Source organism: Euleptes europaea, chromosome 1, assembly GCF_029931775.1.
Source record: "Euleptes europaea isolate rEulEur1 chromosome 1, rEulEur1.hap1, whole genome shotgun sequence".
Taxonomy (NCBI): domain Eukaryota; kingdom Metazoa; phylum Chordata; class Lepidosauria; order Squamata; family Sphaerodactylidae; genus Euleptes; species Euleptes europaea.
The window spans coordinates 30,404,250-30,476,338 of NC_079312.1; the positions used below are offsets into that span (position 1 = coordinate 30,404,250).

Genomic DNA, 72,089 nt, shown 5'->3' on the forward strand with positions numbered 1-72,089 from the left:
ACACAAAACCTGACTAAGGCTTTCAGAAAGTAGCTCTTTAGCTGACCCCAACTTTTCCATCAGGTTCCTGACCTTAGAAAGTAACAGGAGATTTGCATTGCTAACAGTTAATCACCCACAGCACATCAGATGCCCCAAATTTATGCAAAGTCACTAAAGCAGACAACAAATTATCTGCTCATGTAAAGGAGGGATTGTTTTGGTACATTAACGGATGGACAGGACAATCAGTTAGCAGATCAGGACACTGAAAGAATTATTATGGAACGAGATATTTCTAAACAATCTAGTCATGATTTGTGGAAACTCATTTCCTAAAGAATGTGACAGGGAGGGGTCATTTGAGACCCTCTCCTCACGGTCCAGCCCATAAAAGGCTGATCCAAATATCCAGTCTTTTGTCCTTCCACGGAGAGATCACAGACCCATTGAATGGTTGCCATCTCTGTCTCTCTCTCTCTGGAAGTGACCCAGAGGCCTCTGTAACTGTTTATCTGTCAGTATGTGTACGTTTGTTAAGTGCTGTCATATATATTCAGTTAAATATTGCTTTCTCCTTTGCTTCATATTCTTTTTGTAAGTTCAATAAAACTGTTTGGTTTACTGTTCATATGGTTTGAATGCTGTTTAAGAGTGACTGTGTAAGAGTGCTTCTCTGTATGCAAGGTCCTTTTCTATCCAGATCTCTCTGGGTTGCTTTTTGGTAAGTGAAGCGGGCAGAGAAAACCATGCACAACGAACTACAAGGGGGGGAACAAAAGAATTTCTCTCAAGAGTAACCAAAAAGGTTGGGAGGGGGGATGAAACCTTGTATTTGGAATTATCACTGTCAATTTAAAAAAGCTAAAATTATATTCCAAAAACTTTAATCAAATTATAAATATTAAAAACTGTGCAGCAAAATACATCAATCTTTGGTTACATACAGCCACACCATTTGGAAATGCTTCTTCCTGACCTGGCTTATGGAGAAATTTGGACCACTAACAGCAACCATCTAGATCAGGGGTGTCAAACTCGATTGTTATGAGAGACTGTTATGACATAAATGTCACTTGGTCGGGCCGGGCCATGCCTCGCCACCCTAGATCGAGCGTGGTGGGGGAGGTGGCTGGCTCGTGGGCCGGATAAGAGCTCTCAAGGGGCCGGATCTGGCCCTCGGACGTTATGTTTGACACCCCTGATCTAGATAGTTATCTCCAATGGTCCTAATTAACACACAAAGAAAGATACCTAGTTGATGTGAAAATTTTACATCTGGATGTTCAGTGCTTTGGTCAGGCATTTTGTGATTTTAACAAAAAAAAATTATATGGTGTGTATTGTACAGATTCAAACCACCGAATTTACATGTATTTTGTATTATTTATAACTGTACCAGGTCATAGGAAAGAAGCCTGTTAAGTGTGTGAGATTCCCATGTGTACAAGTGCAATTTTACTAAAAAGTATTTTTCAATGCTAGGGGAAGGTACCAATTTTTGCTTTTTTTAATTGACAGAAATAATTCCATATATAAGGTTTCCCCCTCCCCCAACTTTTTTGTTACCTAGTCGTTTTTTGTAAAACCCTTCCAAATGAATTCAGACTGGCTACATAAAAAGGCTGTCTTCTAGACATTATGTTATAACATAAAAAGAAAAACAACTAATAAACCCAGCGTTGCTGGTCTACTTGTCAGATTCAAGTCTTAACTAGTGATTCCTCCCACTCCATCCCACCTCCACATCAGTGAGACGCCCGCTGTGGTCGGCTGACCCCTGTAGAAAGCTGGAACAGAAATATTGTCGAAGGCTTTCACGGTCAGAGTTCATTGGTTCTTGTAGGTTATCCGGGCTGTGTAACCGTGGTCTTGGAATTTTCTTTCCTGACGTTTCGCCAGCAACTGTGGCAGGCATCTTCAGAGTAGTAACACTGAAGGACAGTGTCTCTCAGTGTCAAGGGTGTAGGAAGAGTAATATATAGTCAGAAAGGGGTTGGGTTTGAGCTGAGTATTGTCCTGCAAAAGTATTGTCCTGTAAGTATCAAGATAATGTGCTAATGAGGGTATGGTATGTTAATATGGAACCATTGTATCCTGAAGTGATCTGTTAATGTGTGTAATCCAAAGCTAATCTGTATGGCTATTGTTGAATGTTGTCTTTGTCTGGAGGTTTTTCAGGGCAGGAAGCCAAGCCTTATTCATTCTTAAACTCTCCTCTTTTCTGTTAAAGTTGTGCTGATGTTTATGAATTTCAATGGCTTCTCTGTGCAATCTGACAAAATAGTTGGTAGAATTGTCCAGTCTTTCAGTGTCTTGGAATAAGACCCTGTGTCCTGTTTGTGTCAGTCCATGTTCAGCCACTGCTGATTTCTCAGGTTGGCCAAGTCTGCAGTATCTTTCATGTTCTTTTATCCTTGTTTGTATGCTGCGTTTTGTGGTCCCGATGTAAACTTCTCCACAGCTGCAAGGTATACGATATACTCCTGCAGAGGTGAGGGGGTCTCTTTTGTCTTTTGCTGATCGTAGCATTTGTTGTATTTTCTTGGTGGATTTAAACACTGTTTGTAGGTTATGTTTTTTCAAAAGTTTCTCCATCCTATCAGTGACTCCTTTAATAAATGGCAAGAATACCTTTCCTATGGGAGCCTGTTTTTCCTGAGTTTTCTGATTTTTGTTTGGTTTAATGGCCCTTCTGATTTCATTCTTGGAGTAGCCGTTTGCTAGCAGTGCGTGATTTAGATGATTAGTTTCTTCCTTGAGAAACTGTGGTTCACAGATCCGTCTTGCACGGTTCATTAATGTTTTGATTATTCCTCTTTTCTGTCGGGGGTGGTGGTTGGAGTTTTTGTGTAAGTAGCGATCTGTGTGAGTTGGTTTCCGGTAGACCTTGTGACCTAACTGAAGATTTGATTTACGGATGACAAGGGTATCAAGAAATGGGAGTTTACCCTCAATTTCCTTTTCCATGGTAAACTGAATGTTTGGATGGATATTATTAAGATGGTTTAGAAAGTAGCCCGGATAACTGGAACAGAAATATTTTCTGTTGCCATACTGCTTAACAGTGCAATCCTGAAAGGGGAGGGCGAAGCGCCATAGGAGCTGGTGTGACCCTGCGGCAGCCCGGATAACTGGAACAGAAATATTTTCTGTTGCCATACTGCTTAACAGTGCAATCCTGAAAGGGGAGGGCGAAGCGCCATAGGAGCTGGTGTGACCCTGCGGCAGCATCTGTGCCACTTTGTGCCATGATAAGTGGCACGGACTCCAGTGCAGGGGACACTTATGCCAGCTCCAGGGAGTGACACAGCACCATGGGCCTCAGCCACCAGTGCTGCCATGTGGGCAGCAAATAGGGTTGCCAACCTCTAGGAACTAGCAAGGTATCTCCTGTTATTACAACTGATCTCCAGCCGATAGAGATCAGTTCATCTGGAGAAAATGGCCACTTTGGCAATTGGACTCTATGGCATTGAAGTCCCTCCCCTCCCCAAACCCCACCCTCCTCAGGCTCCACCCCAAAAACCTCCTGCCAGTTTTGAAGAGGGACCAGGCAACCCTAGCAGCAAAATCCCAGAAGCGAGTGCCCATGCTGGCATTTGGGGGGTGTTCTCAGGGGCGGAGCTGACGTTAGTCATCTCTCAAACCCCTTTTGGCCTGGGAACAACCCTCTGTGCTGCAGCTGGGGCAAGATTTGGGGAGGGGAGTGGAGTATAATGCCATAGAGTCCACCTTCCAAGGCAGCCAATTTCTCCAGGGAAACTGATCTCCTTTACCTGGGGACCAGTTGTAATTCTGGGAGATCTCCAGCCACTACCTGCAGACCTGGAGAGAATGAAGGCTCAGTGCTGTATAGATGATGGAAAAGATCCAAACAGCACTACAAGGTAATATCAACACAAGATAAATTTATAAAGGTGCAGGTAAGTGCAAGGAGTGAACATATGTACAAAAATTAAGGGAAACACAATCAGGTTTTTTTTAAACAATTAGCATAAATAGTCCAGCAAGATATGCAATATGACAAAAGAAATTGTCCAATGGATCACATAAAAACAATATAGCTGTCCATGAAAGACTTTCCTGTACTTCTCGGTAGCTGGACACAAAATGTCAAAAATGAGGACCACAGCGAGGAGGTGCCAGAAGAGGTGCCCGGACGTGTCGTCTAGATCATGCACACGTTTCGCACATGGCTTCATCAGCTACACATATCTGCATAACATGATCAAAAAAGTATACCATGCTAATACAAAGATATCATGTCAATAAATAATTGTTTAAAAATATTAAGAGTTAAACCTTTATTTCACATTATATCAAAAATATTAATATTAAGAAACTATGCAACTACCATCATAAATATATATTAAAAAACTTACCAGAAAAGTTTATAACAATCATATCAATTTCAAAGAGGGACCGAGAGGATTTCTATATAGGTCTCCAAAGCATATAATGAAACTGACAAGATGCGAGTTCAAATAGAAAGCAATGCAAGGAAATGAACAGCAGCTGGTGGAGCAGTGAAGAAAAATGCTTAAAGGAGAAAACTCCTTATAAAAAACAAGAGTTTAGAGACCTTACTGGAAAACCCATTCCACATTTTCGTTGCAACTCTTTTTGTGCTGTAATGTATTTCAATGGAGCTCATGCAAGGCGACTGGCAATCCAGACTCCCATCATCTTAAATGGGCTGTGCAGCCTCTTACATTGTTTCTAATTGGCTAGCCTGTCGTTCGTTTTAGTACATCCTGGCCTCACCTCCTTGCTTCCAGAAACTCGATGCGCTGATCCCGAGGTGGCTAGAGGGGAGGGGAAGGCAAGACTCCTGCATTGTTTGGCTTGCAGCTTCAGAGTTTTGCAACAGCACAGCGGGTAGGAACGTGTTGATTCCACCCAAAGTTGGAAAGTGGTGCCTTTGGAGTGTAAAGCTGCGTGGTGAGGGGGAGGCAACAAAACTGGCTTGGCTTAGTCAAAACTGGACAAAATGGACATTTTAATTAAAAAGATGGGACAGTGAGGAAATGTGACAAAAACGGGACTGTCCCGTTCAAAAAGGTACGTATGGTCAGCCTACGCCGGCACTTCCAGGATAAACCCAGAAGTTATGGCATCACACCGCGCATGCACCGTGCACCGATATCGTTGCTCCCCTCTCAGCTGGCCTACGTCCGCCCGCCGACCACCAGGCAGTTGGGAACCCTAGGTGCAAAGAACAGGATCGAGACCTGTTTTATTTGAAACGTCGTTTAATGACAGTTCGAACAGAAAAAAATAGTTTATCATAATATTCTGAAGAAACATCCTCTGCATTTAAAATATTGTCAAAGGCTTTCACAGTCAGAGTTCATTGGTTCTTGTAGGTTATCCGGGCTGTGTAACCGTGGTCTTGGTATTTTCTTTCCTGACGTTTCCTCTGCATTTCTTTCTTGTCCTGTAGCCTTCAACCACTGAGCTTTGGGCATCTATATCTCCACTATCCCAGAGGTTGCCTCGTACTTCCCAACCCTGTTGTATAATTGAGCTTTCCACTGTGACAAGCCACAATAGTGCAAAATTAAACATATTTGCATAATTGCCTTAGTTTGCATAATAGCTTCTTTCACGGAATTTGAGTTTGCTGCCAGCAAAATAATTGAGGTTCCTTCTTGCAGAACTTGGCACTTTAGTGTTATTTGGACTTTAGTGTTACTTTAATATATATATATATATATATATATATATATATATATATATATATATATATATATATATATATATATATATACACACACACACACACACACACACACATGAAATATATGAAATATATATATATATATATATATATATATATATATATATATATATATATATATATATATATATATATATACTTGGCTGTCAGGGATTTATGCTTAACTCCTCAAATCCGCCATTGGGTGGGTTTTGTGCAAACAGGACCTTGACATGGTTTCAGCTTGACAGCACACTCACTGTTCTTTTCATGTGAAATGTAGTCTTAATGAAGCAACTTCTGTGAGGAATGGAAATGGATTCTCCCAAGGACACCACAAACGAGCCGCTCACAGCTGCACAAGTAAACAAGGAACTACAGTCCAAGGTAAAAACAACCTCGGCAATTTTCTTTTATCAAAACCCTTTTTCCAATAGCGCTCCATAAGAAGTGTTTATTATTCATCAGCGCCTGATAGTGCTTACACAATCCAATACCCTCAGAACAATCTTATTTTATTAATTTAAACCCCTTTTATGCTGCCTTTCCACCCAAGGTCTCCTAGGCAGTAAGCGATAAATAAAGCAAACAAAAAAATTGTCTTCATCCTCTGGTGAAAGACGGCATTAGAGGGAAATCTTGTGAGGTAGCAACTCATTCATTTTAAAGGGAGGGAATGGGAGCTCAGAGGTAAAGGCCTGAAGTGCTTAAAACCTGGTGTTTCCCAGTTAAAATACCAACATGATATCTGGGGTGTTTCAGAGTATATTCTGGTGTTTTATGCAGGGACGTTTCCCTGCGGTCACCCCACCGACAGCTTCGGAACTTCCTTTTGATTATTAGGGTTGCCAGGTGCCCGGTGGTGGCGGGCAAACCCCCAGTAATTTGCCCCTCTGCACGCACGCCTACAAGCCCACGCAGCACTTCCGGTTTGCAACCGGAAGTGCCGCCTCGCGAGGAGCCTTATGCCTCTTAAACTCTTAGTTTGAGTAGTAAAGGGCCGCTTGCGATGCGGCACTTCCAGGTGTAAATGCATTGCAAGGGGTGCCGCTCGCCTGCCCCGAAAGCTCCCGCCGGAGGAGAAGGGGGACCTGGCAGCCCTATTGATTATGCATGTGTTTTGCGGTTGTCAGAGGTCGGCTCGCTCTCCCTCCTCGTTTTGCCCACATTTTCAAGATTCTGGCTAAAGCAGCATCTGGAAAATATGGGCAGAACGTGGGGGAGAATGAGGCGACGATCAAAAGGAAGCCCCGAAGCAGCCGGTGGGGTGATCGCGGGGAATCGTCCCTGCATAAAAGGCCTCTTTCTTATAGAAAGACTCTCTTTGGACAAACATCCAGCTTTATTCCTACGCAGTCAATATTAGGGACTGTTGTCTTTACTACTGTATCATTTAATGTGTCATGTTAATATTTATTCTTTGCTTTAGTTCCGTTTTTAGACTTCTGGTTGATTCTACAACCCTAATCCTGTTGCATAGTTCATTGAATGACCCATCCGTCGATTGTATTGACTCATTCTGTGTAATCTGCCTTGAGTACAAGTGAGAAAGGCAGACTATAAATAACGTAAATAAATATTGGATAACATTTACAGAGCTCTTTCTAAGCCCATTCCTTCAAAGACCGAACTCAGGAGAAACTGAAAGTGGCTATTTCCCTTGTCTAATTCCTGGCTCCTCCTAGGAACCACCAGGTCTTTCCATATTACTACACAAGAGGGGCCACACTAGTTTCCATGCACCAATTGTAAAAAGGATTTTTTGAAAGCAGGTGGGGATCTGAAGCAGACTGCTGGTTGCATTGTATAAAGTACTGCATTGTAGCTTAGACAATAAAAGACCCCATAGTGCTTGAAATTTAATGTCATTGCTCTCTCTAGCCAGCGTGGTGCAGTGGTTAAGAGCAGTGGACTCTAATCTGGTGAACCGGGTTTATTTCCCCACTCCTACACGCAAAGCCTGCTAGGTGACCTTGGGCCAGTCACAGTTCTCTCTGTCTAGATGACAGAGGCCAATTCCCTAGAGAAAATGGCAGTTTTGAAGAGCATGACATCCCTACTGATAGGGTTGCCAGCCTCCAGGTACTAGCTGGAGATCTCCTGCTATTACAACTGATCTCCAGCTGATACAGATCAGTTCACCTGGAGAAAATGGCCGCTTTGGCAATTGGACTCTATGGCATTGAAGTCCCTCCTCTCCCCAAACCCCTCCTTCCTCAGGCTCCACCCCCCAAAACCCCACCTACTGAGCTCCCTCCCTAAACTCCACCTTCATCAGTCATTGCCTCCAAATTTCCAGGAATTTCCTCAGCTGGCAACCCTAATGCAGCAAACAGGCCACTTAAACGATCAAAGGGATGTGGGAACTGGGCGGTGCCAACCTCCAGGTGGGTCTTGGAGATCTCCCAGAATTACTATTGGTCTCCAGACTACAGATGTCAGTCCCCCTGAAGAAAATGGCTGCTTTGGAGGGTGGACTCTATAGCATTGTACCCCACTAAGGTCCCTCCCCTTCCCAAACCCTGCCTCTCCTCAGGCTCCAACCCAAAAACCTCCTGCCAGTGGCGAAGAGGGACCTGGCAACCCTTCCCATGAAGTGTCATACCCAGTCCCTAATCCTCACCCAAAGGAGTGAAGCTTGCCTCTTCATAACTGAAAGGGAAGGGGACTCTGGGACTTCACTGACGGATGAAGGAACGCATCCTGTCCTCTGCCTCATTTGTATATATACAAATAGCAACCTCACTTCTACTTGTGAATAGCCAAGGTGTCCATGTGAGGTAGGCAGCCTACAGACCTTAGCATTCGTAGAGTCACTGTAGGCTTGTCACCCAAAACACCTGAGAAGCAACCCCCTTTTAGTTCACATTCAGGCAAGTCTATTCAAAATAGAGTTGCCAGGTCCCTCTTTGCCACCGGCAGGAGGCTTTGGGGGCGGAGCCTGAGGAGGGGGGTTTGGGGAGGGGAGGAACTTCGATGCCATAGAGTCCAATGGCCAAAGCGGCCATGTTTTCCAGGTGAACTGATCTCTATTGGCTGGAGATCAGTTGTAATAGCAGGAGATCTTCAGCTAGTACCTGGAGGTTGGCAAACCTAAGCCCCACTCTCACATCACACAGAACCAACCCAAACATCAGAGGAAGGGAAACAAGATACACGATTTCCCCAGCTCCTATATGTCCTCAGGGTCCCCGGAATTCTGTCTCCTTGTTCCCGAGTCTCTGGGCATTAGAAACAGGCCTGTGAATGGAGGTAAAGGTGCAGAAGACCGGTAAAGAATTGGTCATATGTACAGGAAAGGGGCCAAGTCATGTCTATTTATAGAAAGAGCCAACAATTAATTAGGGTGTTGATGTTGGGAGTTGTGAATAGGCCTATTATTATAATTACTATTTACATGCACCTATTATAATCATTATTTTACATTATAATAATTTTCCTTTCTCATCTCGCCGATGCAGTGATGCTAGGGCTACCAGCACTGGGTTGGGAAATACCTGCAAATTTTGGGGGTGGAGCCTAGAAAGGGAGGGGTTTTGGGAGGGGAGGGACTTCAATGGGGTATAATGCCATAGAGTCCAAAGCGGCCATTTTCTCCAGGTGAACTGATCTCTGACGCCTGGAGATCAGTTGTAATTGCGGGAGATCTCCAGCCACCACCTGGAAGTTGGCAACCCTGTATACAGAGCATGCTACACCAACAGTTACTTGCCCACCCAATACTAATTCTCCCAAGCTTTATGTTCTGATCCAATGAATTAGCAATTTCCAGCTCCCTTTCCCCCTAGCATGTTTCCCTTTCTCCACTGTCTCCCTTTTACCATTAGACATGCTCACTGATTGGAATTTTAGCTACGGTATGTATATTTATGAGACTTCGTGCTTTCTTGAGTATCTTGAACTAATTCTTCTTAATTTTATGCCTATAGTTGATTGCAGTAGATCCCGACAATTTCTCAAACGAGGATGAAGATTTCTTCTCTGGGCTAAGTCCTGAGGAGGCAGAATGTTTAGAGTACCTGCTGCAGACAATCAACACCGTGGAAGGGGAGATCTTACAAGATGATGAAGGTAAGGAGAACTGCAGAATCTCAGGGTGAGGTTGAACACACAGTCTCTCTTTCTGGATTCTGGACCATCCATGCCAATTACCTCATCTGCGGGTCATAATTCAGCTGGCTATTGTCAAACAATAAATGAAATTCAGTCCCCTCAACTTTCTGCACACCTCTTTACCACCATATATAGGCCCTCCGGTCTCTAGCCTTTTTGTGAGGTGTCTCTATCGCACTACAGCAAGGTAAAGGACGATATTCACAAGAAAGAGTTCACAGGATTATAAAATGCTGGGAACGCCAGACCCAACCGGTGATATGTTACTTGTAGGGTTGCTAACCTCCAGGTGGTGGCTGGAGATCTCCTGCTACTACTACTACTACTGATCTCCAACTGATAGAGATCAGTTTCACTGGAGAAAATGGCTGCTTTGGCAATTGGACTCTATGGCATTAAAGTCCCTCCCCTCTCCATACCCCACCCTCCTCAGGCTCCGCCCCCCAAAATCTCCAGGTATTTCCCAACCCAGAGCTGGCAACCCTAGTTACTTGTGTGTTCTCCTCTCTTCCTACATGTGTTGTTCCTGCTCTGGACTGTGGCACAGTGCAGAAGGAAATCCAGCCTCCCCCTGCCACACAGTTACCCCAAACAGGAACATTCCAGGAAAGGGACTACGAGGTCCCTTTCAGAGGACCGTATGGTTTGCCGCTGCAGCTCAAATAACTGTCCTCCAGAACACTTGTGTGCAGATGTGGAGGATGGAGGTCCATCTGCACTGTACTGTGGTTCACCGTTTGGGTCTGGGACCCCCACCCTATAAACGCCATCTTGTGGAAGTCACCCTGAAGCTGTTCTCCCCCCACCCCAACAGGCACCTCCCCCATCAAACTTACTTTCTGGCAGCAATGGATTTCGGCATTCTGTGACCTGAGGAGGAAAAGGCTCTGGAATGCTGAGAATCATTCATAGATTGACAGAATGCTGGGATATTTTTTAGACAGTCGAAAGAGAATGAACTGACCGGTATCTAAAGATTAAGCTGCTGACTTGAAAATGATATGTGATTCACCCGCCTCTGCTTTTGTCTGTCATATTTTGATCCTGCTCTTGTTCCAAGGAACTCACAGTAGAATATATGATCCTCATTTACTCCCCCCCCTCATTTTATCCTCACAACAACCCTGAGAGGTAGGTTAGGCTTAGACTGGCTAGGTCACCCAGCATGTTTCATGACACTGTGCGGATTTGAACCCAGGTCTCACAGAGCCAAATCCATGCTTTAACCACTGTATCACACTAGCCTTCACACTTTGCATGTTTACCATGGGAAATATTGATCTAACAATGGTGTCACTGCACCAAGCATGATTTCTATGTCTTGCGTGAACTAGTTCAAACCTAACTAAGTTGAAATAAGCGTTAAGGAGAACCCCATCTCTTGATTTAATGAGAAGAGCCCTGCTGGATCAGACCAATGGTCTATCCAGTCCTGCATCCCATCTCTCACAATGGCCAACAACAGGGCATAGAGTCTGAGGTAGGGTTTATAGAGGTTTGTGTAGGCTATGCGGTGGCGGATGGGCACACCCAGGTCACCCTAAAAGCATTGGTTCACAACAAACTACATCTCGTCTCTGGAAAGATACTGTTCAAAGTCCCCTCTTCTTTACTGATCATGCAGCTCACCTAATACTGTAAATGATTACTGCTTGCCAAGCTAGTTCTCCTGTTTACCAGGCAGGATGTTTACTCGAAACTCTGGTATAAGGATGGAATGTCTCATTGTCTTGTTTCTTATTGATTTTGCTACCCATTGTCTTTGCTACTTAATAAAACTGGGAAATCGCTTGGGATGAAAGGGCAATCTCTAGCAATCAAGACACAGTGTCTGTGTCTTCCCTTTAAGGGTTGCCAGCTATGGGTTGAGAAATACCTGAAGATTTTTTGGGGGTTGGAGTCTGAGGAGGGTGGGGTTTGGAGAGAGAAGGGGCTTCAATGCCATAGAGTCTAGTTGCCAAAGTGGCCATTTTCCCCAGGGGAACTGATTTATATCGTCTGGAGATCAGTTGTAGTAGTGCAAGATCTCCAGCCACCACCTGGAGGTTGGCAACCCTAGGCTGAGACCTTCCCCTGATGTTGCCTCCTGGCACTGGGATTCAGAGATTTGCTGCCTCTGAATGTGGAGGTTCCCCTGGCTAGTAGCCACTGATAGATATGTCCTCCATGATTTCCTGCAGTCTGCTTTGTCTGTAAGTGCCAGCTGTGCCTAAATGTTTTGGTCTTTGGGGACGAGCTGTGGCTCAGTGGTAGAGCATCTGCTTAGCATGCAGAAGACTAGGACATGGCGTAATGGATTTAAAATAAGAGAAAAGCGATTCCACCTAAACATTAGGAAAAACTTTCTGATGATGAGGGCTGTTCGACGGTGGAATTCACCACCTCGGAGGGTGGTGGAGTCCCCGTCTTTGGAGGTCTTTAAGCAGAGGCTGGATGGCCATCTGTCAGGAGTGCTTTGATTGTGGGATCCTGCATGGCAGGGGGTTGGACTGGATGGCCTTTGTGGTCTCTTCCAACCTTGTGAACTTAGGTCCCAGGTCCAACCCCCAGCATCTCCAGTTAAAGGGACTAGGGCTAGGCAAGTAGGTGATGTGAAAGACCTCTGCCTGAGACCCTGGAGAGCCACTGCCGTTCTGAGTATCAATACTGACATTGAAGGACCAAGGGTCTGATTCAGTATAAGGCAGCTTCATGTGTTCATGTGTCTGCATTGGTTTGTGTCTAGGTGCTGAGGACCAGCGCAACAGCAGTGTCAGTGACAACGTACAAGAAAGTACATCCGGGAAGGCAGCCCCATCCAAGTCTGTTTCTAAGATGAAAATGATCAAATCCCTTTCAGAGGAATCCGTTGACATCAGTCTGAGGAGAAGGCCTGACCCTCATTGTCCCAAAGCCCAAAGGTCTCCCACGCTGGGAAGCTTCCCCTCCCCTCATTTCAGGAAGTTTGACACAATAATGAGGTCTGGGGTCAACGTTCAAGAGCTTCGCTCTCGCTTCCTCCTCCGCCTTGACAGCTCTGCTGAGGTCAAGGAACCAACAGAGGCTGCTGGAAGAACAATTAAGCAACCGGCACTGTTGTCAGGAGAACTGAAATCCCCTCGGGATGAAGCACTGAGGAAACTGGGCCTGCTCTGGAGAAATGCCAGTGTTCCTAATGCAAATAGCCCTCCTCCTGTGATCATTTCGGGTCAGCATGCCCTCGCTGAGGGGCTGAATCCTGAGGCAACTCTGAGCTCCATTAATACCTCTGGAGAGCCTGGAGATAGACAGCTAGTTGTTACCGCCCAAGAAAAAGGGCTTCCTCCCTAAGGAGCTGAACCTCAGGAATGGCTAAGAACACTTGGGACTCGTCTGGTGTTGAAATAAAACTCCGAAGTTCCTTTGTCATAGGCCATTTATGCATGGGAGGTTTTGCATTGGATTTGCCCCTCTACAGATGCACATTTTCCCCATCCAAATTCTCAGAACTCTACATGGGGGCTTATTGTTGAGTTTTAAGAATTTGGATGGGCAAAATGTGCATCTAGAGAGCAGCAGATCCAAGGCAAAACCTCCCATGCATAAAGGGCCAAGACACTGAATGGCTTCCTGCAAGAGAATTGCATAATCAGCACAGGCGGGCTTTAAATGTGGTCCCTTCTGATTAGAGACACTCCCTGGTCATAGGATGAGGTTGGGGGGTCTTGGAGTGTTTGATCGCTTTGCTAGACATCCAAATGCTGCTTCTTGAAATCTTAGCACTGACAGCAACTTATTTAATTACACCCCCTGAGCCCCCTTACGTAAAGACTCAGGTAGCATTCCAGCCCAAGGATGCTCAGGAGAAAGGCGGGTAGATGAAGATTTTAAATACATTAATTAAATAAATGAGAGCCCAGGGACCTTCTTTTCTAACTCCTGGGGCTACGAAGACAGCATAATTGTACCAAATAAACTCTTACTTCGGATTTGGTTTTGATGTATGGGGAGATTGCTAGGGTTGCCAACCTCCAGGTATTAGCTGGAGATCGCCTGCTATTGTAACTAGGGTTGCCAACCTCCAGGTGGTGGCTGGAGATCTGCTATTACAATTGATCTCCAGCCGACCGAGATCAGCTCACCCTTGGCAATTGGACTCTATGGCATTGAAGTCCCTCCCCTCCCCAAACCCCGCCCTCCTCAGGGTCCACCCAAAAACCTCCCGCCGGTGGCGAAGAGGGACCTGGCAACCCTAGGGATTGCATTTGGCTGGGGTGGTTCTCCAGGTCGACCTTTGCTGTGTATTTCCCCTTAACTTTGTGCTAACCTAATGAGCTCGAGTTCAGTATAACAGCACTTGATTTTCAGTCTTGCTGACTGAGTGACTCTGAGATGGCATTTTCTTGTCTGGTGCCTCTGTTCCTTCCACTGTAGAGTGGGGTAATATCATAGCAAAACAGCGTGAAACTGAGCATCTGGGAATTAGTCTCACTCGAAGACTCAAAGATCCACAGAGGAACACACACCGAGATGTACAACTGAGTATCTCCAGTGATAATCACTGATGACTGAGCCCAGGATCCATCTGTCACATTTTTTCATCTTGCCCTTTCTCCCAGGACCTTGTGGCATATGCGATTCTTTCCTTCCTTTTCACAACCACCCTGTGAGTTAGGCCCCAGGTCACCTAGCAAGCTACATGGGCTGAGGGTTCGACTACATGTTATGATTTCTTCTATGTTTATTTTAAATGGCTTTTTTTTCTTTTGCAGATTTATAAACCAGGATTGTTTTTTTCAGGGAGGGGAGGGAAGGAAACTTTAAGCCCTTTTTTGGCTGTTTTAAAGAAGCCACCTCCAGATTGCTTGTACCCACATTGAAGGAAAACTACACATACCTGTAAGTTTTCCGCAGCTGGTTAAAACCTGGTCAGGGGTGGCTTTTTCTAGTGAGAAAATGGCAAGAGAGGTAAGTGTTAAAGATCTCGCCCTTTTCTCCCCCCATGTCATTCTCCTCTTCAATAAATAGGGTTGCTGCCAACTTCCAGGTGGTGGCTGGAGATCTCCCGAAATTACAACTGATCTCCCGGAGATAGAAATCAGTTCCCCTGGAGAAAATGGCTGCTTTGGCCATTGGTCTCTATGGCATTGAAGTCCCTCCCAAACCCCACCCTCCTCAGGCTCCGCCCCCAAAATATCCAGGTATTTCCCAACCCAGAGCTGGCAACTCTATCAATAAAGCAACCCTGGAACCTAAGCCAACCATGAAAAAGATGAAAGGAGGGTGGCCCTGATGAAGGGCGATGCTCAGAAAAGGGTAACATGGTGGTGGTGCAACCTTTTGCCATAACTGCCGAATTTCCCAAATTACAATTTCCCCAATGAAATTTTCAACAATTTCCCAAATTTTACCAAAACTGTTTCTGAAAGTGGGGCTAAAAGTGGTTTTGCCTGAAGTACAGGTATTTCTTTAAAAGGAAACCTTTTAACCCTTCTGCCCCCCCTCCCAGCCAAACATCAATAGATGTGCCATATATGTTCAAGTACTGTGACTTAATAAGATTAATTTTTCTACACTGCCCAGAGGGATGATGATGTGGGGAGACCTACTGTTGAGTTGTCACCTACCACACGGCTGGCCAATGCGAGGGACAGAAAGAGGAGTGTTGCATTGTTGAATGATGTGGCAGAGAGTGGAGCAAAAGGAGGCCGCTTGCCAGAATGGACATTGGATGGTGGTGGAAGAGCACCATCACAAGGAAGTGCTTGTGGAGGGCCGACGTGACCGGCAGGTATTCCAGGAGATGACACAGCAAGATCTGAATAGCTGTTTATGCTTGGTAATTAGCAGCCCATTCCAAGTTGAAGTGCCCTGCCTATTTTTTTATTTCTTCATGCTGAACCGTCATTCCAGCCTTCACTGTGAAACTGGCGCATACCTGCTTCGCATTTCTTAAGAGCCCCTTTAACGTGACCTTTTGTATTTGCTCCGCCCCCGCATCGAAGCATTTACTGAAGGAACCATGAAAAATCACAGCCGCAGCTTAGCTATGCAAACGGCCATTGCTAATGGCTATGCAAACAAAGGAACAGGCAAGTGGGGGTGGAATTTGTTTGACTTTCTCCTCTTGCATCAGGACTGTGAATAATCATTTTAAAGGGTGGATTTTAAAAAGGCAGCTTTGAGCGAGCATCAAAATCGACCCTGCATAAATGGCCAATGTCATGCTGGCAGCCATGAATGCACTTTAAAAACTGGGTGAGTTACTGGAGACTCTATAAAGGAAGCCAGAGCCCTCAGTTGGCAAGACCTGCGCACGGCTGTTAACGATAGGACATTTTGGAGGACATTGATCTGTAGGGTCGCCATAAGTCGGAAGCGACTTGACAGCACTTAACACACACACACACACACACACACAAGCAGAACACAGGAGTGTCTCCAGAAAGACCCCAACCTGTTGTTTCTTCGCAACCTGCAGAAATGTGAGCCAGACGTGCCCTCCACTGGACCTATTTGTGCGACCCAGGAGAGTGGCCCCAGAGGTGGGGGCAAGAAGCATTCCTGTGTGGGGCGTAAAAGGGCTTGCTTTGAGCCATAGCAGCCATGCACAGTTTGGTCTGGTTTGATGTTTTTTTTTCTGTTCTCCAGACTGCTAATGAATCAATGGCTTCCACTACACTGTCTGTGTACAATGCCTCTGCATTTTATAAAGTTGAGATTTTGTAGCCCTGTAACATCATTAATAAAGGTAACTTCCAGTGAACTAAAAAGAGTACATTTTATTGTAACCCCTCCCCTAAAAACATACAAGAACAACTACAAACATCCCCACCACCCAGTACAAAGAATCCAACCATAAAACTACATACAAGGATACCAAGAAAACGCCCCCCCCCCCGCCCAAATAACAGTCATCCCTAAAAGAAAATTATTTACAAGAATAGTGAAACACCTCCAAACAAACATAAAACCCATTTTCACTCCGTGGGTTGTGACTGTCCATATTTTTGATTTAGCTTAAGTTCCTTTTACAGTTTACTGTATGGGCAGCCCATTCCTGAAGGGGGGGGTAGATGCGCGGTGGCCACAAGCGGCGCAGCCACGCCACCTCCACAGAGGCTTCCCAGCCGGCGAATACAAAAAGAAGGGCATTTTAAAAACTAAAACAGGAAAATACCCCCATAGAACAAAGCGAGGGTATACCACCAAAAAAGGTGGTGGAGCAACACCACAGCGGAGGGGGTGTTCCCGGGACGAAAGGGGTTAGGGAATGCCCCAGAAACTCCCCCATACACACTGGCATGGGCTTTCTCTTCTGGGAAGACTGCCGTCAGTTAATGTTATGTTGATATATCACAATAGTGCTTGGCCAGGGGAAAAAAAGATAGAAAAGGGGTGGCAGCGTGAAGCCACTGATGACAAATGCCTACATGGGAAATCCTGATTATTTTTGGAATGTGCAAAAGAAGAAAAAAACTACTTCCTACCAACTCCACTCCACACACAAAAAGCAGAAGGGGTGGGGAGGGCAACACGTGGAAGGAATGCAGCCAAGTTGAATCAGGGGTTAGCGGTTTGACTGCGAAGAAAATCAGGAGTAAATCAAGCGTGCGGAAAATGTCAGAGTTCGCTTCCCCGGAAAGTACCACTGTGAGACAATGTGGATTTGTGTCAGAATGTTAGGAAACTACTGTGTAGTTTTGGGCTAAGCACAATTTTCTATTAAGTTTGTGTTTTCATGAACCTCCGTAACTCCACGGATATCATGTACCAAAGCCGGGCTCTTCACGCCTGTTTTCAGACATCAGAAAGAACATTTGAGATTTACCTGTTTTTCTCCTGACAACTAAATTCTCCGACAAACAATCTGAAAGGTGCTTTATCCACCCAGAGCTCAGGATTCTCTTTTGTGGTCATCCTCCTTCCAGCCTGCACTTCCAGCACTTTTCCTGGCTGCCTGTTCTTTGCAGACAAAATCCGTAGGCAGCTGTGCTCTCGGAGGAGAGAAATTCCAGAAGCAACAGGAATGTAATACCTTTATTAGGACGGAGGTAAAATGTCACTAAGCACTTGAGCATGCTTTTGAGTTTACTAACTTGAACTGCTCTTCAGGCTGGATATTAGATAGGAAAAAGGGACAGAGGGAGAAAGAGATGCTGTCGGGCATCATGAAAAGCACTGCTCTGCTTTTTGCAGTGGCCCTTCATTTGAAGGAGGGAGGGTGTTGTGCAGACTTCACTTTCGTTCAGCGGTGCCTAGTGCAAAAACACTTCAGTGCAGCAAGGCATGCTGGGGAGAAGGAGCAATGGCTGCTCCTAAAAACACAAATGCCAGCAGTTGTGCAGATCTGTCTCCATCAGGCACTGTTTTTATAAGGCAGAGGGCAAAGGTCAAAAAGAACATGGCATAATAGATATAATACACAAAAGGGAGGACCTGCTATTTTTCCCCTTTGTTTCTGCTCTTTATCTTTAAACGGGAAACGTTTGGATGCTAAAAATAGATCCGAATAGCTGCTGGCTTTTTTAAATTTTCAAAAGGACAGCAGCCATTGCTTCTTTCTTCCATTGGACTTCCGTGCAATCTTGAGGGGGTTTTTTTGTATCTAGCACAATCTAACCTAATTGTCTCCTCCATTCCATTTTTGCATGTCAACAGAATTAGGATTTTCCTTATACCTTGCAAAATATTTTTCCTTCTCTCCTTTTTTCCTGTTTTTTTTTTTTTTTTTTTTTGTGCCTGTTGCTTTGGGGTTTTTCCTACCCTTTGTTATGTTAAGTACTAGAGCAGTGATGGCGAACCTTTTAGAGACCGAGTGCTCAAACTGCAACCCAAAACCCACTTATTTATCGCCAAGTGCCAATACGGCAATTTAACCTGAATACTGAGGTTTTAGTTTAGAAAAACAACTCATACATTCACATATTTTGCGTTAAAAGAAAAACACAATAACAGAGCTTTCAATGATACAAACAACTTTTTATTGAAAGGTAAAAGTTTGCATTTGGCATGCATCTCTCCAGGACTCGTCCTCTGCTCAGCCACCGGACATTATTGTACATAAGTAAACAATTATACTGTGCCTGAACCTCCTCAAGAAGTGCTTGAAACTGTCGACAATTCAGAGCACGAGCCATGATGTAATTCACCATTTTTGTGACATCTTTGAGGACATCGTCAAATTTTTTGAACAATTAATGTGGTTTTTGCTGTTGTGTGCATGCTGATAATTTGTCTACCCTTGGCTCATACTTTGTAAGTTTGAGAGCAACACATGCAGCACTCAGGTCATCTGTTAGCCTGTTTCTGGTGTCAGATTTGATATAATTCAAAGCTGAAAACTGCTGCTCACAAGCATAAGATGATCCAAACAAAGTAAGGAAAGCAATACCAAGTGCTTTCACTGACTTAAAATTATTTGGCAGAGAATTACACACTTTAAGGATTTCATTTTCAGAACTAACTGTGCTGTCCTTTGGCATCCCTTCTATCTTCTCAAGTGTTTCACGCAAGTCATAGAATTTATTTTTCCAGATAGAGCTTTCTTGAAATTCTATTAGCTCCATTTCCAGAATTTCTAAATCTAACCAGTGTAGGCAGGAAAGATCAAGTTCTTCAAATTTGGCTTTACCTGGAGAAGTAAGAAAACACAGGGTTGTCTCCATCTTATGGAACTGTAAAAATCTGTTACTAAAATTAACCTTTGCAGCTGCTACAATGCTAGAAAATTCCTTTTAGATTTCCTGATGGCTTGTAGGACTGTCTGCAAATGTTGTAGAATTTTCTAAATGCTTTTTTAGATGGGCGGAGCTCCAGACAAACTGAAGAGGGGCGGGGCCCCGCAGCTCAGCTGAGAGGGGGGCGTGGCAAGGTGCTTGGCCACAGCCTCCCGGTCCAAACTTAAGAGGGCGGGGCCCCGACAAACAGCTGAGCTGCAGCTCAGCTGAGAGAGAGGGAGGGCACCAACGCAGGCTTGGGGAGCATGGGCTTGGGGAGAAGGAGCACTGCCCTCAGCACCCTCACCACGGCAACACGGCACAGCCCTAGGCAGACGCGATGGGTCCGCGCGTGCCCACAGTGAGGGCTCGGCTGCCATAGGTTCGCCAACACGGTACTAGAGGCAGTCTTCAATAACAGGATTGTCTGTGTCTGAGGGTCTATCATGTCTGTATCCCTTTGAGCTGGATTTCTGATAAGATTTTCCATAAAAGTTAAGTCTAGTATAGCATGCCTAGGGATCATCTTCAGATGGCTGGCCTACAATTAAGCTGACTGAATGTCCCAAAAGGAGACTTCAGACTTTGTCGGCTGGACAAACCACCAATGCTGTAACATGCAGCCGCCAGTCTCTTCCTTTCCATAGCTACAAGATCTTTATTGTTACATCCAGGGCCACAGGCTTAGAAGGATGTAACTCTGCTTAGGATGGCATTGTTAAAGATCCTGAAATGATATTACCTGTATAAATTTCTGTCCAGTTTAGGATAACCATTTAGTCTGCATTGTTAGCACCACTTTTATAGAGTGCTTATTTTTTTGCTGTGTGTTCTAAATAAATACATTATTTTTAGTTAACTTGAACCCCAGTATGATTCTTCTTAATAGGCTCAGTTATTCTACATTCATGCCCCTTTCGACTCTTCTTAGACTATTGGAGGAAGTTTCCAGAGTGCATTTGCATTCAAAAGTGCACACATTGGCACCTACAAAAACAAGGGGAAATTGTGTTGCTACCCTGGACAGGCAATCTGCACTTAAATTGGGGGAATTACCTGGAGACAGAGAGAGTGAGGCTAACTGGGATCGATACCCTGTATATACCAGGATTGTCTCAGGTGAGAACTCTTAAATGAACAGGCAGTTGTTAGAATTGAAATGAGTTTTATTAATTGAAGTAAAATAAATGCATCACAGATTATCCAAATACACACATAAAGTGTGCAAGTGCTAACTAGACAAAAGGGAGGAGATTGGATAGCGTTTAGGGATGGGTGATAATCTCAGTCCTGAAGGTCTTACTGGAAGCAGTAAACTGAGTAATGGTCTGCTCAGAGCGCTGATTAAATCACTTTAAGGTGACACAATAGGGTTAAGATGGTCCCATTGTTAACCCAGGCACACCTTTAGGCTGAGGGGGAGTGGTTTTTTTAATGGTTTATTTCGGGTGGGTAGGTGGGATAAGACCTTTAAAGCATGCCTGCTCTTGAATGTAGTACCAGTCCTCCTCCTCTGTCTCTTCAGCAAAATGAAACACATCATAGCTTTCCTATGTTTGTGGGAACGTGTAAGCACTTCTTTCGTGCGCTTCCACTAATGCTGGCCTTGAATGGCAGCTTCCCCTTTCTTGTGCAGATCAATAAATCTTTCAGATCCGTTGCCATGACCTTGGCTAGAACACTGTAATCATCAGACCCCCTCCCCTTCAGTAGGTCAAATTTCACTTCTGAGGCTTGTTATCTTTGGTTTCTTCCCAGTATTGCAAAGCAAAATCTAAAAAAGGATAATACAGATCAACAGCAGCTTGGGTTCCTCACTGGTAAGGGTAGGGTATCATTACGTAATTTCGGCAGAAAAATCACAACCAACTCTTCATCACATTGTAGTCATGAAATTTTGGAGTATTTAATTTCCTTTTCTTTGAAACAAAAATGATGTATACATCTTCGATCAAATTTCTGAAGTGGAAGAATTCCCATCATCATCGCCCTTGGCATTTTTTTGATCCAGCCCCTTTCCAAATTCTGGCTCCATTTTAGTCCTGAGCTGAAGGGGCATTCCAGAGGACATTCCTGACTCTAAAAAGCATTATCGTTAAAATAGGTGCAGAAAACAGACCAAGGCTTCTCCCCAGGAAAATCTGTTAATCCATGACACGCAAAAAAAAGTTCAAATACATGCACAGCAGATTACTCAAGAAAGCACAGCTGTTTCTAGCTGCTTGGAAGTGGAATTATTATTCTCTCATACTCTGCAATTTGTGTATATCTCCTGAGCCTCATCCAACCACAAATAAGGCTGTCAATCTTTGACATAAAAAAAAAAAGAACCTGGTACGGAAAAACCTGGTTCATTCATCCTTGGGCAACTAGGGTTAACCACACAGGTGGGTTAACCAAGCAGGCACCCACCACTCACTCCTCCACAGCCTGACAGGTGGCAGAGGAAGAGCAGGAAGTGGTTCCAGTGGGTTCCTGGCAAGGGGCATCGTCTGCTGTGCAGCAGAGTGGGTGGGTGGTCCGAATGCACAGCTCTCCTATACCACCAATCAGTTGTGCAGCAGCTGAGGATTTAAAGGGTTAGGGCATGTTCCAGCTGTTTCAATCCCTGCCTGCTACACAGCTGATGGGGGGGGGGCATGGCGGCAAGGAGCAAGAGCCTAGGGTTGCCAGCCTCCAGGGGGCACCTGGAGATCTCCTACTGTTATATTGATCTCCAGATGACCAAGATCAGTTCCTCTGGAGGAAATGGCTGCTTTGGAGGGTGGACTCTATGGCATTATACCTTGCTGAGGTCCCCCCCCAAACCCTGCCCTCCCCAGGCTCCACCCCCAGAGCCAGCGTGGTGTAGTGGTTAAGAGCGGTAGTTTGGCGTGGTGGTTTGGAGCAGTGGACTCTGATCTGGAGAACCGAGTTTGATTCCCCACTCCTCCACATGAGCGGCGGATGCTAAGCTGGTGAACTGGATTTGTTTCCCCACTCCTATACATGAAGCCAGCTGGGTGACCTTGGGCTAGTTCACAGCTCTCTCAGCCCCACCTACCTCACAGGGTGTCTGTTGTGGGGAAGGGAAGGTGGTTGTAAGCCACTTTGATTCTTCCTTAAGTGGTCGAGAAAGTCGGCATATAAAAACCAACCTTCTTCTTCTGGTATTTCCCAGCTCAGAGTTGGCAATCCTTCAAGGGCCCCTGACAGTTAAGTCCGGATTATGGGCATTTCCAGTGAGCTGGTGGCTTTCGTGTTCTTGAGAACAGGCAGCAGTCAGTGTGGCAGCTAACCAAATACAGACAACACAGCTTTCACTGTATCTTGGAATAGCCTAGTTAGGCAAGCCCTGGAGCAGCGCCTACCAGGACTGGAAACAGAATCAAGGGTGGAGCCCAGAGAAAAATCTGTCAGCTGTATGTCCATTCATTCTACTTCCCTTGCCATCAAGGTTTTTACTTTTTACTTTAATACCATTTTATACCATATTATATCCCATTTTAATACCTTATCCCCATAAAGCAATATCACACATGATATAAGTTGCCCACAGATCACAACGGAATCGATAAGACAACTGTGCCACATTTATTTATTTATTTATTTACACCCCACCTTTCTCCTAACCAGGGACCCTAAGCAGCTTCCATCATTCTCCTCTCCTCCATTTTATCCTCACATCAACCCTTTGAGGTAAGTTAGGCTGAGAATGTGTGCCTGGCCCAAGGTCACCTGGCACGCTTCCATGGCAGAGCGTGGATTCGAACCAGAGTTTCCCAGATCATAGTCCAACAATCTAACTGCAACACCACGTTAGAAAGCAGGAAAGAGCTTACATTCAGAACACATATCTCAAGTAAGTGAGCCATGCCACAGACTACAGAGCACATCAAATAAATATGTTAAATGTTTTAGGAATTAATTGTGCAGAAAACAATAACTATTTTATGGATATGGACAACTGAGTCAGATACCAGGCCAGTCAACGAACCTTTTACCCATGAAACAAATGTGGAAATGAAGCATACCTTCTTTAATTATTAGTCCTTTTTTACAACAGACAGCATATAGATATAGACCAGTCATTCTCAACAGTATGCCCATGAGCACCATGGTTCCCACCAATGTGTTTCCTTCTTCCCCAAAGCAAAGAGCCAGTCCTGGTTTTCTTCTGCCTTCTTAGTGCAGCTGGTAAACCCCTGCTCTCAACCCTAATACTTCACCCACAAGAAATTAAGGAGCGGGAGGAAAAATGGCCAGAAACTGGCTCTATAGGGATGCTCTAGGCATTTCCCCATGTCTCTATGGTCTTCACCACAGAGATTAGGGGAAAATCCTAGAGGCTCACTTGTAACTGATGCTAGATCCTCCCCAAACTCCACCTTCCATAGGTACAGCCCTCAAAATCTCCTGGCATTTGCAAAGGTAACCTGACCAAAGACCTTTAAATTTAGACCTTTTCACCAAAGTGATGTCAGTAGTGGCCCATTATTTGAAGGGACAATATATTGGTGGGGAAACACCCTCGGTCATCTTTCTGCCCAGCAGAACCAGAACCTGATCTTTTATTCCATTCATTTCCTTATCTGAGTCACCATAATAATCTTTCTTGTTTATTTGTAACTTGTCAGTCTCAGTAAATTATCTTTTTGTTATCTTTTGTTGTAAGAGATGGCCTTCCCTTCCTCATCTGTGTGACTCTGTGACTGGTATAATGCTTCACATATCAGTGCTCTTTGTTAAACTTTATCTTGACTCTCTTTTTTGTGTGCTAATAATGAGCCAGGCATCAAGGGTGGGTGTTTGGGGGCACCCCCCCCCCCACATAAAGGGAATCCTGTCAAAGCCAAAGCCCTCTGGACCAGCTGGCATGTAGTGGGATGGAGCCTCCCTCATCCTCTCCCTCTACTGAGCCATGTTTATTTATTTGGTGTTGGTAGACAGTGCCGTCACAGATGACTTATGGGAACCCTCTAGGGTTTTCCAGGCAAGAGACATTTAGAGGAGGTTTGCCATTACCTGACTCTGTGTAGTGACCATGGATTTCCTTGGTGGTCTCCCATCCAAATACTAACCAGGGCCTATCCTGCTTAGCTCCCAAGGTATGCTGAGCTCAGGCTATTCTGGGCCATCCAGGTTTTAAAACATTTTTATTAATCAAAATATTTATACCCCACCTTTTCTTTTGGCTCAAGTCTGAAGCCTTCCTCAAGTCTTAGGGGCCTTCCTTCAACATAAGTGGCTCTTCTGTTGGAGGGACAGCTGCTTAAGTTGGAGGAGGAATCCTTAGAATGGAGGAAGGCTACTTGGAGGATGGTTGGATCAACTCAAGTGGATCTCATGGTGACTTTCGATACCATTAATCATGGCATCCTTCTGGACCGCCTTTCTGGGCTGGGATTGGGAGTCACTGTTCTGTAGTGATTCCAGTGCTACCTGGAGGGTAGGTTTCAGAAGGTGGTACTGGTGGTCTGCTGCCCAGATATTGGCAGGTCCTATGGGGTCCTACAAGGTTCCATCTTATCTCTTGAGCTTTTAACATCTACATGTAAAGGCTGGGTGGCGTCATCCAGAGATTTGGGGTGGGTTGTCGCACTGAGAGCCAGTGTGGTGTAGTAGTTAAGAATGGTGATTTGGAGCGGTGGACTCTAATCTGGAGAACTGGGTTTGATTCCCCACTCCTCCACATGAGATGCGGATGCTAATCTGGTGAACTGGGTTTGATTCCCAACTCCTCCACATGAAGCCAGCTGGATGACCTTAGGCTAGTCACAGCTCTCTTGGAGCTCTCTCAGCCCCACCTACCTCACAGGGTGTCTGTTGTGGGGGAGGGGAAGGGAAGGTGATTGTAAACTGGTCTGATTCTTCCTTAAGTGGTGGAGAAAGTCCGCATATAAAAACCAGCACTTCTTCTTAATATGTGGACAACCCTCATCTTTATCTCGTGCTTCCAGCTGGTCTTGGGCAGTCTATAGAAACCCTGAACAGAGTGCCTGGAGGCAGTTTAGGAGTGGATGGAGGCTAATAAACTGAAACTTAATCCTGACAGAAGTAGTACTACTCAGCAAAAGGTCGCACCCCAGATTTAAGGTTGCCACCTGTTCTGGATGGGGTTTCACTCACCTTTAAAGAACAGGTCTGTAGTTTGTGGATGCTCTTGGACCTAGTCCTGCTGCTGGATAAGCAGGTGGCCTCTATAGCCAGTAGTGTCTTTTACCAGTGGCCTTTCCCTGGGCAGAAAACATCTGCGGTGCAAGGGTGGTAGGTACCATATCACTCCAGTCTTGGTCCATTTATACTGGCTCTCAATTTGTTATGAGCACAATTCAGGGTGCTGGTGTTGATCAGTAAAGTATACAGTTTGGGAACAACATACCTAAAGGAAAGCCTACTTCTTTATGAACCCACCTGAGCATTATGGCCATGTTTGGAGGACCTTGTTTGGGTGACCCCCTTCTGAGATTAGGTGGGTAGCAACCTGGGAAAGGCCTTCTTGGTTGTGGCACCAAAACTCGGGAACTCTCTTTTGAGGGAGATTTGTCTGTCCCCTTTAGTTGCCATCTTCCTCCAGTGGCTGAAGATTTTTTTTGTTTGTTTCGTTTGGTTTATCTCTGTGAAGCTTTCTTCTTGACCAATGTTTTAAATGCTGTCTTTATGTCTTTGTATATATTGTAGCTGTGTTTTTAATTGTTTTAATGCCTTGTGTATGTTTCTTGGGGAGGTTAATGGTTTTAAAATGCGATTTTATTATGTGTGTTTTAATTTGTTGGTCACCTTGGTGGCTTTTGTGAGGGCAAAAGACAGATATAAATAAATAAATAAATAAGCTGGTTACAGGGGGAAGCAAGCTAATCTTTGAGAAATGCAGCAGTTTCCTTGAAGAGGACCCTTGGCCCTTGGTTTGGATGACTTTGAAAAACATGGCAGCTTAAGCAGAGACTGAAGATGGCACAGCTGTTTGGGATCCAGAGGTCATTTATTGGCGGTCAGTGGAAGAAGTCTATTGTGGACTGGGAGAAAGCAATATTTTGTCTATGTTTATATTACGTTGTTATGTTTTTCCATAAGTTGCTTTGAGTCCTGGGTAGAAGGGAAAGTGGGATAGAAATACATACATATCAGGAGCGGTAATATGGCAGATGACACCCAGCTTTTTTTTTTTTGTTGATGGCTGGTTACTCTTCTGGATGCCCTGGCTCTGTGTCTGGGGGCTGTGGTGCAATGGTTAAAGCAGACCCAACTGAAATTGAATCCATCGAAGATGGAGGTTCTATGGCTGGTCAGAGAGGCCCAGGGCAGGCAGCCCAACTCCCTACTTTGGATGGGGAACAGTTGATACTATTTCCCTTGGTTAGAAGTTTGGGCGTGACTTTGGATGTCTCTCTTTCCTTGAAGACCCAAGTAAATAGCGTTGCCAAGACGGCCTTTTCCCATCTACGTCAGGCCCGGCAACTCCTGCCCTACCTGTCCCACTCTGACCTAGCCACAGTAATCCATGCAGTGGTCACCTCCAGACTAGACTACTGTAACTTGCTCTATGCAGGGCTACCCTTGAGGCTGCTCCAAAATTGCAGCTGGTCCAGAGTGCAGTTGCTTGGGTCCTGGGGTTTCCAGGTCCCTTTTCACCACCGGCGGGAGATTTTTGGGGAGGAAGCTGAGGAAAGCAGGGTTTGGGGAGGGACTTTAATGCCATAGAGTCCAATTGCCAAAGCGGCTATTTTTTCAAGGTGAACTGATCTCTATCGGCTGAAGATCAGTTGTAATAGCAGGAGATCTCCAGCTAGTACCTGGAGGTTTGGCAAACAAACAGCAGAATAGGCTAATAAACACATCAGTAGTAACGATGAGAATAATAGTATAATACAAATCCAACTATTCAAACATACAAAATATACAATCGTGTAACAACCAGGTATAATCCACTATAGGGAAACAACATGAGTCCAACACGATGCTATAGGATTTCAAAGCTTGTTCAGTGTTGTTCACAATCTTGCCAGGATACAATCAAGTTGTCAAATAGGTGGTAGCATTTCCACTCATCAAAACATAGGCAGAGGAAAGTTCATAAACCCATCAAATCAAAGACAGGGATCCGGTATTCATTCTGTTTCGAAATGCCTCTTCATCAGGGTTCAACTGACTGCATAATAGCTAGTTCTGTGTTGAATGGAACAGCAACCCTATCAGGGCCCCCTGGAGAGCATACAGACAACCAGTGTTCCTGTAGCTGTACTGGCTTCCAGTTGTTAGCCAAATTGCCCTTTAACTTGGGGAATTAGCAAGCAAGATGGCAAATTACAATATTTATTTTTATAGCGGTATCACAACCTTTGTATACCAGAGCCAGTAACTGTGACCTTTAAATAAAGACAGAAGCAATGGATTCCAAATTAAAAGAGTTTATGTCGTTTTCAATCAAATCAGTGTTGCATACACACATACAGAGAAATCTAGGAAATTCAAAGAAAGGAGTACAAGCACAGATGCCAACATGGCAGGAATCGTTACCTTCTTGAAGCGGTGTTGTCCAAGTTCACGTAGACTAAGGCAGAAGAAAGTAAGAGCAAAGGTGGGGGCAAGGGGTTCCCATAGACTTGGCCAGCAAGGTGGGAGGGAGCGTGGTCAGGCTGCGCAAAACCCAAACCAACAGAGTAACGTCAAAGGTGCCAGGAAAGACCTAAGGTGCCATAATGGGCTGGGGGCACCCCAGATATACTGTTTTTCTGGGGGAGGGTTTTTTTTTACCCCTCCTAGGTTCCCAGGTGACAAAAGGTGACAAAAGGATTAATCTGTGACTACCGGGGTAGGGTAGTGAGAATTTGGAAATCTATTCTGATTCCAATGGCATTTGCAACCCGGGAGGAACCGGGAGATCTCTGCTGAAGTGATTAACGTTCTGGAACAATGGGTGCGTTCTCTGCAAACGTCTGGGGATCGCTGTTGCATAACTGGAGGAACGACTCATCGGTGATATCAGGATCGCTGCTGATTGCCCATTAAGCTGCTGATGTTGCAATGGGAAAGGGGGGTGTTGGCACTGATTACGTGACTGTCTGCTTTTCACGACATGGCTGCGGCTGGAACAGTGATTGCACAGGAACATGGAGTCTGTCAGGTTCGCTGGAGGTTGCCCTTGCTTCTGTTTCCTAGTTGCTGGCTGCACGGAGCTCGCAGGAGCGGCCGTGTCCGTTTCAACGGAGCGCGCAGCGACTGTCCCGTAGCGTTTGGGGCGGGTGCGTGGCCAGAACAGTAGTCGTGTGCCTGCATATTGGGTTGCCAGGTCCAGTCCAGGAGTTTAGGCGGCCCATAAGCTTTCACAGTAGTATACCAGATCAGGTTAAAGGTATTGGTACTTACCTTCAAAGCCCTAAATGGTCTGGGACCTTCGTATCTTCAGGACTGCCTTCTTCAATGTACTCCCCAAACAGCCCCTCATTCATCTGCTGGCAATGTACTTGTGGTCCCTGACCCAAAGCCCATCTGGTTGTCCTGGATTAGGACCAGAGCCTTCTCGGCTATGGCCCCCGGGCCTGGTGGAACTCTTGTCAAAGGGGACCCGGGCCATTAAAGATCTGGCCCAGTTCTGCTGGGCCTGCAAGATGGAGATGTTCTACCAGGCCCATGGTTGAGGACAGCAACGGTTTATATAGCTAACACCATATGCCAACCTGGACTGTGGGACCCCTCTCCGTTGCCTGCCACCCAGTCTCTCCACCTTACCAGCCCTTCCGATTTTCACCTGGGTTGCTGATGGCTGCTGCACCGCTCCAGTTCTCTGTAGGGTCAAAACCTGATATTTTAATCCAGGGTCTATGGTTTTAGATGCAATGAACTGAATTCACTTGTTGTGGTTTTAATAGTTTTAAATTCTATTGTTATGTTTGTGCTTGTTGTTAGCTGCCCTCAGCCCTGCTAGACAGGGAAAGGGTGGGATACAAGTGTAAACAATAAAGAAATGAATAAAATGGTTGCCAGCTCTGGGTTGGGAAATACCTGGAGATTTTGGGGGTGGAGCCTGGGGAGGGCAGGGTTTTAGGAGGGTACAATACCGAGTACAATGCCAAAGAGTCCACACCTCCAAAGCAGCCATTTTCTACAGGGGAACTAATCTCTGTAATCTGGAGATCATCTGTAATACCAGTTCTCCAGGTCCCACCTGGAGGTTGGCAACCCTAAGAGGTAAAGGGGTTTCTGGCAAATTGATAGTGGAAAATCTCAGGCAGAGGTACTTAGGGTAGTGGGAGGAGATATTTTGGGGGTGAGGTAACTGGGGGAAGTCAATGAGGGTCATGGGGAAGCCAAATGGTTGGTAGGGAAAAAGTTTTTCAAGGTGGTGTGTTTTGGGTGGGCCGGGCTTAAGGTGTTAGGCGGCGAGGTTGAGCGTTTGAGACGGGTGGGCGGAGCCCCGCGGGTGGGCGGGGCCACAGACCAGGCCGGTGGGCGGGGCTTGGCGAGGCCCATTGGTGGGCGTGGCCAAGAGCCGCAGAAGGGGCGTCGGCCAGACGAAGCAACAGGATGGGGGTGTGGGGGCGGGGCTCCCCCGGGGGGCAGTTGGGGCAGTTCTCGCCTCGCCGGAAGCGGATGTGGCCTAGTGTTTCCGGCGCTTCGCGGGAGGGCGGCCACGTTAGAGCAGCTGGGACGGCGCAGTGGCTTTTTGCTGGTTCCCGCGGCGGCCGGTAGGTTGCGGGCCGGCGCCGGCCGTGAGCGGCGGCTCCTGGTGGGGGCGCTGCAGCGGGGACTGGAGCTCGGGACTGGGCGCCTCGGGCGGCTCCTTGCCCGGCTCCCCTCCCGGCGCCGCCGCCGCCCTCGTCCTCCTTCTCCATTAGGCGATGGCGCCCCGCCCTTCCCTCCTCGGGGGGCCGAGGCACCCTCCTCCAAAGCCCCTGCGGGGGGCACCATTTCACACGACACGCCCATCCCTGCCTCGGTGGCTTTTCCCCTCCGGGCCACGCCTGCCCGGTCCCCGGCGCGTCCCTGGCGCTCGCGCTCCCCTTGCCTCTGCCTCTCTCTGTTTTTCTGGGGAGCCCCTCGTCCCCGCCCCCCGGCTCTCCCCGGTGTCCCGGTGCCGCCAGTGCGGCCCCGAGCCTGCCTGCTTGCGACATGTCTCGAGTAGGGCAATTAACCGGGAGCCCAGTGGCACCTGAAAGACCCCACACGATTGATTCCAGGGTAAACGTCGCTGGTGCCCTGACCTGGATGGCCCAGGCTAGCCTGATCTTGTCAGATCTCAGGAGCTAAGCAGGGTCAGCCCTGGTTAGTATTTGGATGGGAGGCCACCAAGGGAATACCAGGGTTGCTGTGCAGAGGGAGGCACTGGCAAGCCACCTCTGATAGTCTCTTGCCATGAAAACCCCAAAAAGGGGTCGCCATAAATCGGCTGCGACTTGACAGCACTTCACACACACACACAAACGTCGCTGGAATACGGCCACCTTTCTGGGTTTAGTGGTTGCTTCGTGGCCCTCCCCAAGTCTTCTGTCCTAGGATAGGAGATCCTCCTCGCTGTCTCCCTTCTCTGGAGAAGGGGTGCAACTCAACTATCGTTTGCTTTCTTTACACTTACCCCCAGGCTAGATTCCTCTGTTTGTAACCTACAAACCAGACAAGCGATGAATAATTTGCTGGACTGTGTGTGTTTTTTTAGTCAGTGACTGGGTTTGGGTTTTGTAGAAGGCGAAGGAGCTAACACTTTAAAAGTAGCTTTGACCTGACTGGGCTGCTTCTTTTGGGCTGTTCTTGATACTTTGTGGCCTCAACATGTCGATGTCCCCAAATGCCCACTGATAATAAGCATCTCAACAGGTGTCCAGTTTCTTTGCTTTGTTGAAATCAGCCAAGATGATGTGAGACCTGGAGGTTTTAAAATTGTCTTTATTCTATTATTTATGTCCTTTAAATAATTAAAAAAACTAGTCATAAGATATCTACAGGAAAAAACTAAATGTATATTTGCAAACCAAAATTCATAAACTTTCTTCGGTGACTATTGTGGGATGCTAAGATTTTCATCCCAAGGCATTTGCAAACTTTGCTTTTAAAGTTATGTCTATGTCCAGTTACCTATACAGGTACAGGTGTACCTTGGGCAAAACACTGGAAGAGTGTGTACCCCATGTTACCCCCTAACACCCCCCCCAATTGTTTTCTGCCAGCTGATGGTGACTTTTTGTTTAGTTTGGCGTTATTTTTTCCTGTTTGTTTTAATTTGCTGTTTTACATATTTGTATTAATTTAAAAATGATTTTAATGCCCTTTTAACTGTTTGCTGCATTGAGGGCCCTAACTGGGTGGGAAGGCAGGCTACAGATGTTTTAAATAAAACAATGATGTTATTAGCTGGTTACCATTCTTAAGCAGTTTACAAAAACAACACTAATACTATAAATGTAAGAGTATTATGTAGACAGTGTAGGTGATATGTCTGTAACATTTATGTAATGAGTCCATCAATGTCTTTTTAATTAGTCTCAAATGACACGTCACAAAGCTTTGGAGTTACCTAGGACTTTTCATCAGGCTGGATATTCAGTATGAAAAAAGGTGAGGGAAGGGAATAATGTTTCATGACATGATGGAAAAGTCCAAGTTTTCCGTTTGTGATAGTCTTGATGTGGTAAAATGGTTCGTAGAGGAGAAGGAAACCCAAGACCGTTGTTTGCAAGAAAACAGTTATTTATTCGGAGCAGCTGCTACCCAGAGCACTCTACTGAGTAAAAATCTCAGCCCCGATTGTACTGAGGAAGGGATATTTATCCAAATTCAAGATATGACAACCCATCAGTATTCAGGGTAAAGCTGATAGCACTCCAGACACGGAGGCGGCAGTATAGTAACAGTTTCACCCAGGTCTTGTTATGGTTTACTGTAACCCTCCATGACTCTTGCCCCAATTCCTTAGCACACACACAGAGAGATATTCTGCCCAGCAACAAGCTATTCCCTGGCTGTCCTAATACATTTCAATACATTTTACAGAAAGGAAAAGAGATTATTGCAAATTGCTAAATCAGTGGATCTTCCATAGTCAGGGGAAGTCTACCCTGCTGTCTCAGTCTTAAAACCAAAAAGAAGCACAAAAACAACCAATTTGCTTTTGCAAATCTAAAAGCTGTAGCTTGTAGTTAATTCTGTAACACCTCCTGCATTCCGTTTTAAGATTGCTTCAGACGTGGCCCTGAAACATCTGTGTTCCTCCCCCAATTTTTTGGTGTGAACATCCAGCCTAACTAAGAGCTCTGGAGAATGCAGACGCTTGCACGTCCTTTTGTGTCATTTTGATCCATCCAAGTAGAAAGGTATTGCACTTCTTTTGTGTGTGGACCAATATGGCTGCCTCCTGACTATAACTTTGATGCAAGCAACAATAACAATATTGGAAATGAATTAACTCCATGCTGCAAGCTAGTGTTATCTCATTTACTTTAGGTGAGGAAAGTCTCAGACCAGGGAATTCTCTTCTCTGTCTAGTCCCCTGGACCTGCTTTCATTGTAGTATAATGCTTATGGTTGGCATTACCTGCCACAGTAAACACATATATGCGGTGTCCATCTTTTAAATTAATTGGGTTGTTTTATGGTTTATGGTTTTATATATTTTACTGTTTTATTGTTATATAGGAAATTTTAATGTTGTAACCCTCCCTGAGCCCGGCTTGGTCGGGGGAGGGTGAACTAGAAATATGAAAATAAATAAATAAATAAATAAAGTACTACTCTTTCTTCCAAGGCCAGACCTTTTTTCTTATGGTCTTCTGATTAGTGGCTTCTGCTCCCTGTTTATTCAAGGATGCAAAGGCTTTTTGTTGAGAGCTTGGAAACTGGATGATTTTGAAACCTGCTGTTCCATTTTGCACAAATTCATCTCTTTGAATTTGGGCTGTGCACTGGCATTAAACATTTTTCTGTGTCTGATTTTTTACCATTGTCCACCTGGGCAATCCAAGAATCTCTTGGGAGTTGAGCATGCTTCTGGTTTTGATTGGTTTTTAGTAATCATTTGTACTGGTTTTGAGGGTGACAAGTTGCAATAGTTGGGCGTGCATTTGGAAATGGTTTGGCTGCCCCAGTAATCCAGAGTGAGTGCTATTGAGGAGTGCTATTTTCTTTGTGTTTGACTTGTATGTTTGACATTTATGTTTGACATTGAAGTTTGACAATTGACTTGTATGTTTGACATTGACTTGTGTTTGACATTACCCGTCATATAGGTAGTCTGGTAGATAGTGCTGGGGAGGAGCCAGTGGTTGTGTTGCTTGTTGGCACCAACGACGTGGGGAAATGTAGTCCGGAGGTCTTGGAATCCAAATTTAGGTTGCTAGGCAGGAGACTAAAAGCCAGGACTGCCAAGGTAGCTTTCTCAGAAATGCTACCTGTTCCATGTGCAGGACCAGCTAGGCAGGCACAGTTGGTGAGTCTCAATGCGTGGATGAGACGGTGGTGCAGGGAAGAGGGCTTTAGATTTGTAAGGAACTAGGCAACATTTTGGGACAAGCCGGGCTGATACAAAAGGGATGGGCTCCACTTGAACCAGGATGGAACCAGACTGCTGGTGCGTAATATAAAAAAGGTGGCAGAGCAGCTTTTAAACTGAACCTGGGGGGAAAGCCGACAGGAGCTGAGAAGCATCCGGTTCGGGCAAACTCAGTGCATACGGACAAAGGGGAAATGGCTTCAGATTGCCCACATATAAATTACTTAGACATGAAAGGGAATGGAAAAAAATGATGGATAACCACTTAAAGATGCCTAAAGGTACATGCCAGGCAAGTCGAAAGAGAGAAACAGTGTGGAGGTGTTTCTATACTAATGCTAGAAGCCTCCAAGCAAAAATAGGGGAGTTAGAGTGCATGGTTTTAAGAGAAAACATAGATATAGTGAGCATTACAGAAACCTGGTGGAGGGGAGAGAACCAGTGGGATGCAGTCATCCCTGGTTACAAACTGTATAGAAATGACAGGGAAGGGCGTATTGGAGGGAGTGTTGCTATGTATATCAAGGAAGGCATAGGGCAGACTCGTCCACAGAATCCTTATGGCTGACTATTCCGGGCCCCAAAGGAGATTTAGTACTGGTGACGTTCTATCGGCCCCCTGACCAAATGGCTCAGGGTGATCTTGAGGTGGGGAATGAAATTAGAGAAGCATGTAAAGGTAATGAAGTGGTAATAATGGGAGACTTCAACTTCCCTCATATTGATTGGATAAATGTATGCTCCAGTCAAGCCAAAGAGATAAAATTTTTAGACATCCTAAATGACTGTGCCCTCGAACAGTTGGTCATAGACCCAACCAGAGGGGAGGCGATCCTGGATTTAATACTCTGGTGCTGCCAGTGACTTAGTGTGGGATGTGGATGTAGTTGAGCCAGTTGGCAATAGTGATCACAATGGCATCAAATTTAATTTATATGCAAGTGGGAAAGTGACTGGGAAATCTCAAACAATTACCTTTGACTTTAAAAGAGGGAACTTCTCTAAAGTGAGAAAACTGGTAAAGAGGAAGTTGAGAGGAACAGTTAGGAGGGTTAAATCTCTTGAAAAGACTTGGGGGTTACTCAAGTCCACATTACTAGAGGCTCAGCTAGCTTGTATACCACAGGTCAGGAAAGGTAGTAATAAGTCCAAGAGGTCACCACCATGGCTAACGGGTAAGGTGAAGGAAGCAATTAGAGAAAAAAAGTCTTCCTTCAGAGATTGGAAGGTTTGTCCAAACAAGGTGAACAGAAGCAAACACAAACTTGCACAAAGGAAATGCAAGCAGATAATTAGAGATGCAAAAAAAGATTTTGAAGGACATATTGCTAAACACATCAAAACAAACAATAAGAAATTCTTTAAGTATATTAGGAGTAGGAAACCAGCTAGGGAAGCGGTTGGACCATTGGATGACAATGGGAGTAAAGGAACTCTAAGGGAGGATAAAGCTATTGCTGAAAAACTAAATGAATTCTTCTCATCTGTCTTCACTGTTGAAGATACAGGGCAGATTCCTTCTCCTGAACAGAGATTTTGGAGAGGGGAAAATGAGGAACTGAGACAAATAGTGGTAACAAGGCAGGGAGTCCTAGAACGTCTAGACCAACTGCAAACTAACAAGTCACAGGGACCAGACGGTATTCATCCTAGAGTTCTTCAAGAACTCAAATGAGAAATTGCTGAACTTCTAACAAAGATATGTAATATGTCCCTTCGATCAGCCTCTGTACCAGAGGACTGGAGAATGGCCAATGTAACACCCATTTATAAAAAAGGTTCCAGGGGGGACCCAGGAAATTACAGGCCAGTTTGCTTAACGTCTGTTCCGGGTAAATTAGTGGAAAGCATTATTAAAGATAGAATTGTCAAGCCTATAGAAGGGCAAGGTCAGCTGGGCAAAACCCAACATGGCTTCTGTAAGGGTAGGTCCTGTCTCACTAACCTATTAGAGTTTTTTGAAAGCGTCAGTAAGCATGTGGACAGGAATGAGCCTGTGGATATTGTGTATTTGGATTTCCAAAAAGCTTTTGACAAAGTCCCCCACCAAAGACTGCTAAGCAAACTTCATAGACACGGGATAAGAGGACAAGTCCTCTTATGGATTGAGAGCTGGCTGAAAAATAGGAAGCAGAGAGTAGGAATCAATGGTCAGTTTTCCCAATGGCGGGATGTGAGCAGTGGGGTGCCTCAGGGATCTGTGTTGGGACCGGTGCTTTTCAACCTGTTCATCAATGACCTGGAGTTGGAGTTAAACAGTGAAGTAGCCAATTTTTCAGATGACACCAAATTATTTAGGGTGGTTAAAACAAAATCGGACTGCGAAGAGCTTCAGAAGGATCTCTGCATATGGAAGAATGGGCATTAAAATGGCAAATGAGATTCAATGTGAGTAAGTGTAAAGTGATGCATATTGGGGCAAAAAATCCCAATTTCACATATACACTGATGGAATCTGTGCTGGCAGCAACAGACCAAGAAAGGGATCTTGGGGTGGTACTGGATAGCTCAATGAAGATGTCAACCCAGTGTGCGGCTGCTGTAAAAAAGGCAAATTCCATGCTGGCCATAATTAGACGAGGAATAGAGAATAAAACTGCTGATATCATACTGCCCTTGTACAAATCTATGGTGAGACCACACTTGGAATACTGTGTACAGTTCTGGTCACCACACCTAAAAAAAGGATATTACAGAGCTTGAGAAGGTGCAGAAAAGAGCAACCAAAATGATTAGGGGACTAGAGCAACTGTCCTATGGGGAGCGGTTAAGACGCTTAGAAGAGACATGATAGAGGTCTATAAAATTATGCATGGTTTGGAGAGAGTGGACAGGGAGAAGTTTTTCTCCCTCTCCCATAATACTAGAACACGGGATCATCTGCTAAAGCTGGAGGGTGAGAGATTCAAAACATAACTGTGCTGTTGCTTGAGCTCCAGCAAGCGGTGACCTTTTGCAACCAGATGCGGGAGGAGGCAGTTTCTATCCTGACTCCCTTCTAGTCTCCAAGGCCGAGAACAGTGGAGTCACATTCCATCCAATTAGTGAAGATGAAATCATGAGCCTTGACTCCTGTGAGAACTGGGTGGGCTTAGCTGCAGATAAGCCCTCACCACTCCACCTCACTCTGACCCCCAGGTCACATGGCTTGTAACAGGGTTACTAGTTAATTGACATCACCAGCCACGGATCTGATTGATCAAATGAGCTCAGGCCAACTCAGACCCTTGGCTATAAAGTTTAGCATTTTCAGTCTAGTTTTGCTCTTGTTACCTTATTCATGGCTTCTTGACCAACCTTGGACCTTTTGATTTCGTGCCTGCTTTATGGATCAGACGTGCTATCTGTCCATGCTGACACTTGGAAAGAGTGGACTTTGAATGCTGGAGGATTTTAACTGGTGATCAGGACTAATGTTATTACTGTGTAGTTAGACCTTTTGGTTTTGCCTTTGTTATTTCAATCGCTGATTAGAAATATTCTTGCGCAGTTTTAATAAATCACTTAAGTTATATCTTGTGGTGTTTTGTCTTTGGGTGGCTTCAGTCTAATTCCAGTACCTATCTCTACATGGCTACACCTACCAGGTAAATTGTTTGTGAAACTCACACTGTAAGTGGTCTATCTTGCAGGGGTGACTTTCTTGACTTTAATCCCAGGAAGGTTGGAAGCTTGCCCCTTGGCTTCTGGCTGTTTGGGTAGTGAAAGGGAGCTGGTGGCAACTACTAAGACTGAGGTGTGAGGACTCATACCCCAGGGTTTTGTAATTTTGTGTGTTGCTGGCCCGTCCCAAGAATTCCTTGGACTAGGGGTTCTTTTTTTTTTTATATATAATTTTTTTATTTTCATAATTAACACAGAAAAAAGAAAAAAAAAGAAAAAAATACATGCCAGTTCAGTTTTTATTGCATATGACCATTGGCTGTTACAAGACATAATAATAAAAAAACACCGCTAAACTGGATGACAATCATGAATAACTGTTACATTTTAGTAACAAATTGAAAGCTTTAAGGGTATTTTTCTCTAATCCTCCGGATCCTATTAAAATACAGCACATAAAACATTATTAAACGGTTAACCTTCAGAGTTATCTTGGTTTATCAAACATGAAGTAAACAACAAAACTACTCAAGCCAAAAATCGACTCTGTAAGATAAGGGAAACCCCAAAAGTGAAATCTCAGGCCCAATATGATTTTAGTCCTGGACAATAAGAGACTGCCAGATAGAATTCACAGTGACATGCTTTCAGCCTAGCCTACCTCACAGGGTTATTGTGAGGATAAAATGGAGGTTGGGAGAATGATGTAGCTGCTTTGGAGCCCCACTAGGGAAAAAGGTGGGGTATACATGACTCAAGGTTTGGGTGTTTGTTTTAATGGCTTTTAAGATGGGATTTTAATTTGTGTGTTTTAATTTGTTAGCCACCTTGGTGGCCCTATGAAGGCAGAAAGTCAGGACATAAGAATGAAAATAAATAAAATAAAAATAAATAAATAAAATCACTGTTAATAATAATAGTAATAATAAAAATAATAATGAATTAAGTAATAGTAATGATAAAATATGTAGCAAGCTGCCTTGGGCAGCTTTTTTGGAGGAGTGGTAGAGTACATATTATAAGAATAATTTTTTAAAACTCCTGTTAACTCCTTCCTTTAAGTATGGCAGAAGGTGTTTAGACTTTGGCATTTGCGGGGCAGCAACAGATAAGATAATTCAAGCTTCTCCATGTGATTTTTAAAAACAACAACAATATTTTTGAAGTAGTGTTATAAGGGAGGGGCCATACCTCAGTGGGAAAGCACCTTCTTTATTTATTTACTTCCTTCCTTTATAGTTTGCCTTTCTCGCTGAGACTCAAGGCAGATTACAGCTAAAGACAGAACAGTAAGAACAGTGCAATACACAGAATCCACAAAATGGAAACACACCAATGCAGACAGATCGCAAAGTGTGGAGGGAATCTGGCCTGGTCTCAATACAGTAAAAATCCCGCAACAGAAAGGTGGAGGACAGTGTTTAAAAAGTGTAATGCACTCAGCGAAGGCTACCTTAACTATAACTTTGCTCCTTCTATACTGTTCTGTATTTAGCCTTCTGTGGAATGATAGGAATGTGGGAGTCTTCCTGCCCTCATCAGGCAGGCCGTTCCTCTAGGCAAGAGCCACAGCAGAGAATGCTCAGGTGCAAGCTGTTGATCTTACCCATTTGCTGGGTGGCACATGAGAAAACTTTGTTCTGGTGAGCTGAGCTTCCTCAGCAGAGCATATTGGAAAAGGCGATCCTGCCAACGTGCAAGTCCAAGGCCACGAAGGGCTGTGTAAGTGATAACCAGTACTTTGATTGCATTTGGAAACTAACTGGTAACCAATGTAGTGACTGCAGAATAGGTGTAATATGCATACTCTGTTTAGCTCCTGATAGTAATCGAGCCGCAACGTTCTCTACCAGCTGGAGTTTCCCATTAGTCTTCAAGGGCAGACTTACAGAGAGTACATTACTGTAATCTAGCCATAAGGAATAGAAGATTTGAAATCTAGTAGAACTTTAAAGACTAATGACACTTATTTCAGCATGAGCTTTCATGAGTCATAGCTCACTTCTTTGGATGCTATGTAGAGGAAATAATTTTATATATTTTTATAAGGAAAATCACAGAAGGTGTGTGATGTCTCCCCATCTTCAGACCTAGAAACTCGGGGCTGAAATTGCACATCCTACAAACTTATTTTGTTTTTTTAATACTTTTTATTATTGAAGCTTTCGAGACTGCTTAGTCTTCTAGTCCCCAGTGAGGGCATTGCCTGGACTCAGTGCCATATGGCATTCACCTGTCCTGAAGGGATTATAGGCTTGAAGGAACCACACAGTAGACTAAGAAACAGGTTTATTTCAGTGGTGTGGGTGGCTTCATTGTTTACCGGTACTTCTTTTTCCAGCCTAACCAGTATTACAGTAATAAAGTTACTGGAGAGCTGGGGCCTGAGATATCATAACAGTTATGAAGTAGGTTTCTTGTATCATAGAATCAGAGAGTTGGAAGGGGCCATACACGCCATCTAGTCCAACCCCCTACTCAACGCAGGATCCGCCTAGAGCAGTGATGGTGAACCTTTTAGAGACCAAGTGCCCAAACTGCAACCCAAAACCCACTTATTTATTGCAAAGTGCCAACAAGGCAATTTAACCTGAATACTGAGGTTTTAGTTTAGAAAAAAACAACAACTCATACATTAACATTTGCAACTCTCTAGATGTGCTGGGGTGACGGCGCACGTGCCCACAGAGAGGGCTCTGCGTGCTCCCTCTGGCATGCGTGCCATAGGTTCGCCACCACTGGCCTAGAGCATCCCGGACAAGTGTTTGTCCTGCCTCTGCTTGAAGACTGCCACTGAGGGGGAGCTCACCACCTCCCTAGGCAGCTGATTCCGCTGCTCAGCAATCTTACTGTAAACATTTTTTCCTAATGTCCAGCTGGTACCTTTTCTCCTGCAATTTAAACCCATTATTGAGAGTCCTATCCTCTGCTGCCAACAGGAACAGCTTCCTATCCCTCCTCTGACAGCCTTTCAAATACTTAAAGAGAGTAATTATGACCCCTTCAACCTCCTCCAGACGAAACATTTCCCAACTCCCTCAGCCTTTCCTTGTAGGGCTTTGTCTCCAGGTCCCTGGTTATCCTCGTTGCTCTCCTCTGCACCCGCTCCATTCTGTCCACATCCTTTTTGAACTGCGCAAAGTACTCCAGGTGTGGCCTGAACAATGTGGTGTACAGCAAGACTATGACATCTTGCGATTTGGATGTTATTCCCCAGTTGATACACCCCAAAACTGCATTAGCCTTTTTTGCCACTATAACACTTCCTGCTCATATTCAGCTTACAATCCACCCATACCCCAAGATCTTGTTCATGCACACTGCTACTCAGAAGTGTATCCCCCATCCATTATGCATGCTTCTTATTTTTGTTACCCAAATGTAGAACTCTGCACTTGTCCTTGTTGAATTGCATCTTGTTCACATCCGCCCATTTTTCCAGTGTGTTCATATCTTGTTGAATTCTAGCTCTGTCTTCCGGTGTGTTTGCTACTCCTCCCAATTTGGTGTAATCTTTCAAATTGAATTAATAATCCCTCCACCCCCTTATTTAGTTCATTTATAACAATATTGAAAAGTACCAGGGTGTAAAGGTCATTTCACCTGGTCCCTGTGCTTCCCCATCACTGGCACAATTTGCAAAAAAACTTTTACTTGGCATCCAGTTCTTGGCCCATAAAATGACTGTGACAATCTCTGATTTTTGTCACACCAAAGTGTCCTGCAAAAGGGTTTTCATGGGCAAATTGAAGCAGTTGCTTTCCGTATGGGGAGGTTACCACTAACTGTTCACTTCTCTTCCATACATCCCCAAATCTTCACCTGGCACACTGCCTTTACTGCTTCTGTTTTAAAATAAAGCAAGCAGGTTGTTGTGGACTAGCCTCTTGAGATTTCCCTGTACTTTTTCCAGCATCAGCCATTCACCTGCCTGCCTACTGTTGCAGTCTCACTTTGTACTAGGTTTGCCTGCTCTAGCAGTTCTTCTTGGAATGGCAACACATATCCAGTCTCTGCCTGTGCTGAAGAACGAGGGCTAGAGCTGTCTTTTTTTCTTCCTAGGGGAAACTCACTCTGCCTCTGCTTCATCCTGGCATCTAGTGACAACACATCCATGCTGGGCTTTTCCATACAGGTCCTTCCCAATTAATACATTGGCTGAAATGTCCTGACAGATGCCTACCTCAAGGCAGTCTAGACTTTTAAACACAGGGCCTCCTATTGCTTAAAGGTCAGTTAGCTTGTTAGGGATAATCTGAGTGGGCTGGATCCGTTCTGGCTTTCCCAGTGTGCGTTGTGTTCCTGAGTCTTTGAGAGCAATTATATTCTGCCCACTTAATTTACGTTTCCAGAAAATCTCCATATGCACTTTCTGGCATTTCCCATAAAAAAACTACTGTTGTGGAATTTTCTAGGTTTGTGCCTGGTTCTGGTGTTGACATAGTACCCACATTACACTTCTTTGGGGTTTCTGAGGTAATTTCCCCTCAGCTCTGAACAAAACCTTTTTAAATGTCCTGGTTTTCCACAAAGAAAACTAGCTCTTTGCTCCTCAAACGCCCCACTACATTTGGGCCTCTCCGTGTTGTGTTCCTGAGGGGTGAGGTTGTCCCACCTTTTTAATGTTAGTGCTTTCTTGGCTCCTGAGGCGAATTTGTAAGTGCCCATTTTGACCTCTATACAATCCATAATTTCCTCTGCAGTAGATACGGAGACAGGCTTCTTATCTTTAATTATCCAAATGTATTATTTTGGCACCAAATTTATAAAATAGTTCCAATCCTACGAAGCACCAGATCTGCTTGAGATTTAACTTGGCTCTCTTCTAGCCATCTATTAAGCTGAACTAATTTACAGCCAACTTCTCTATAAGATTCTCTGGCCAGTTTACGTAAACCTCTGAAATGTCTTCTATACTGTTCTGCTGTACTGCTCTTCTGGACTGGTCTGCTCTTCTATACGTTTCTGCTGTTTGGAGGACATTGATTCATAGAGTCACCATGAATCGGAAGTGACTTGACACATACACAGTTCTGCTGAGAGTCCATAACACCTCTCTGCCCTTCCTTTAAACAAATCATAATGTGTAGACTCCTGAAGACTCATTTTTTTGTAAAGTTAATTTAACCAAGTGCATATGTGAGATCAGAGATAAAGCATCCTCTTATCAGGCACACTAAAATCCTTACATGCCCTATCAAACTTATGAAGTTTGAATATCATCCTATGAAGTTTGAATATCAAACTAATGAAGTTTGATATCATCTTCTTTTTCGATTCATTGTAAAATTCTCATCAACGTGAGGTAAATCTACTGGTATTCCCTGTTCTACTTCAGACCTGAGCCTTAAACGTTTTAACTTCTGGAGCTCAATTTCCTGCTCCTTTTCCTTTTGTTTTCAGGCCAATTTTGCCTCCCTCTTTTTGTCCTTCAGGGCAAGTTCCAGTTCCTTTTCTCTGAGGGCTGTCTCTCTCTCCAGTTCTTTTTCTTTGAGAACAGCTTTCCTCTCAAATTCTTTTTCTGTAAAGGCAGTCTCCCTCTCCATTCTGGCCAATTCCAACTTAATTTTCCAGATTTCTATTGGAGTTCGATTAACATTCTCCTCAGCCATAGCTCCATCACCTATTCCTTCTACTGTTTCAGCCATTTTCTCTGCACTTTATTGTTCTTTGGAGGCATCCTGACAAACTTTTATCTTGCGAAGTGTTTTTGTGTGACTCAGCAGGGTATTTACTTCAGTGTAAACTCAATAAAATTTCACTTCAGTACTAATTGTAGTTCTGGTCCGTATTTTAAATTGGTCCTCCCAAATAAGCACCAATTTCAAACAGGGTGGGTTTGATTTAAATCAAATCGATTTAAATCACTAGTCAGTAAGACTTCATTTAAATCATAGTTTTCTACATAAAGACTCGTTCTTGCTGGTATAATCTTAATACAACCAGATGAAGGTTTCATTTTTAGAATAATAACTTTTCAGATTAGTTCTACAGATATCAAACAATTACTGATTTGGTGATACTATTAGGAATACGTAGTTCACCTCAATAATTTCATAATTCTCTATCTCCAGTTTCATTTGGGCCACCAAGCCTTGCATTTCTTTGTTGCAGTGTTTTCAATTTGCATGCATGCCTGCCTCACCCATAGGTAGAGGAACTTCATTAAAATATTCCCAAACTGGGTCTCTTTTAGGCCTGCTGCCATTTTTTCCCCCAGAGAGAGAATAATATGATAAACCTCAGGCTATACACATAAAGATCCCAGATCTAGAAACTAGGGACTTAAATTTTACATCCTACAAACTTCTTTTGTTTTCCTTCATACTTCAATGTTTATAATTGAGGTTTTTGAGATTGCTTAGTCTTCTAGACCTCAGTGAGGGCAATGCATGGACTCAGGGTTACACCCAGCGTTCACCTGGTCTGTTATGAGGGGATTATAGGCTTCAAGGGACCACATAGTAGCCTTGACAACTAAACAACTAAAACAAGTTTATTTCAATGGTATATGTGGCTTGGTTGTTTCTTTGTTTTCCTTTTCTCCAGCCTTCTCAGTATTACAGTTACTAGAGAGCTGGCTCAATAAAGGAAGCCACAGCCTTCAATTTGCAAGATCTGAGCAAGGCTGTCAAAGATAGGACATTTTGGAGGATTTTCATTCATAGGGTCGCCATGAGTCGGAAGTGACTTGACGGCACTTAACACACACAGAGAGAACTGGAACCTGAGATTATGATGCAGATTTCTTGTTTGACTGATTCTGTTGTGGTTTTTAATACATTTATGGTTAAAGGTATAGGTTATTGACAACCTTCAGCATTGGTTTAAACTTCAAATAATGATTTTAGGTTTAAAATTTGAACTTGCATGGGAAAAAATGAGTTGTTTATCTGAGAGAAGATATTTGAAAGGCATTTGAAAAAACACGGAGCAAGGTTATTTACAATGTTCTTAGATATTGGATAATTATTTGAAGTTTGAGTACATAGCCAAAACAAGGTTGTAGAGAAAAACACAAATGTAGAGAAAAACACATTCTTGTGGTTTCTCTTGCTTTTAAGTCTAATGTGATAATGACTTGTTTGGTCTTTGTGGTTAATAAGCCTTGAAGATGAAAGTGAAAACTGGGAACTTATTTTGAGAAAGCATACTATATCTATGGGTGTTATTTCTTATGTCATATGTTTGTCTGTCATGAGATTAGGAAAAGGTTAGGAAAAGATGTTTGTTAAAGGGATATTTTGACTTTTTATGTCTTTTGATGTCTGAGAATATTGTAATATTCTCATAACAATTTTCTACTGATTTTCATAATAGTTGACCTCTCATAATAATTGACCTCTGAAAGGGTATATAAAGGGATTTAAAATTGTAAGAGGTTGGATATTATTTGCCAGGCAAGTTTGCATGCTGTCTGTCAGAGAATTATCCCTGGCATTACACATTCATGGGTATGTAATGCTATTACATTTTTCATTGTAACTTTTTACTGTATTTTGTTAGAATCTGTTAGATTTTTTCATGTAATCTAATTTTCATATATATTAGTGAGTTTTCTACTTTTTCATTAATAATATTAAAGCATTAACAATAAAAAGGAATTCTAACACAATTCAAAGTTGTGTCATTGCTTGGGGTGGCTGGTTAAGTAAAATAACGTATTTTTGTGAAATACAAGATCTAAAAACATAGCCACTTATCACAGCGATTAATCTTCTTCAATTCAGACTTAACTTTTAACCTTAAACTTTTTTTTGACATGAACAGCACCCAAACCCGATCTATCTTCAGAATACCTAAAGGACTCCCTGCCTAACCAGCAGACTTCCTAACCCTTCTACCAAAATGCAACCACCCTCAATTTTGTCAGTTGGCCCACAGTTAAACTGCCAACGTCTCTCCCCCACAACATTCCAATCCACCATTCCAAGTCATCAGTGGAGGCTCTTAAGATAGTGTAGCTGGTGTTGCTATTTATTTGATTTTTATCCCGCCCTCTGTTATGTCCTGTGATAGTATTGCCTTAGTGTATATGGAGACAAAGTTGGCATCTAGATTTGGTCCCTGGGTTTGCATTTCTTACCAGCGACCGTGGACTAGCCAACAAAGAAACAAACCCAGAAACCAAACCCTGTAACAGACCTCAGTACTAACGTTGTCCAGCACCATGTAGCTGCATGTCTTTGGGTTAGTTATCACTCCTGCCACTCCTCCCACTGATAACTGAATTGGCATCCACCATAGGGTGGCTCCAAATGAGAGAGAAATTAAGCTGATTTGTTGATCATAAGCTGCAGCCCTTGCTCTGCAAGTGAATTGTTTTGTGAGCGCATGGCAATGCAGTAATTATGAAAGCTGTGCGTAAGTTCAGCAAGGAGGTCAGTGCAGGAGAAAAACTGATGTGGTATACAGCCAAGAGGAGTTGCAGTAATTGGCAGTCCAGCAATATGCCTGTAAGCTAAATTCAGAAGCATTGGAGTTTAAGGAGCTTTGCAGGAGGACATGTCCCGTTTAATCAAGGAGGATGACTGGAGAGGTGGGTCCTCACATGAGGGTCACCAACAATGTAAGACGCTCAGAAAAAATATATATAGATGAGGTGTAAATGCTTAAAGGAAGGAATGAGTCCTTAAGGTGAATCTCACAGGGAAGATCACCAGTGGTACAGGAAAAAGGAGTACATTCCAGATGAAGAAATAGAAGGTTTTATGTGGGGCGGTTGTCACTGCGATAATCATTCCACCAATACAAAGGGAATCTCTAGACTACTTACCAGCAGCATTGGCTTGACATGAACAGCGAAACAAGAAGGTTGCACATGTCTCCAAAATGAAAGAAAGCAAAGACAGATGCCGATAGTGCAGTGTCAAAGTGAATTTTTTTTTGAAAATTTTTATTGGTTTTTATAATATAAATTTTCCATATTAACAAACAACAATGAAAGTAATATGAAGATCTAAATCATAACTAATGTTGTTATAATTACTTAAGTACTTAATAAAAATAAAAAATATAGGAAAATTTTTTGACTTCCCCATCACCTCCGTCCGCCTCTTAATAAAGTATTCTATCCCATCGTGATCTGATCTGATCTTAATTATTCTTATATCTCAGTTAAATTTCATTTACATTAATCTGTTAGTATAATTAATTACACTTCTTTGTATTAATGATATCATCTAGATCAGAATAAAAGGTACTCTTCCATTTCCCCCAGTCCTAATTCATATTCACAGTATTTCATCCAAGCCTCCCATTCCCCCATAAATCGTACATTGTCTTTTTGGTTTAAAGTAGCTGTAAGTTTTGCCATTTCCACCAGTTCAAACATTTTCATAATCCAGTCTTTTTTCCCAGGGGTATCTGCCCCTTTCCATTTTGCTGCATAAAGCAATCTTGCAGCTGTTGTCGCATAAATCAAAAAAGTCCTTTGTACTAACAGGTCATCAGGTATCATACTTAATAGCATCATTTCTGGTGTTTTGGGTATATTTTTTTGTACTATTAATCTTAACTCATTATAAATCATGTCCCAAAAATCCTTAGCTTTATCACAAGTCCACCACATATGATAGAACGAACCAATTTCTTTATTGCATTTCCAACATTTAGGGGATGTCACTTTGTAAATCCTTGCGATCTTCTTTGGTGTTAAATGCCATCTATACATCATTTTGTAAATATTTTCTCGAATTGATTGTGCATTTATTCCTTTCAGGTCTTTCGACCATAGTCTTTCCCATTTATTTAAAGCGATATCGTGTCCCAAAGTTTGAGCCCAATTAATCATTGTTGGTTTAATTGTTTCCTGCTCACAATATATTGTTAAGAGAAGATTATACATTTTAGAAATCAATTGGGTATTATTATCTAATAACATCCTGTGAAAAGGCGATTTGTCTTTAGAGAATCCATTTTTCATATCTTGTGCAAAGACTGATTTGATTTGATAATATTGAAGCCATTGTAAATCGTCTTTAAGTAACTGAAAGTTTTTTAGTGAGCATTTTTTTCCTTCCCAGATTATTAACTCCTGATAAGTAACAAATTTATCCGGTCTAAGTGGGCGTAATGTCAACATTTCTTGGGGTGATATCCACATCGGTGTTGCTGGTTCAAGAATATGTTTATATCTCATCCAAATACGAATTAAGGAAGACCTGATTATATGATTACGAAATGATGCTTGTGTCTTAATTTTGTTGTACCGCAAATAGCCGTGCCATCCACTTATATTGTTAAAACCTTCAAGATCTAACAAGCGTGTATTTGATAGGTTAATCCAGTCCTTTAGCCATACTAAAGCGGCCGCTTCAGCATAGAGTTGAAAGTTTGGTAGTGCTAAGCCTCCTCTAACTTTAGAGTCCACCAAGTGTTTATATGCAATCCTCGGTTTTTTCCCTTGCCAGATGAAATTTAATATGTCTTTCCTCCAAGTGTCAAAATACTTAACATGTGATATTATAGGCAAATTTTGAAATAAGAAAAGTATCCTTGGCAAAATATTCATTTGGACTGTTGATATACGACCCAAGAGTGACAGCTTTTTATTTGACCAAATGATCATGTCAGTTTTTATCTTATCCCATAATTTAAAATAATTATTAGTTATCAGTTCTTTGTTCTTCGTAGAGATCCAAATTCACAAATATTTGACCTTATTAGCTTTCTCCCAACCTGTATATGATATAAAGTCCTGCTGTTCCCTTTCTGTCAGATTCTTGAATATTGTCTTTGTTTTTTCTTGATTAACTTCTAAATCCCGATATTCTTCCAAAATCGTCCAAAGTCTCCATCAGTATCTTCATTGAATGTGTTGGGTTTTCCAAAATTAACAGGAGGTCATCCGCGAAAGCCCTCAGTTTAAATTCATGTTTTTAAATTTTTAATCCGCGAATGTCCTCCATAGCTCTTATCTTGCAACATAGTGATTCCAACACCAAAATAAATAGTAACGGAGACAAAGGGCATCCTTGTCTGGTTCCTTTTTTTATTGAACAATTATCAGACATCGATTCATTCACCAAGATTTTTGCCTGTTGGGATGTATATATGGCCGATATACCTCTCAAGAAATGGTCTCCAAAATTTAACTTCTCCAATATCTTTTTCATAAAATCCCAGGAGACCATATCAAAAGCTTTCTCAACGTCCAAAAATACAAAGGCAGCCGTTTGTTGGATATTGTCATAATATTCCAGTGAATCTAATAAAATTTGTATGTTGTCTTTAATTTGCCTTCCTGGAACAAAGCCTGCTTGGTCTTCATGTATTAAATCTTTAATAAAATGCTTCACCCTATTCGATAAGACTGAGGCATAAATCTTATAATCCACATTTAGCAATGAGATAGGTCTATAATTTGACGTTTTTTCTGGATCTCTTCTTTCCTTATGTATCAATGATATAAATGCATGTGACCAAGTCTCTGGGGATACTCCCTTATCCAAAATTGTATTGCAAAGTAATAAGAGAAATTCCACTAAGTTGTCACTAAATGTCCTGTAAAATAGCGCAGTAATTCCATCTGGTCCGGGTGTCTTGTCCGTTTTTTGTTTCATTATTGCTTCTTGTAGTTCCTCCTTTGTAATTGGAGCATCTATCAATTGTTGTTGGGTTGTTGAAAGAGCTTTCATCTGTATTGAATTTAAAAACTTGTCTTTTTTTTTTTGAAATGTTATCTTTCTGATATAGCTTAGTATAGAATGAAACAAATTCTTTTTGTATATCCATAGTTGTATATACTGGTCCTTTAGCGGATTGAATTTTCTTTTGATCTTCTTTTGAAACGAGTCTTTCAATTGGATTGCTAAGAATTTTCCAGGTTTATTAGCATGTTCAAAGTACTTTTGTTTGGCAAATTTTAAATTTTTATTCATTTCCTCCATCATTACCAAATTCAATTGATGTTTAGATACAGAGATCTTCATTAATATTTCCTTTTTTTCTTCATGTATTACCATAACAAGTTTTTGTTCCAAATTTTGTAAATCCCAAAGTATATTATTGGTAAATTGTAGTTGAGTTTTTTTCCATGCCTTATGCTTCTATATCATGAATCCTCTTAGAACAGCTTTAAATGCATCCCAAACAGTATTTAACGAAGTTTCCCCATTTAAATTGATTTCAATTTTTTTTTAATTAAATCCTGTAATTCTTTTTGGATCTTATTATCCTTTAAAAGTTTATCATTTAATCGCCATCTAAATGCTTGTTTATTGTTCCATTCAAATGTGACTGGGTTGTGATCAGAAAAAGCTCTTGGTACAATTTGGATTTTACGTAGTTGCGTAAAAATAGATTTACTAGCCCATATCATGTCTATCCTGGAGTGTGAATCATGTCTTGCTGAGTAAAAAGTATATTCTTTAGCTGTTGTATTCATAGTTCTCCAGATGTCTTGTATTTCCAATTCTGAAGCCATGGTGAAGAAAGTTTTAGGCAAACATCCTTCATTTTCGTCTTTTGCTTTTGATTTTTTGTCCAAAGTTGAGAGAATAACACCATTGAAGTCTCCCATCAGGAGGATCTGATCATTTGCATATTGGGAAATCAGTTCATGTAATTGTCCATAGAACTTTGCTTTCCCTTCATTAGGTGCATATATTCCTACCACAATTGTCTTTTGCCCCAATATTTTGGTTTTAATAATTACAATTCTTCCTTCATCATCTTTGTACAATAGTACAGGACTAAAGCTAGAATGAGCATATATCACTACTCCCTTTGTTTTTGTTTTGGCCGAAGAGACAAATGCTTGTCCAAGCACTTGCCTATCCAAGTATTTTTTATGTTTTGTTGCTATATGGGTCTCTTGCAGACAAATTAGGGAGTATTTGTATTTCTGTAGATATTTAAAAATTCTAGCCCTTTTGGTTTTTTCATTCAGGCCATTCACATTCCAAGAAATTACTTTTGCCATGTTGTAATAGTTTTTGAAGCAAAATATTAAGTCTATAATTCAGCACCTCCTTCTGCTCCCTGTGACTCCTCTTCTTCTTCTTCTTCTTCCTCTTCCTTTTGTTCCAAAGTTAGTCCTTTAAGTTCTTTCTTATATTTCCTCAGAAATTTTCCCATGTCCGCTGGAGATGTAATTGTCATTTTAATTTCTTTGTAGGTAAAGGCCAAGCCCTGTGGCATTATCCAACGATATTTGATACCATTAGCTTTCAAAACAGATACAAATTCTTTGTAATTACTCCTCTGTGAAAGTAAATGTCTTGGTATATCCTTTAAAAGTATCAAAGAGATGTCTCCTGCTGAGACCGGGTTGTCATAGTGGATCTTCATGATCCTATCCTTAATCCTTGTATCATAAAAAACAATCATGAGATCTCTTGGTTTTGATCTTTTCATTCTTGCAGGTAATGGTATTCTATAAGCTCTGTTAATAGCTTGGTCTACCACTTGTTCTTCTATTTGAAATAAGTAAGCCAAATTAGGAATTAAAGTTTCTTTATTATCTCCCATCATATCTGGTAAATTGCGCAGACGAAGGTTGGTTTCTCTGACTTTCATCTCCATCATGGCTATTTGATCTTTGGCTGCAATCTGATTAATTTGTATTGTTTCAATCTGTTTTTCTTGGCTTTCTAGTTTTTTCTTTGTGTCCTTATGTTCTTCCATCACTTTCATGATTGATGAGTCCATTGCTTGCATGTCAGTCTTCATAGTATTCATTTGAGTCTTTACATCTTTAAGGTCTTCTGTAACCACGTCCAGTTTCTGGTTAATGGCTTGAGATGCTTGGCCAAGATTTGTCATCATAGATGTCAGCTGAGCCATCTGTGTTGACATCTGTTCAAACTGCTTAGTTGTAGCCTCTGTTTGTTTGGCTAACATTTCCTGTAGTTTCTTATCCATGGTTGAGATTTGTGCAGTTTCTTTTAATTTTGAATAGGCAGGGCTATGTAACGAGCCAGAAAGAGGGCAAGTCCCAGACATTTACATTGACATTAGGCTGGTAAAATACATGTCCTCAGGCAGGGCCCTCTAACTTGTAGTTAGTAAAGAATGCTCCAACGATCAGCTTAACAATTTTTTCGGGTTGAAAAGATCTAATTTTCACTTTAAAATAGCCTCTTAAAGTTTTGGAGTACCAACAAGTGAAAATTTATTGATGGAATACTAAAAAGTCCCTACATGTTTTGCAGTAGCTTCGTCAGGGGATCCGAAAAATGACACAAGAGGAATATAAACAAAATGGTATAAAAAACAAGGATATTTTAAAACACATTAGACTAAACCTGAATGAATGAGCATGAGTGAGATTTTCTGTGTGAAGTGCCGTCAAGTCACAGCTGACTTATGGCGACCCCCTAGGGTTTTTAAGGCAAGAGACTTTCTGAGTTAGTTTGTCATTGCTTGCCTCTGTGTTAGGACCCTAGTATTCATTGGAGGTTGCCCATCCAAATACTGATCAGGACTGACACTGCTTAGCTGATGAGATCTGACGAGATCAGGCTAGCCTGGGGCAATCCAGGTCGGGGTGAGAATATTACATACGATGAAAAATTACATTCACTATAAATATTATATTGCAGAAAACAAAGCATATACACCCTAGCAAAGCAATGTAGAGCTTTATTCACCAATGCACAAATACATAAAAACATACGTCCCAAGCATAAAGTCACATAATAATACAGGGGCCCCCAAGTTTGAAAATATCCATAAGAACTAAGCTTGAAATTTATATCTACAGTGCTTTTCCACAGCTGCTGAACTCATAGAGAAAAAGAAGAGAGAATGGAGCAAATCTTATCTTACTTACTTAAATGAGATTGCTTTAGCGGCCAACTGGCCACAAATAGCAGCACACTGAAACAACCCTTTATTACCCCATTTTATATTTAATTACTACCAACAAAAATTTGCAGCTAATAACGTAATCCTTTTGTCATTATCAAATGGTAACTCCTGAAGTAATCTCTGCGAAGAAAAATATGGTTTATAAAATATAAACTGCTCTAAAATTTTCTTCCTCAGATCCTTCCAAATGCAACAGAACAAAAGAATATATTCCAAAGCCTTAATTTCACCATCCCCACAATAACATGGAAGCCACAGCCCTCAATTTGTAAGACCTGAGCAAGGCTGTCAAAGATAGGACATTTTGGAGGACTTTGATTCATAGGGTCGCTATGAGTCGGAAGCAACTTGACGACACTTAACACACACATACACACACAATAACATGTTATATCCAAATAAGAAATACCTGCATAACACATTGTTGCTGGATCACAAAGGGTCTGTGCTCCCAGGTATTTTTATTTGATGCTACCATGGTGCCACTTAATAACAGCCTGCAACTTGCAGAAGGATGTGTTTGTCTTGACGGGATATTACTGTGGTCCAATATTATCATTATGTAATGTGTAATGCCTGCCCTTATCTGGAACACTGTGAATATATTGCTCAGCAATTTCCTGTATACAGTATGATGAGGAGCAATTTGATTCTTCAGGAGATTGGTAGGGCCATTAATATTTTAACATATAATGACCTTAACATGCTTTTCTTCGTGTCATTGAAAATTAACATGTCATCGCTACTTGCCGAGTAAAACATAATTTGGAATGATCTTTTAAAAAGCAAAGCAAAATCACTTGTGAATCTGCTCAGATATCAGGGGAGGAGGGAACATAACTTGCTAAAAGATGTGATAGACCTACTACTAGTGCTTGTTCAGTGTATTTAAAACTGAAGATAAAACTCTTTGTGTGGCTTCTGCATTCAAATCTGGTCAGTGAAGTTGTGCAGTTATGATTTTAGGCTTGTATTCTATAAAGGTCAAACTAAGTAGCAGAAGCCTCTTATGGCTTTAAGAGCCAACACTAGAAAAGCTTGTAGATGGCTGATTCTCACTGCATAAAGTAACTGCTTTCTCTCCCCCCCTTTTTAATTTGAGGTGACCTGCGCTGGCTTCCAAGTGGTTTGGACCTATTAAAAGTTCCCGTAGCCTAATGCCATGAATGTTGAAGCGGACAATGTGGAAGAAAAAGCTGTCCATTCCTGGTCAAGGATCTCCTCTGCAGGACAGAAAGCACTGGAAGAAGCTCTCCGAGTATTCAACCCCATGTCCAAGGACCTTTCTGACACAGAGACCCAGCTGGTAGCTTTCCTTCAGGGTCTCAAGGAGGAAGGCTACCAGCCCACGATCCTGAGGAGCAAAGACGTATATGGATACAGTTCATGCACCGCCAGAACACCCAGCCAGATGAAAGGCTGCCCCCAAGACTCTTCAAACATAGCCGCCTCTCTTTTGGACTCTGTTAAGGCTCCAGCCCAAAGTGCAGTAGCAAAACTATCCGCCCCCCTAGCAGGCATTACAGTAAGTTCTCCTAAAAAGCCTGCCACGCCATTGTCCAAGAACAACAGTTCCACAAACCTCCTGTTGAACTCGTTGAAACGGACACGTTCACACACATCGGAAGCCTCTGCAATGGGCTTCCCTGCTAACATGTACCCTGGTGTCTATCCAGCCATGCAGCTCTCTGTGGTGCTGGAAGCCTTGGTCCCGCTGAAAGCCACTGCGTCCTGCCTAGAGTCCAAATGCAAACAAGGGCATCTTGGGGTCTCTCCCTCAGACCTTAAACTCCTCAAGGCAGCTAATGCGTGCAGGCAACCTCTGGCAGTCAAGGCGACAAAAATGTCATCGGGTCAGCTGGACCCCATAGGGTACAGGCACATAATAAAGAAAGTGCCCGACTCTGCTGCCCTGACTTTCACCCTTTTGAAAGGACCAAAGGGTGGGGTGCTGCGGGAAAGCAACGCTTGCAAAGCCTCTGGAATCCTGAACGGCAGGATTTCCGGAAGCCCCTCCCAGAGCTGCGGTGCAGGGGCCTCCAGAACTAAAGAGCCACCAGTGGGCAAAACAGAACGGAGAGCAGGCGGCAGTCAGCCAGAGACTGCTGGGCAGAAAAGGAAAAAAGCAGAGGACAAGAGAGAGTTGCCATGCAGAAAGAAACCCAGTTCCATTCCCTCCTCCAGTAAACCAGAACGGGCTCCAGAAACAATGAACCTGCTGAAATTCCAGGCCATCAAGGTGGACAGCTCTTCAGATGATGAACTGAGGAGGAGAGCACAGAAGATCCTGAGGGTTAATCTGTCCCCGGTGATCAAAATCCACCCTTTGCCTTGCTCTCACAGTGTCCCTTGAGTCAGCTACGTCGGGGCTACGTGGTCACGATGTGGATGGTCAGAGCACCTTCCCAGCTCTTGAGCTTGGCGAGGATGTGGTGACACGCGTCTGCGACCCTTGGGCAGCCGGCCACAGCTGAGCGGTTGGGGGAAAGTTCTGCAGAGCTGCACCGCTGCTGGATTATGGAACCACGTTTAGAAATGTTGGAGGATGTCTCTGAGGCTCTGTTGAGGGGAACGTGGAGCAGAGCACCCGGCTTCTCCCCAGGACCCATTTCTGTAGTGCTTTTGTAAACATGGCAGAGCGCACGAAGGGAAAACAGCAGCCCCAGGAATGTTGCTATACTGTGATTTCTTTCCCCCGTCTTTCCCCCCCCCCAACTGTAAATCTGCTGGGTTTTATTTTGATCATGTTTTGTATACTTATTAAATATAAATATCTACTGACTCATGTACATGCATTGCCTGAGGGCTGTCAGAATGTGACCACCTCTTTGTCTTGTCCCCGGTCTCTAGAATTGGGTTCAAAAGCTTTTCTTCCTCACCTTTTTTGTTGTTGTTGATACGGGGAAATGGCAAGGCCTTTGTTTCCAGTTATTGCCTCTCTCATTCACCATAAACCTTGGTAGGCAGCTTTTACATGATTGGCTAGTCCACTGCTGCTACCACTGTGCAGCTGGTTGGGGCTTACATTTACACGCCTGCTGGGAGTGTGTTGCAGCTGAGTGGAAAAGCGGCATTGGAGGAAGCGTGTTCTTTCTCTGGTATCTTTCTCCCTTGACTAGAATGTTGACCCCTCCCCAACAGGTTGTGAGGTGGCAGCAGGGGAAGAAGGATGGTTGCCCCAAATAAAAAAGACTTTTGCCAGCCTTTTGTGAGAAGGTGACAAGGGGAAGGACTGACCGAGTCCCCAGCACGTGAGTAGAGGAGGAGGGCCCGCAGAGCGTTGCCAAATATGTGCCGTAGGGGAGCACCTCTGTCAGTGGAGAAGCTTTCTGAAGACTTGGTGCCTCGCCGCTGCCTCAGTAGAATTCACGAGGGAAGCCTAGCTTCCAGCTGTTGCCCTCTGTGCTTCTGCCTATCAACCGTCCAAAGGGTAACTGTGCCACAGAACCCTGTGGTGTTAACTGTTCTGTGACTGGTGTTGATTAAGTTGGAAAAGGAACCCGTGGCTCCCTCGGAGCCTAAGAACTTGACAGCTGGTATTGTAAACAATACTTTCAGGTGCAATTGTTAAAACATCTCTGCTAGCAGATGTCCCAGTAATATCCTGTCCCTTTCTGTGGAATGCATTGCCATTATGCTTCTGAATGTAACAGACTTGTCCAAACTATCTAGGCTGCAGCTGCTGCAGAGTAGCATCAGGAGAGTCCTGTGCTTGACGAAGGGGGTGCTAGATGTAATTTCTTGGCCTATGTTGTGAAGGGGGTAGTCATTCTATAAAGATCACAGGTTTCTGGCCTACAGACCACCGAGGGTTCAGATAGACACACTTGACAGAATCTTTCAGTATTTTAAAGTATCATTTTACTTGGTGCCACATCTACAACCCAGCTTGTGTTAAGCCTGTTGAAGTGCTGCGGCTTCCAGAGGGCACACTGGCCATAATGGTTTCGCTCGTGGAAAATTTCAGTTCCCTGAGCAAAAAGTCAGGAGTTAAAATAATTTAAAGGTTTTTCATGTAAACCTGATGTTAGGGCGCATGGGTGATAAAATCCAAGATTTCTTGCTGACAGAGTACAGGGTTTGCTATGTTACAGTAATTTTTAGCAAGTGGCAATCTGTCTCGGGGGGTGGGGGATTGGCCTTTGTTGTTTACTAATAGCCAGTTCACGAATTCTACAAAATAAGATGTTAAACTGAGGTAGAAGAATTTTCGGAGCACAGATGACCATTTCATTCTGTATAACTTTTTAAAAATTATTTAACCGCCAAAATCATACTTGGAAGTTATTGCATTGTCTTTGGGTGTCTCGCGGTAAGCATGGAGGCATTGTTGGGGCCCCTTCCAGGTAGTTTCTCTTGTGGGTCAAAGTTGGCTTACCAGGTTTATGGAGGGAGGATCCCTTGTACACTATGTGGTAGCTTTTGCTTTGAGAACAGAGAGCCAGTTTTTGCACAGTGCTGACCTGAGACCTTCCCTCAGCTCTAAACCGCCTCACCCTTCCCTTCATGGGCAGTTAGCAAATGCTTTGCTTTGCACAGCAACCAATGCCACCACCTGTAGCCATGCATCTTCTCAAACTGAGCCAACGCTGGGACAATCTTTGCTTGCACCCCCACCAGGAACATAATGATTAGCTACGTATTAGCCTCCCGAGGGTCTCTGGATTTGTGTATCTCCCCCCAGCAATGGGGGAAAATTCATTTGCCCTTTCCCCATGTCCCCAGTACTTTGCCTGCCCCAGTCAGGTCACTTTCAGAAATCATTCTCTCTGAATTGAAGAAATCTGATGTTCCTGTAAACTCTCTCATGGTTATTTAATAGTAGGGTGTAAAGAAAAGGGCTTTTAGATGCTACTAGAGCTTTCTCATTCATGGTTTTGAATAAAGCCATTTAATAGTAGTGCTTTGCCAGTGTTCTTAAATCGATGCCATGTTCAAGATCCTGGCAAAATCAATCAATAAGTGCTATTACAGTGGTATCCAAGGGAGTCCTGACTCAGAACTGCTGGTGTCCCTCCTTCCCCTTTTTAACAAGCCAGCAGAACTTGTGGTGGAGCCTTGGGCTCTGGCTTCACATGCCTACTGTGGCTATATATGGGAGACGGCATAAACTGACTTAACTCTTGTGGCTTCCATCAGCCCTCCCAGTCTTCATTGATGTAGTTCTTGCTGGGGCTGGTTCAAATAATTCTTAGCGTACTTTGGTTTTCTGTTTTTCCCCTAGGGTCTACCCCAAATAATGCTTTTGCAGGGCAACCCTAAGCAAAGTTGCATTCTTATAAGCCCATTGACTTTGAAGGATTTAGAAGAGCATAACTGTGTTGAGGATTGCACTGTCAATATCTGTGATACCTGCCTGACAGAGAGAAGATTGGCACATAACTCCTCCTAGGTTGGGAAAAGCCACCTTGCAAACATTTTGTCACTCTTTAAAGGCATAGGAGCCCCGTGGCACAGAGTGGTAAGCTGCAGTACTGGAGTCTAAGCTCTGCTCATGACCTGAGTTCGATCCCAACAGAAGTTGGTTTCAGGTAGCCGGCTCAAGGTTGACTCAGCCTTCCATCCTTCTGAGATGGGTAAAATGAGTACCCAGCTTGCTGGGGGTAAAGGGAAGATGACTGGGGAAGGCACTGGCAAACCACCCCATGAACAAAGTCTGCCTAGGAAACGTCTTGACGTCGCCCCATGGAATGACCTGGTGCTTGCTCAGGGGACCTTTACCTTTTTAAAGACAAAGGAGCATCCTTAAAAGCCAGGGGTCGTCAGCTTTACTTTCTGCTGTCGAATTCCATTAATTAATCTAGCAATGGACTCCTCAAAAGTGCCAGTTATTTCCCTTAGTTGTTGAGGGAGTTTATAAAAGTCTTCTTTTTTATTCATTCAAGGAGGGTGTGTATGTTTGTACTATGTTGTTTTTCTTCTGTAGAAAGAGCTGCCGGAAAGCAGTTGTGTTCAGAGAAGGAAGATGGGCTGAGAATAGAACTCAATTGCTGTGGAAAGGTTCAGCAAAAAGAACTCTAGTGACACCCAAATACTGAAAAGAATACAGGATGCTGAAGCAAGTCAATAAATGTGTGCACTCAAGCAGAGGGATATATATATATATATATATATATATATATATATATATATATATATATATATATATATATATATATATATATATATATATATATATATATATATAAAAATGTAGAACCAGTATGGAAACGGCTGTAATAATCAGTCTTGCATTGCCACAGATTTTCCAATGTCCATGCTTTCAAAAGTATCAAGAATTAAATTAAAATAATCTTTTTTTAGCCTACCGTATATACTCGGGTATAAGCCGACCCGAGTATAAGCCGAGGTGCCTAATTTCACCCCCAAAATGGGAAAAAATTAGGCACCCACGTATAAGCTGAGGGGAAATGCACCCCTTCCCCCACCCCGCAGGCTTACCTGACCGGGCTCCAGGCACGCAGGCAGGCAGCGGCGGCGGCCCCTTCCCTGCGCGCAGGAGGCCCCACAGGGTCAGCTGGCAAGCGGGAGGACCGGCCCAGGTGGGGGGGAAGAAACCGCCGCCCAGCAGAAGGAGGGGTGGGGTGGGGGTGAAGAAGCTGCCACCACCGCACAGAAGGCGCGATCGCGCAAAAGGCGCGGTGGGGTGGGGGAAGAAACCGCCGCCGCGCAGAAGGCGCGATTGGGTGGGGTGGGGGGGAGAAGGCGGGACAGCCCGCCCATCAGCTGGCCAGCGGGAGCGTGCTGGGAGAGGGCCCGGCAGGTGAATTACCGTATTGACCCGAGTATAAGCCGAGGAGAGTTTTTTAAGCCAAAAATCATGGCGAAAAAACTCAGCTTATACTCGAGTATATACGATATGTGCCATTTTCATGGCTGCCTCAGTCTTATCCTGATTTAGTTCTCTCGTCCTGATCTTTACCCCTACCCAATGAATCTGATGGGACTTTCCAGCCAAGTAAATGTGTATAGGGTTGCTGCATCTGGATTAAAAAGTAAAAGTGCTTGAATAGTGTTTCAAACACATCATACTATGAGAGTTGAGACACAAGGCACACAACTCATTGTTGAGTGACAGGCATAAAGGAGACTAAGTGAGAGGGAAAGAAACAGCCCTGCAGAGAAAGTTATGAAAACATACCCAGTAGGGCTTAATCTCAGCAGTATCATTAGCGCCATCTGAGTTTTAACATACTTTAAGAAACCCCAGATAAAGGATTTTAATGGCTTCTAGGGAGTCACAAAGTAGCTGTTCTACAACAATTATGTTTGATGGAATATGTTTGTTTTCATACTACCTTTTTAGACTTTTACACTTATTGTGCAACTATAGATTCTCTGTGTCTTATTTAAGCCAAGATTTCAAAACCTTTTTCAAACATTGTATTGCAGCCTGATTTTGGTTGCTGTTGTAACGAAAACAGGATCCAGAAGTCTTTGATTTTATAAACATTTCTGAATAATGATGAAGCATCCAGTTCTGTGACAGTTCAAATGACATGCTTATGGTTAAAATGGATTGTTATATTTTAATTGAGTATGTAGGTTTTTTGATGATTTTGAAGAGTTGGTGTTTTGCTTCTCCCTTTCATTTCCCAGAATCCATCTTGAAATGGTTGGTCTTCTCTCTGGAAGAGTGTGTTGTATGCACTTCCTCTTTCTCTTATCTCTGGCTCTTGTAAGAATTACTTGGTAATCTCTTGAAACAAGGCTAGGGCCATGATCCAATGCACTGGGTTCACTAGAACTTACTCCTTGGTAAGGTTGCTTAATATTGGCCTGCAAGTATTGTTGCTATACGGAAAGGTCATGGCTTAGACATAGAGAGGAAGGTGGGACCCATATTTCTCCCCATAGTTGTTGCCCTTAAATGCCCTTATTTACAAAACATCTGCATAAATACTACAAGAAGGAGATGGCTGTCTAGGAAGTGTCCTTCTAAGCCCACTGCAATGGGACCTTCTGGTCCAAAAGACATTGGGGTCACAGTTATGAAAAGCTGTAAAGAGAATCTAAGCAGATGTCTAGACAGAGTTTGTGCCTTTACAATTATCGCTTCTGCATAGTGTACTGTCTCTTCTTTCTGGGTTGATGCTTGAAAAGCCAACACAGGTAACACTTAGCGCATAGATGGGCAATCTTCAAGTGCCCACAAGTCTCTAATGCCCTTTAGCTGAATAGTTGGACAGGTTGTGATGCCTTTCTTGTTTGCTGCTTCAGCAGTCTGCTTTAAGGCAAGGCCTTCTATATTAATTTTCGCAAGTATTTTAAGATGGTGCTGACCTAAGAGAATTTTAAGATTGTAGATGTTCTAAGTCTTTGTGGGTCTCCTTCCTTTAGGAGAACTCCTTATTTTGTCCATGGGGGTAAATTCTCACCACATACTATTAGCCTCTGCTACTCAGAAGTTTTCAGGAGTGTGTGGAGGAGGCCAGTAGTTGCTAGGACAGGGAGTTGCAGCTTAGAAATAAAGCACACAATCTTATATGCACAAGATCCCAGGTTCAGTCTTTGACAATTCCAATTGAAAAGGGTCTTGGTCACCCACCTTGAGAACTTGGAGAGCCCCTATCAGTTGGAGTAGCCAATGAGCTTTGTAGACAAATGGTCTATATTTGTATGAAGCTGCCTCAAATATAAATAGTGCTCCTTAAACTGGATGTGATTGGGGAGACTTTGCTAACTGACCACCTGGTAAATGTTGTCTCAGAGCTGTCCCCTAGGAGTGTGAACTCTGTTGAAGAGTCCATCTTTGGACTCTAGGCTAGCAATCTATGCACCCCTCCTCCTCTAGGGTCCCATTTCATCACACCAAGTGTAATGAGCTGACATTTTCTTGACGGGAAGACCTTTTGTATTATTGGGTGGATTGGGAACTTGTTTACTATTCTTCTAGACTGTGTGTATCAGTGTAGAGATGGTAATTGGGCTTTCTCATCAAGCTGTGTCCCTTTTGGGAGGCAATGAAAGGCAATATCCTTGGTTGTGAAGACCTTGGCTTGGATCCAGTGGTGGATTTCAATGTACAGGGGTGGGGAGGGATTTTCGCCAGTTCTCCCTTCTGTGGCAGAGCTCCAACCTCCTCCTGATGCAGTTTGTGGAGGTTCCCTGTCTCCTAATAGCAGCATTTTCATGGGGCATTTTGGGCTGCAGCATGAAGGGGGAGGTGAAGTTGTACTCTGCAGACAGAATTCTGCAAAGACCTGGTGTCTCCAAGCCCTTGGGTTGACTGTAGAGCACCACAACAAGTACTGAACTGCACCTGTTTAATATTGTGTATAACTCTCCACCAGCTGCTCCAGAAAACACAGCTGCTTTAAATCGGCATGTTCCTCATGACAGTTACTTTTGCAAACGGGATTCAGTCTTTTCCAGATCCTTGGTGATGGTTAGCAAATGCAGTTGTCTTTTTGGAAAGTTGGCTTTGTACCATGTTGACTTACTGGGAAGAGAGTAATGAATGTAATGAAATGCTGCTTCTATCTATATGAGGGTGTAAGAAGTAGGGTTAAAGAGTTTTTGAAAGATGCACGAGGTTGCCCAGTCTTCTGTTCGTAGACAAGAGTAACCAGTCTGGGTTTGCTGAATTTCCTGGTGAACCTTCCCCTGTTTTGGGATAAGTCCCGTGTTGCTTCCGTTTAGCTAAATGTGGTGTCTGAGCTTTTTCGTTCTGTGCTGCAAAATGGGAGGTGGTACTTAGTCAGGGCCTTCATGCCAAATTCCTATCTCCCCCCTCTTGGAATGCATTTCTTTACATCTGCATGAGTAGGCTGAGAAAGGGACCTGCGTTTCTCCTGATGGCTCTTCCATTTGACGTTGTAGCATACAAACTTGGAAACACTGGGACAAGCACAAAGTCAGGCAGCTATGTGGATTGTGTGAAACGGTTCCCAGTACGCCAGCAAGAACGCGGGCAGTTTGCTGTATGTATGTCCTATGGAGATCAAGAGTGTTGAAGGTATACTTTCAGTCCTTAAAATCAGAACCAAATGGGATGACCTTAAGGGTTATCCACATTTATGGATTCCCTATGTGATTGTCTTGAATTGTCCCCTGTCACTTTCCCCCCCCATCACTGTGGATAGGGTATTGTTGCCACATCAGTGCCTGTTAAGGGGTCTTTGCAGCTCAGCCAGGAAAGCAGTTAATGAGAAGGCACTTAAGAACCACATTATCCAGGCTTTCTTCCCTACCAGTCTCCACAAGCGAAGCACTTTGGATATCTCTCTTGTAACTGAAGGACGCGATTCTATGCAGGTGGAAATGGCTTCTGTATCACTGGCTGATGTTTTCGGTGTAACCTTTTCCTGGTGTAAGCTCTCTACAAATGCCAGCCTCTGCAGAGCCCCACAAGGTGTCATGGGCGGCTCCTCTGGACGGTTCTACGTTGCCAAGCACAAACCTGCTCTTTCTACTGAAGCCGGCTTTGCCATGTCCTCTGTATTCTGTTGTCCTGAACCTGTGGCCACCCGTCATGCGTGCAATGTACTCTGTGTAATCTTGACACACAATTAGGTTTTCTTATCATTAGTTACTTTTGCTCTGGGTCTCCCTTCATTCCTCACTTCTAAGAGCAGGGGTTTGGTACTGTTGTGGGAGGGGGAGCAGAATACCTTAAGAAACTTTTGTATTATGGGCCATCTCATTAGAGCAGATTTTTCTCTCAGTTCTCATGTGGGATTTTTCTGAAGGGACCTTTTCTTTTCATTGTTCCATCCTCACTCACAGCTCCCAGTTTTCAGTGTTTGTATATTTTGGGATGACCTTGTGTGATGCAAGGCAATTTTGAGTATTATGTTTTTTGCCCAAGCAGGAAAGGCGAGAGAGCCAGCCTGTCTTTATTTTTAATGAAGTGAAACTTTTCTTTCCTTGGTTTTGAAATTGTAGCAGGAGATGCTGCTCTGCCATTCTACAGTAAAAAAAAAAGGTGCTTCAGAACCCAATATTCTGTGTCTTTGTTGTCTTTTGGGGTCCTTTTCTCCTTAGAAATGTATTTTAAAGCGTATCAGGCTCGGAGAGGGGGGAATTTAGTGTGAGAGTTTTTTGAGACACCAGCTAGATTCCAAAATGTCAATTACATGGAGCAGAATTTACAAAGCAACCATCATGTCTTTGGAACAATGCATACCTCTTAAACCATACTGATAAAAAATATGCATAACCTCTCCCTTCTGGCTTCCCATCTGAGAAAGAAATGACTACATGTTGGGCAGAAATCCATACTGGTAAATGTTACATTCACCTCTGCTTTGCATCTCCCACAATTGCTAGCATGGATAGATGGCCACTTCTTTTTTTGGGGAGGGGGGTCCTCATATGACATCTGTTCAAACCTAGACTAGCTTTTCAGCTTTACTTGGGATGTGGTAGTTTGGCTGTTACAACATTGAAGACCTGAAGCTGCCTTATACTAAAGAAGAGGAGTTAGTTTTTATATGCCAATTTTCTCTACCTTTTTTAAAGTGAATCAGATCAGCTTAACAATCTCCTTCCCTTCCTCTCCCCACAACAGACAACTTGTGAGGTAGGTGGGGCTGAGAGAGCTTTAAGAACTGTGACTAGCCCAAGGTCCACCCAGCTGGTTTCATGTGTAGGAGTGGGGAAATCAACCCGGTTCACCAGATTAGAGTCTGCTGCTCATGTGGGGAATCAAACCTGGTTCTCCAGATTAGAGTGCACTGCTCTTAACCACTACACCATGCTGGCTACTGAGTCAGGCCATTGGACCATCAAAGTCAGTATGATCTACTCTGACTGGCAACAGCTTCCCAAGGTCTCTGGTAGAGGTCTTCTACATTATCTGCTACTTGATTTTTTTTAGCTGTAGGTGGCAAGGACTGATCCTGGGACCTGCATACAAAGCTGATGCTTTATTACTGAGGCCCAGCCCTCTCCCTATACCTTTTGTTTGTGGCGACGCTTCCACACAGTTGTTCTAATACTGATGGGCCTAAGACTTTCTAACCCATCATCATGCCAGCAAAACTGCCCACCGCGGAATACCGAGAGAATGTTCTCATGCAGAAACAAGTGACCGCCCAGCATTAAAAAACAGCAATTTTGTTAGTGGGTTTTATTCATTATTATTTTTTAAAACTTAAAACATTTTAATGCTGCCTTTCTTACCCAACTTGGCGTCTCCAACGTGGTAAAAAATGAATCCCATTAAAACAAGCTTTTAAAAATACAGTATCACAAAAACAGTTAAACAAGACACAAACAATTATCAGTGATGGGGGGCTATCTGACTGGGTCTGGGAGACAGTAAATGTTTCCTTGAGACATTTTGAGTTTCCAGAAGGAAAATAACTCAGGGGGAACTGTAAAATACGGAAGAAAACAAGTTCTGAGACAGGTGGTAGTGCACCCACTCTTAAAGAAACCTATGCTGTACTCAGGAGGTGTGAGGAACTATCTCCCATCTCTCATACCATTCTTGAGCGAAGTGATGGAATGAGTGGCGGCAGGACAGCTACAAGGGGTCCTGGATAAAGTGGTTGTTTTGACTTCTCCCAATCTGGTTTCAGGTCTGCCCACGGGACTGTCAGATGCCCCCTCCCACAAAACTAGGGCATCAAAGTAATGCTCCCGACAAGGCAACTTTGTTATAGGTATGTTTGAAACACGCAGACAAGGGATAAACAAGGGTGGGTTTCTGCTGATAGAAGGGGAAGTGGTTTTTCAAAGGCTTCCCCATCTCCTACTGCAGACCTCTGCCACACACACCCCTGTGCTGTTTCTGGTGGTCCCTTGTCTTGGCAGTACTTAGGGCAACAGAGGGAGGTGAGGAAAATCTGCTCTGCTGATAGAAATGATAACAGGGATCCACGTTTTGGAGAAACCTGTTTCTCTGTTGTTTCACTTCATTTGTTTTGTTTGTGGAAACTCATCCCATGTCTCAAGGATGGAGGAATATATATATATATATTGCCCCAAGCAGAGAGGGGGTAGTCCTGTTTTATTCCGATTTGCTATGAGTGGCTTCTTTAAGATCCCAGGGGAGAAATCAAGAATTTGTGATTTTATTCTCGGGGCATGACAAGCAGTCTCAACAGCTCTCCTCTATGCCCAATGATATTGGAAACTGGGAAGGGAAGGTCTAAGATTCTAAATGTTTCCAAGATTTGTAGGTCACCAGGGGTGGGGGTGGAGGAATATGACCGTTGTTAAGAGTTGCCATTGTAAAATTTAAAGAAACCTTTTTCCAGCACTGTTACTCCCAAACTGTATCTCCCTCCTTCCATTAAATCCTTTTTAGGGCCAAAAAATGTCAGAAATTCTGATCCTGGGGACCCCTCCTCCCACTACGTGTAGTCTGACCCTATTCGATCAAGAATCAGTGCAACTGTATACAAGGACCCAAGGAGCTACTTCGCGTGTGTGTGTGTGTGTGTGTGTAAAGTGCCATCAAGTCGCAGCCGACTTATGGCGACCCCTTTTGGGGGTTTTCATGGCAAGAGACTAACAGAGGTGGTTTGCCAGTGCCTTCCTCTGCACAGAAACCCTGGTATTCCTTGGTGGTCTCCCATCCAAATACTAACCAGGGCCAGCCCTGCTTAGCTTCTGAGATCTGACGAGATCAGGCTAGCCTGGGCCATCCAGGTCAGGGCTTCGCGTGTGCCCAGTGTGATTTCTGTTGGGGTTTTTTTCCCCTCTGAACAGCAGACTACTGTGCTGCCTCTGAAACTTCGTCCAGTTTCAAATGCCGTTTGTCAGCTGGCATTGAAGGAAAGCTACTGGATTAATTATTACCTCTGGAGGGTTTTTGGTCCAGTACAGTCTCTCCATATAAGGGAATTGTTGCCCGATGCAGAAATGTTGGTATCAACAGATCCCCAGCCTGTTTCAACTCTAGAAACGGCTTCTGAGCCTCGATCTGTTTCCAGATTGGTGTCTACATAAGAACATAAGAAAGGCCCTGCTGGGTCAGACCAAGGCCCATCAAGTCCAGCAGTCTGTTCACACAGTGGCCAACCAAGTGCCTCTAGGAAGCCACAAACAAGACGACTGCAGCAGCAGCATCCTGCCTGTGTTCCACAGCACCTAATATAATAGGCATGCTCCTCTGATACTAGAGAGAATAGGCATGCAACATGACTAGTATCCATACTAACTAATAGCCGTGAATACCCCTCTCCTCCATGAATGTGTCCACTCCCCTCTTAAAGCCCTCCAAGCTGGCAGGGAGTTCCATGATTTAACTATGCGTTGTGTGAAAAAATACTTCCTTTTATCTGTTTTGAATCGCCCTCCATGTTCAGCAGATGACCCCACGTTCTGGCATTATGGGAGAGGGAGAAAAACTTCTCCCTGTCCACTCTCTCCAAACCATGCATAATTTTATAGACCTCTATCATGTCTCCCCTTAGCCGCCTTCTTTCCAAGCTAAACAGCCCTAAGCGTCTTAACCGCTCCCCATAGGACAGTTGCTCTAGTCCCCTAATCATTTTGGTTGCTCTTTTCTGCACCTTCTCAAGCTCTGTAAAATCCTTTTTTAGGTGTGGCGACCAGAACTGTACACAGTATTCCAAGTGTGGTCTCACCACAGATTTGTACAAGGGCAGTATGATATCAGCAGTTTTATTCTCCTACTGAGGCTATGGCGTCTTGGATTTGTGGGTTATTTCCTTCCATCATCTTTTAGACTTCCTGTCTTCCCTTGGCGGGAAATAGCCTGCAAACTCTCAGTTCCGTCCTGCCTCAGAAGGGTTCGCAGGTCGTAAGCGCAGCTCTTGTGCTTACTCAGTTAGTTGCTAGAAAATTATTCTACGAGATTCAGCTCCTTTGTCTAGTGTGTTTGTGTTTTCTGTAGTGTGCTAGACTCCCTCTGTTTTGTCTTACTCCTCTTGTGTTTGTAGTGGTTTTTTCTGCGGGCTTTGATTCCCGGAGGAAATTCAATAATGGCGGACACCATTATTGAAAGGGAGGACGACCTCCTCTCAGTGGACGACTACCAATTAGGATTGGTTCAGTTGGTCCACAAAGAGCCCGAATCTCCCAATGCTCGCAATTGCGATGCCTTAGGGAGCGAGGAGCAAGAGAGCTCCAGTCAAGCTGCGGTGGATGCCCCGCAGGGAAAAAAGGCGCAGAAGTCCTCGACGGTCAAAAAAGCCACGCCGACCTTGCAGGGCGGTAAGAGACGAAAGCGCGGACATAGAGCCGCTGCTACTCCAAGAGCTGGGGAAAAAGTCCCCGCCACCTCTGAGTCGCTGGACAGCGTGGATAACTTCGCCCCCAGACCAACGTTGGCAGTGGCTGGCGCGGCCGTCTTTTCAGGAGCCGGTAACGTTTCTCGGCAGGCGGCCATTTTACCTCCTCGGCGGGCGGGTTTTTTCCCTCCTTCTTCCCGGCGGGGGGCCATTTTAGTAGCTTGCCCTGAGTAGCAAACCAGTTTTCCCCCACCTTTTTCCCTCCAGGTTTTCAAACTTCACAAACGGCGGGTCCCTTTCCACCTCCTCCTAGCAGTCGCATGCTGTCTAGAGAGGAGGCTGATGAATTAATTAATATTGCCCTGCAGAGACAATGGCAGGCCTTTCAGGCCCACCAATTGAGAACTCAACCCTTTGTCGAGCAGGGGGAGAGTGAGTCTCCAACCTCCTATTCCAGTAGATCTCTCTCTACTCAGGAAAGAACCACTGCAATCCATACTGTGGGCCCTTCGACCAGCTCCCAGTGGCCCACAAAGGCTGCATTAAAAGCACAAAATGTGGAACAGGAGCATAACCCTGGATCCAATTCTCATACCTCTTCCCTTAATTCTGGTGAAGAAAGGGAAGAGGGCGAATTTGATTCCGAAGAAGAGGAGACCTTGGACGAGGAGCCTCAGGTCCTTCTCTTTAAGGGAGAGGATTATCAATCTCTTTTGGCTAAAGCCATTTTGGCTCTAGACCTCAATGAAGACTCGGTTGACTCAGAGGTGAACAAGCCTAATTTAAAGCAGGGAGTTGCTGAGTATTTTCCTCGCAAGAGAACACAGCGCAATCTGGTTCCATTTCCTGAATTTTTTCTCAGGGCTGTTCAGGAGGAATGGAGCAACCCTGCCTCTAATAGACAGACTCCTCCTTCTATTAAAAAACTTTACACTCTCGGCCCTCATGCAATGAACCTCCTAAAGGTTCCTTTAGTGGATGCTCCTGTGGTGGATTTACAAGCCCCGGGCCTTGTTCCAGAGGACGGGCTGGGATCTCTTAGAGATCAACTGAATAGGAAGGCTGAAGCTCTCACCAGGAAAGCACACGAGAATGCAGCCTTGGCCATTCAAGCCAGCGCCACGACATCTATATTTGCAAGGGCTTCCTTTCTGTGGGTTAAGAAATAGATTCAATTAGTGCCCCCGGAACAACAAAGAATCTTGGGTGGTCTAGAGAGGGTCCAGGCGGCTATTACCTTGATGGCTGATGCCTCGCTAGATACTATGACGTTTACAGCCCAATCCATGGCCTCTGTGATGTCAGTTCGGCGGGCCCTGTGGCTTAGGGCTTGGCCTGCCGATTTCAAGGCTAAAACTAATTTGATGGCTTATCCAATCCAAGAAGGACGGCTGTTTGGTGACAAGTTAGATACAATTCTAGTCGAAACAAAAGACAAAAAGCATGTTCTACCAAAACAGTTTAAAAAGGAGTCGAGAAATCCGTCTTTTCAGTCCTTTCGTGCTTCTAGATCCCAAACTAAATTCCGCTCTGACTTCAGAAGAGGTTCTTGGAACTCTTCCAGGCCCTTTCGAAGGGGAGGAAAGTTCTCCAGACCTCAGGGACACCAGCCACGTTCAGAGAGAGGGGATAAGTTTCCAAAACCTAATTCCCAGTGACTCCGATCGGGTTCCGGTGGGGGGAAGACTTCTGTTTTTCAGTTCCAGATGGGCTGCCTCTGGACCGGACCGATGGGTATCCCAAGTCATCAACGAGGGATACAGGTTGGAGTTCACCTCCTTCCCGAAGGATTGTTTCCTACGGTCTCCAGTCCCCTTCAAGATAGAGAAGCTCAACAGAACTGTAAGAGCCATCCAACACTTGTTAGCCATACACACTATAGAGCAGGTCCCCGCTCTCGAGAGGGGCCAGGGAGTATATTCCATATTCTTCACAGTCCCCAAAAAGAATGGGGACTGGAGAGCCATCCTGCACTTAAAATATCTAAACAGAAAGATGGCTCGGAAGCATTTTCGTATGGAAACTGTAAAATCAATCCTGGATTCTTTGCTCCCTGGCACCTTCATGACAGCGGTGGACCTGACGGAGGTGTACCTGCATGTACCCATTCACGGCTCCCACAGACGCTTCCTCCGTTTCACATTCAGGCAGTCCCATTTTCAGTTCAAGGCCCTCCCTTTTGGATTGGGCCCTGCTCCCAGGGTTTTTTCCAAGATACTTATAACTCTCATCGCCAGGCTCAGACAGGAGGGCATCCAGGTACATCCGTACCTGGACGACATCCTGATCTGTGCTCCCACAGAGGTACAATCCAGGCAACACAGAGCCCGAGTTCTGCAGGTTCTTCAAGAACACGGATTTCTTATAAATTTTTCCAAGAGCTCTCTACTCCCGTCTCAATCAATGGTGCACCTGGGGGTCCACATAGATTCGGTCCAGAATGCTATCTCTCTTTCCCAGGAGCACTTACAGAAGCTGAAAAAGGCGGCTTCTTCCACAGCCAGATCCAAAAAAGTCAGTCTGATGTTCCTGGCACACCTTCTTGGGTTGATGATTTCAGCAATAGGAATCATCCCCTGGGCACATTTCCATTCCAGACCCTTACAGTGGCAGATTTGTCCTTTCCAGAAGGACGTCACCAGGAAAAAGGACAAATTAATCTCAATATCCTTAGAGACACGGAGGAGCCTTCTATGGTGGTCAGATCTAAAGAACTTAACAAGACATACTCCTTACATTCACACAGCCCATTCAATTGATAATGGATGCCAGTCTTCAGGGGTGGGGAGCCACTCTATTAACCCACACAACCCAGGGCAAATGGACCGCCAGGGAATCTTCCCTTCATATCAACATATTGGAATTGAGGGCTGTAAGCTCTCATGGCCTTTGCCCCCCTCCTCAGAAGTTTGCACGTCCTAATAAGAACAGACAATATTGCAACAAAAGCCTACCTGAACAAACAGGGAGGGTCTCGGTCTGCTCCTCTTCATCGGGAGGCGGTGCAAATTTTTTCGTGGGCACAAACCCATCTACAATCTATTCGGGCCGAGCACATCAGGGGAATCCAAAAAGTACTGGCGGACAGCCTAAGCAGACAGTTCGCCGACGAAGGGGAATGGTCCTTGGACCATGCAACCTTCTCGCTGGTTACAGATACCTTCGGTATGCCCCTGGTAGATTTGTTCGCCACTGCAGAAAACCGCCAAGTAAACAGAATCTTCTCCCATTTTCTCCATCCAGAAGCGGAGGGCGTAGACGCCCTCTTAAGCCCATGGCCTTGGGGTCTGCTTTACGCATTCCCTCCCATGCCCATTCTTCCAAAAGTCCTGCGAAAGATCAGACAGGAACATTCTGATAGCACCCTACTGGCCTCGTCGTCCCTGGTTCACCTTCCTTCGCCAAATGTCGATTCAGGTCCCGTGGCCCATTCCGACTCAGTGGGGAACCTTACGTCAGGGCCAACTAGTGCATTCAGATCCCCAGTGGTTCTCTTTGACCGCGTGGCGATTGAAAGGGGAACCCTTTTAGACAGAGGTTATTCCAGCGAGGTGGTAGACACTATTCTAGAGGCACGCAAGCCATCGACTAGGCGTATTTATAATACTTCATGGAAGGCCTTTGTCTGTTGGGCAAAATGTAAGAAAATTGATCCTTTAGATCCAGGCGTCCAGGGAATTCTCCAGTTCCTACAGGAGGGGGTAACACAAAAGCTTTCTGCTTTCACTCTGAGGAGAAAGGTAGCGGCCCTAACTACCGTTATTCCAGAGTTGGAAGGGGTTTCCACTTCCAAACATCAGCACATTCTCTCCTTTCTTAAAGGGGTTAAGCAAACACAACCCCCTGTTTCACATAGGTTTCCGTCGTGGAGCCTTAATCTGGTGCTTAATGCGCTTACAAAGGCCCCCTTCGAGCCTCTTCGTACGGTGCATCTGAAGTTCCTTCGCATGAAGGTTCTGTTTTTAATTGCCATTACTTCTGCCAGACGTGTATCTGAACTCAGAGCCCTTTCCATACGAAAAGGGCTTTGCACCTTTCATAGAGACAAGGTAGTTTTGATTCCAGATCCTACCTTCCTCCCTAAAGTAAACTCATCTTTCCACAGGACACAAGAAATAAATTTACCTTCTTTCTGTCCAAGCCCTTCGAATCCTAGAGAACGGGCCTGGCACACCCTGGACGTACGTAGGGCCCTACGTATTTTTATTGATAGAACCAAGGACTTTCGTCTGTCAGACTTCATGTTCATAGGAGTTAGCAATCCCGGCAAGGGCATGAGAATGTCGGCGGCGGCTATCAGTCGCTCCCTCAGAATGTGCATTACTCAGGCTTATAAGGCCGCGGGAATCCCTGCTCCTGACGGTATCACAGCTCACTCCTTGCGCAGTGCAGCCGCCTCTGCGGGATTTGACCGTCAAGCGCCTGTTGAAGAAATTTGCAGAGCCGCAACCTGGGCTTCGGTCTCTACCTTTACGAAACATTACAGGATAAACACATGGTCATCAGCTCAGGCAGCCTTTGGGCGCAGGGTTCTGCAGAACGTGGTTGACTAGAGTGCTCTGCCCACCCATTTG

At 44.0% G+C, this 72,089-nt stretch overlaps 1 protein-coding gene across 1 annotated transcript; it reads left to right on the plus strand.

The window, feature by feature from the left end:
* Positions 1 to 30,131: 30,131 nt before the first annotated feature.
* Positions 30,132 to 54,719, plus strand: CCDC71 (coiled-coil domain containing 71). The gene is made up of 2 exons (XM_056865852.1): positions 30,132 to 30,155; positions 53,469 to 54,719. The coding sequence occupies exon 2, from the start codon at positions 53,529 to 53,531 to the stop codon at positions 54,717 to 54,719; it is 1,191 nt and encodes a 396-aa protein (XP_056721830.1). The 5' UTR covers positions 30,132 to 30,155; positions 53,469 to 53,528.
* Positions 54,720 to 72,089: the final 17,370 nt, after the last annotated feature.

What these genes read in the sequence shown, in the direction of transcription:
- CCDC71 (XM_056865852.1), top strand. Translation starts at nt 53,529, where the DNA reads ATGAATGTTGAAGCGGACAATGTGGAAGAAAAAGCTGTCCATTCCTGG.